We start from the raw sequence: 70,800 nt of genomic DNA, 5'->3' as shown, positions 1-70,800 counted from the left end.
GCTTGTGTTACAGAAGCATTAACATACCAGAGAGATTTGGATATTCCGCTTGCAGGTTTTTCCCTTCCCCTAGCAAACACAATAGACACCTTAACAGGAACCTGTAATCTGCAACATAAAGAAACATTCAGATACAGAGCAGAGATGACAGCAATAACTCTAACATAAGTCTAATTTTGCATTTCCTGGTACAGTATGTCTAGAAGTTCCTGCAACTATGGTTGCTAAGATTAAATGCGTGTTTGTACCTGACATGAAGCTCCATCACAGGAGGATAATCAGACAGTAGAGCAGTCAGAACCACCAAACCCTCCACTGATGAGCAGCTGTCATTAATGCTGAGAAAAGATTGTAAAACATCAGCTAAATGCTGCTGGGTTTTATGTGCAGGTATAGCAAAGTGCACAGCAAGCACAACACAAACAATTGATTTCTTTTAAAACCTAGCCTTACATGAGCTTGTCAGTAATGCTGAACTTTGGCAAAAACTCAGTCAGTGTCCTTAAAATGTCTTCATCCCACTGGCCTCCAGACAGACTAGAGTGCAAAGACATACAGTAAAACAGCCACACACATTGACAGGCCTTTGGCTAGCATTCATTTACCAATGTAATATGCACACAGTGTAGTTTGCAGATTGTTCAACTACTTTAGCAGAGGGAAAACAGTAAGTCAATAACTAGTGCATTGTTGCTATTCTATTCATTACTGATGTTGTCTGTGTCATCTGCTCTGAATAGGTTTTTCTAATTATGAAGGTGTGTACTTATGAAATCTTACTCTAGGACAGACAGCGCAGGGCATCGAGCCAAGGATTCAGCAAGTTTCTGCATCTCCGACTTGTTCCAATTCTGGTTCAGCAAGCTGGAGAAAAATGACACCATCATAATGCAAACGTCCATGATACAAAAAACCTCAAAAATACTAAACTGTGACATTTAGAGTCACATTTAAATCAACATCCATTGTGGACTTGCTACATGTATATCTTTGTACTACATTGTTGATGCTCAATAAACATTTAAAAAAAAAAAATTAAAACTAAAAAAAAAAATCAACATCCACATAAATGTCCTTTCTAGTCACGATCTTTTGAAGCCAAAAAAAAACAAACAAACAAAAGAAAACAGTAAAGGTGAATGCACATTTGGCTGACACCCATTTAAAGGTGCAAAGTTCATCAAGGAAACTGGCAAATCTCTGTGGTAAGGCAGTTACGGTAAACTGACTTGTTTGTTTCATATCTTACCTGATTGTTGATTCAAGTATAGATTTATGGCTGTAGAGCGGAAAATATAAATATATCAGAATTTTACTATGTTCATTTTATTGCTTTATTTAGTTTATAAGCATAAAAGTCACCTGTTCATATCTGACTTTTGGAAGAAAGTTACTGTCAAGTCTTTGATCCCCCTGCAAAGAAAAAGAACCTGGACTGGAGTACACGTTTATGACACACTTATGTTTACCTGGTCTTGTCATTATAACTTCATCAATAGCAATCAGCTACTTTGAATTTCAGGAATCTCAAATCTCTATGACTGAGAAAATATTAATAGTGCAGTGAGCATTACTGACAAAAGCGAGTTAAAATGTGTGTAATTTTTATTTCTTTTAAACAACAATCCGTGTGCCATAACTGTGCCTTAACCGCCACTTCGTGTGCATGTGTGTGTGGTCTTACTCTGCATGAACATGTTGGATGTTCAAACATGAAGACATCGTTTTAATAAGACAGTCGACTGCATTCAGGGTTGTGCTGTTTCGTCCCAGCCTACAAAGAAGCACACACACATATGATCACCACACAAAGTCTTCTGCATTGTTAAGTACAGACGAGTCTTTGCATTAGAAATGTGAGAACTTACGCTACATTCGAAAGGTTTTGTAGTTTGGTAAAAATCTCTGCAATGCGACTGATTCCTTCATCCCTCAAATTGTTGTCACTTACGCTGAAAAAACCCCCCAGAAGAAAAATGAGCAGAAACTTTAAGCTCAGCATTATTAAAAGCATCTGGATAATCGAGCAGTAAGCTAATCGTGCACTACAGAAGATATACTTGATATCAGTGATGTGTGGACACTCCTGAAGACCAGAGGCCAAACTAGCTGCTCCAGTAGCAGTCAGGCTGGCACCAGAAAACCTTGTGAACACAAACACAAACAGGTAATTATTGTCGTTAAGGGACAATTACCTTCCTTTAATATATTTTTCGCAGGAATAAAGCAACGATATAAAACATACTCTAGTTTTCGCAGGGATGTGAATTTAGGCAAAACAGACGACAACTTCTCAGCAAACTTGTCCCCATACTTGCGGCTGTGAAAACTGTAAGGACACATAGTGAATAACAATAAAGTAATTATTATTCATAAGGAAGCATCAGATTAGAAACTGCAAAAAGAAAAACAATCAGTTCAAAGCCTCAATTTAAAACAAACAAACTGCTTTTTACCAGCATCTCTATAGTTGATAGAATATTTCTTGATGCTGCTATGTTTTTAATTACAAATTATTATCTAAGCCGCCAGGTGGGAAATTCCAATGCTTAATCTTTTCTTGAATGTAGTATTTTAATTAAAGAGGATAAAACAGACTCGGATTCCCAGAATCATAATATGAGATGAGATCTATTTGTTTAAATGTCAGTGTGAATGTCTGAACATAACTAAATAAGGAGGCATTCAAATATATAAAAAATGGTAACTCTTTCTTAAAGAGGTGGTGACAGAGACAGATTTCTGTGACGCAGGGAATCAAACTAGATTCACAGACTACAAACTGAAAGCCAAAGTAAGGTTTATAGGAGCTTTGGAGTTGTAACCTGTAATCTCTTTTAACCCTGTATAATATTTGATACATGAGATTTTGAGACCTCTATATCATCAGCATGTTTCTAAAAAAAAATAAAAAATGAAACCTCATACATGGAAACTGTTATTTATTGATTTTTTTAATTGTCAGCATTTGTCCAATTTGTCAAATTAAAAGAAAATCAAATGTCTGGCATTAATCCATGCTTCAGGCTTTACGGTTAATAATTCACTCTATGTAATCCAGAATAAACTGGAACTAAATCCCCGTGACAGAGGTAATTTGATGGGATTGAACACCGGTTATATCACGTTTGCTTTACTTGTATAATTTGTACAGGGTTTGGGGGTTTACAGCAGTTTTCTGAATTATAATTTTCACATTTCTAAATCATATAATGACGGATAGTTTATTACATGTACCAACAGTATTGTTAGTGTTTTACATGTGGATGATAACAACTTTTTTTTCACTCAATAGTCTTTTCATTGGCTGCCTTCCAGGTGGCTTTTCTTGCACATGCTTTCTCTCCCACTGTATACTCTCTGGTGTTTGGAGCCCATCTGGTTCTATGTATGGGTGGTCTCTATTTGTCATGTCCAAAATGAAATAAGAAATATGTGCCGGTATTCTTTTTGTTTTCATATTTGTCAAGATCAAGAACCGGGTACTGGGTTTAGGATTAAGAGTTGGATGACTGCCCAAATAAAAAATCTAGTTTAATAGCTTACTTGTGCCTGGGTGAGATAAAGTATACACATGAAATAATTATGGTGTAACTATGTGAGAACTGTAGAGAACAGCTGATAAGTTCTGCTTGCACCCTTGACTGTTCACTAGTTCTAGTCTGCACAGGAGGATCGAACCACTGTCAGTAAAACAACATTTTCTGCTCACCACAGCTGTAAATATCTATTTCAGGTACCTTCTGCATCTTGTCAACAAGATATTTTCTGTGTATAGAGTTCCTACGCTGCTGTTCTGAACATACTTATAGACTGCTGTGTACAGTCACATTTTTCCTCATTCTAATTTTCCAAGTTATCATTACAGTTTATGACTTGTATACTTATATACTGGTTCTCTTTATAACCACAAGCAGATGTACTGGTGTTCGTAATAAAATTGAGGTTTCGGTTTGTTTTACACACACATTAATGAGCTATCACTGCAGCACTTTTTCAGACACTGTCTCGCTTTACTTTTAATGTCTGAGCTGAAATCTTTATGGTCAATGCAACTTTATTTGATACCAAGATATCTTAGTTTCACAATATGTACGGGTTACGCTATATTTGTCATTAAATTCTTGTTTCGGATAAGGAAAACATCAGGAAGAGCAACTAAGGAGGGATAGCTTTCCCGCTAGACAGACATTAGATGTTAGTGTGCATAATTATATAAAATTAACAATAAAGATGTTTCAACTTTCAGAATTAGGCAGTATAAACAGATGACTAACACAATGTGACATGACAACGTGCAGCTTACAGATTTCGCTAAACAGATAGGCCCCGTCCCACCCACTCTTCAAGACATGCAAGTGCAAACTTGTGTGGAAAAACATTCTTTTTCGAGTTGATAAAGAAATACTTTCAAAGAATCAGTGGTTGTGTTTTTGCAGTTGAGTCCAGACTATTTTCTGTCTTCTTGTAACAAGAATACTGAGCTCATTCACTGTCACTGTATGACAGGTGGCCAGTCAGCTGAGGAATGTCAAAGGCAAAGCTGCAGCTCTATTAACAACAACATTCACTGCTGCTGTGTGACTAGTCCTCTCTCTGCATGTCCGTGGGCTAAACATGGGTTTTATAATTTCTGACAGATCAACACCGTCCATTTCAACACTCTCATGTGTCACAATGATGGCTTTCCAATGGTCCTATAGTGCATTCCCACAAATATCATATTAATAACCCTGTGAAACCTTTTCAAATAAATGCTGACCTGTAAGATTTAACATATCCAGGATGGTACAGTAATATAATAAAAACCCTTGTCTCAAAATCAAAATAAACTTTTGTATTCTAATTAATAGTTTATTTTTGCTAGTTTTATTTAGGTTAGCTAAAAAAAATTACACGTAGGTTTCTGGAGGGTTTTTGTTACACTTTAACTTCTGTAACTCGTAAACATCTGTGTAGCCTCACCTGAGGTTATGAATGCCCTGACACCTGGCCAGAACTATTAAACACTCCGGCTCCATGGAGCACGCTCCGAAGTCCAGACCGATGTCATTATGATCGGCTGAATTAACTACGAAAGCCAGAGCTTCGATATCATTCGGTAACAGCCAGATGTTGCGCAGCTCCAGTTTGGGTCTCACACCAAAAACCTGCTTGGCGAGTTGGTGGTTCTGGCTCTCCTGAACACTGTGGCAAAGCTGGAGTATCTGGCAAAATATAGCAAAGAAAAGATCAGTAACAAAGAGACAGAAAATAAAATCTGTTTCCTGTTTTTCATTCTACCTTTGGTCCGGTCAGAGTGTTACTGTTACACATGGTTTTGAGCAATGTCAGAACAAGGTCTTGCCGTTTCTGGACCCAACTTTGGGCTCTGCCAGAAACCTTGGCTAACTCAACCAGGGCTGGAGTGCATTCTGAGGAAGCCAGACCGCAAACATAGAGGTACAGTGAGTCAGTGAAGACCGTCTTCTGGTCTGATTTGGTTGTCCAGCGAGTTTTCAGACTGAATCTGAGGATATAATGAGAGGAAAGTCAACTTCTGAATTATGATGCAAATTAAAGCATGTTACAACACTGTCCAGATGATAGTTTCAACACTCTTCTGGGAGATGTGAATAATAATAATATGACCTGGCATACTTTGAAATACAATAAATAATATTATTTTAAGATTTAACAGGTAGGACAAAAACAAACAACTTCTACAGTGCAGCCTACAAAGCAAACAGAGTGGGAAGAAAGCACAGTACACCAGTTTGAATGGTTTGCATCTTTTCTTCTGTTCAGGTGCATTAATTTTACTACATTCCCCAAATGCTCACGGAATGAAACACAACAAAACGTCAAAGCCAGAACTGAACTAGTCATTTTGCAGCTGCCTGACTGATTTCAAACCAGACGCCTCCAGAACCTCACTCAGAAACATGTGAAATCAAAGGGTTAAATGAGGAAGTGTGAGCAAACAGACCTGTTATCTAATCATTTAAGGAACTGGGTATGGGTGAGGTCCTTTTTGCAATCCACCTTGTCAACTAAATATGATTAAAGTGTGAACAAATCCATATCACACATCAAAAAAATGTAGTGATTCTTTAGGGGAAACAATGTGAGATTTATTAAAATACAGCTGTATGAATAGATTTCATGTGATATATGTTAAACTACATGTAGCCACATACAAGAGGCCTCTTAGCGAGTGACTGTGGTCGCCTGCTGCTTAGTTATGTCAGCTGTGCCATATTTCAATTTCAGTGCCCCCACCTTTGCACAGTCTCACAGACTCTCGCAGTGTGATTTGAGCCGTCACTTTATGCCTACATCAGTGTTTTCTGATGTAAGGACTAAGGACAAATATGTCTCGTACTGTAGCGTGCTTAACTCGCACAGCTCAGGTTGCTTCCATGGCAGAGTTATTCCTGGTATACCGTGTGACTTTACATAGTCAAATTCCATCTTGCTTTCTTCCACATATTCTAAATGAGATTCATTAATTAACTGTTGAATCTTTAAATATATTCATCATGATTCTGCTGTGTGTGTGAGCTTCTCTTTTAGCTTAGGCGACAAACTTTTGTTTCCACAGCTTTTCAAACACTCCATCACACACTAGTGTCTACCTGATCTGAAAGGAACTTATCTATTTCGGGACCAGGCAGAGACTGCCCAGCACCAAGTTGGGAGGACAGGTGTACACAGAAGCGTCATTCAGCTAGGGCAGCAACAAGAAAGGTGACCGTATTTAGGACATTTTGTTCATTTGGTTAATTAACAAAATTGTTTCCAGGATGTAAATTTGCGGATAATTTAATCAATCAATGTGTAATAATGTCGTGAATGTTATACTGTTATCTGTCATTTGAATTTGTCCCTCACCAGTGAGAGAGTAAAGTGCAGGGGTTACTGTGTATGTGCCGGTAGACTAAAATAGTATCTGGCTATTTTATTAGGTACACCTTGCCAATTTTGAGTTATACCCCCCCCCCCCCCCCCCCACCCCCCCACCCCACCCTTTGCCGTCAGAACTGTCTTTATTATTTGTGGTACAGACTCAGCAAGGTGTTTTCATGTTGCTTATACCAAATTCTGACCTTTCTGTTTAAATGTCAAAGCAGAAATCCAGACCCATTAGGCAATCTTGTTCAATTTTGGTGAGCCCATGTGACTTGTTGCCTCAGTTTCCTGTTCTTAGCTGGCAGGGTGGCACCCGGTGTGGCCTCCTGTTGTTGTAGCACATCTGTTTCAACTTGTAACTTATTCAGTGATGCTCTTGTAGACAGCTTGGTTGTAACAAGTGGTTCTTAGAATTATCAATTCTGTTCTTTCAGCTCAAAGAATTCTGCGCGTTCTCCCATCACCAACACATTTTCACCCAGAGAACTGTCACTCACTGGTTATTTCCTCTTTTTCAGACCATTCACTGTAAAAACTAGAGTTGGTTATGTGGGGAAATTCCAGTAGATCAGCATTTTCGGAAAAAAACCCAGACCAGACCATCTGGCACCAGCAACCACGCCACATCACTTAAATCACCTTTCTTCCCAATTCTGATACTTGGTCAGAACTTCAGCAGGTCATCTTGACCGTGTTTTGATGCCAAAAGTAGAGAGCTTCTGCCGTGTGACTCCGTAGTTTCTCCATCAGGTGGGCTATATAACCTAAACAGGTCTTAACACTGCAATCATCTTAAAAATTACACCCATATTTCTCTCCATTTGGCTTCCTTACCTCTTCTTAAGCTGTGCGTCATTAACATCATTACTAGTCATGATTCTCAGTGCAGCTAAAAACTCCTGCACTGTCAGATGAATGAAGCAGTAGGCATTGGCAAGTATCCCGTCCTGACGTCTGAGCTCCACCTAACAGCAGGTAAGTAATTATGTTATTATTAATAATATCTTACAAACATGACAAGTCATCTAAAGGGACAACCTTTATCTACCCTTACTCTGTTTACTACACACAGCCCTATCTATGCCCACTGTAAGGAAACACAAATAACTTTTGCCCACTAAGCAAATCTATTAATAGTATCAATAGTATAAATAGCATGCAAACACTCGACAACAAGGATTTTGTGGACATTCACAGATATGAGGAGGACATAATGCATGCATTCATGTCTGACCTGTGATAAGAGTCCTATTTTCAATGAAAACTTTAAAACCTCCTGTGGAATCTCTTCTTTCAAAAAGAGTATCTTGCTTTCCTCTAAGCCTCTCCAAGCCAGCTGGCTCAGCTCACACAGCTCCGATTGATACTGACTCAGAATGGTCAGTGTGGTGACAGCACTGCACGGAAAGACAGAAAACAGAGATAATCCATAAACTGAAGCATGACGCGTTTTTTGCTACACTGGTGCTTTCTTTTCTAAATAGTCATTTTTTTAATTACTTTATATTTTTTGAAATATAATGTTCAAGATGGTGATACACTAGAGTGAGTTCACAGCTCCGTCTCTACCTGTGAGGAAATCTTTTAGTTTTTGGCTTGCCATCTCCTCCGTGGTTAGGGGCTCGGCTAAGAAATGAGGCCAGAACAGTGAGGTAGACCTGAGTTAGGGTGGCGGGGACTTGGAGTGAAGTGGGAGTCAGCTGAGGTCTGCCATTTGTTCCATCCATTATTACATCTTTGCTCCCTTTTCTTTTTCCATCCTCTTGTTTCCTTTGTGCAGGGTTTCCTCTTCTATTGCCCTCCTCCCCTCTGGCTTCTCTTGACATCTGTGCTCCTTCTGCTTCCTGAGCATCTGTCCTTGCCTTACTTCCTTTTTCGTCAGGCATCGGTGCTCCTCCTGTGTCTTTATCTCTACACTGCAGCAGTAAATACTCAAGACAGATGCAGCAGATGTTGCATAGGGCAGGAATGGAAGACATGGCGAGGAGGTGTCGACTGGAGAGAAGGAGCTGTGCTGCCTGCTCTCTAAGAGCTACATCTGCTGGGTGTAAATGATGATTAAACTAGTTAAAGACAACATACATTTAAGATAGATGTGCACAAGAATTTTATTTATTATTTTTACACCAATTTTTTCATGTTAGTAATGCAGCTATTACGCATGAGGTCCTGTTTTATGTGGAAATTACTCAATTCTACTAGTTTGAAAGTCTAAATTTTAGCAATTTGCCAGTTATACCTGGATACAGGTGCTGGTTTGCAGGTCTAAATGAGCAAATATAGCACTGCAAAAAATGTAGATAATCCCAGATTAGGGTTATTTACATAAGATACTGCCAACAAGTAAAATAAACATGCAAGTTCAAACTTGGCTGATATTTATGTGAGTCTTGAAACCCACAGCAACCATAACTGAAGAGAAAATAAAAAATGCAGACAAGTGTCAAGTAAGAGTCAAAGAGAAAGCGAGAAAAAATATCAGAGACAACTTTGGCTGTGGGGAAAGAGAGAGTTAGATGTTTTCAAGAAATGAATATGCAGCAAAAATCTGATGTCCAGAAAACCATATTTTATCAGTTAATACAAAAAAGTAGTAATAAGTGAATTATTCCTTTTTTTTCTAACTTGATATAATTGTATTGCCTTGATTATATATACTAAGCACCAACTTCCACAGAGAAAAATTAAGTTAATACAGAAGAGCCAAAAACAACACTTCCTCAAAGCTTTACAGAAATAAATAAAACAAATAAAATAATTAAATAAAGCCCAACAACAATGTAAATACAAGTAAATAAAGTTTTCACCTTTTGCATCAAAGAAGTTGTCTACATACTCCTTGATCTCATCCTGGTCCCAGCCCAGCAGCTGGCCTACTTTATCTGAAATGCCATCCAAATCTATAAGATCCCGTACACGACAGGTGACCAGCACAGTGCTTCCTGGAAGAATCTGGCGATTTAGCAACCCTGAGATGAGGTCTGCGACAGGCAGAGGATCTTCTAAGTGCAGCGGTTTCCTCTGCACTTCTTGTCTGCTGAGTTTGCCGTGAAACTCATCATAGCCATCCAGTACCCAACAGCTTTGCTCTGGATTAGTAAGGAGGTAGTCGATAATGGCTCTCTGTTCAAATGAAGAATACGTTTAGAAGCAGTTGAATTTCACACCTGTAGTTTGTTTACTCTGGCCCAAATCAGCTGATGAGTTCATAAAACTGTAGCCCTTTTCCCATGGATTCATTTTTTTTCTTACACAAACACAACTCTGATCTTCAATTTACATTCATTTTACCACTAATATGATATGATATTCTGTCACATCCCAGAGTGCAAAGCATAACTAACTATGTGAAGGGGTTTAGCTCAAACCAGATTTTGATTTAAATGAAATGCATCCCTATGTTTAGTATCACAAATGTACTGTTTTATAACAAGTATTACTCAAGCATTACGTGCGTACCTTTGCATCTTCTCCCCCAGTTGGAGGGAGGTAGTACTGGAAAAGCAGCTCTGATAGTGAAAGAGGGTGTGACAGTAGGTTGAGCTGACGAAACTCCAGCAGGACAAACACAAAGGATGAAGGGATAGGACCCTGGATGAGATGGAGAGGAGAACAATTGGCAGAGGAAAAAAGTCATATCAAATTCTGTTTGCACAGCTTAGGTAGTTTCACAAATGTGAAAGTTGTAAAAAGCATTCATTGGCTCCAGAAGAAACGTGTTTGCAGTGGAAAAATGGCTGAACAAGTAGCTGCCTGATAGTAGCAGGAGTATCTTTACTTTTATTCTTAATGCACCAAATTGATAATTTATTGATTAGGTTTTTCCAGTAAACAATGAGAATGCAGAGTTTGGATCATCTGCAACTTCTGCAAGGTCAGTGATGGTTCCTAAGCCTACAGCATACTCTAATAATGATAACCACAGTAAATACAGTATGGATACAGTATGGAAATAAAGCTGCTCTATGTTTTTATAACACTAGCATGCAAATTCTGGGACAATGGCTCTTCCTTTATTCCTCTGAATACAAATAAGACCAGCACTAGCCATACAGATGAACATAGAACATGTCTGATAACGCAAATAATTATAAATGTTGACAAAAAGTGAACTTACTAATCCACTAGCCCACTGCTGTCCTAAACAGGATGTTAGCAGAGTTTTTCCTGATCCAGTCTGGCCCACCAGAACTGTCACTTTACCCATACATCCCTGGAGGAACGTCTCCAACGTCACTCTGGACTCCAAATACCCGTAATCCCCATCGGGCTCTGAGTTTGGTGAGAAAGATGTGAGGTGTGCAGCAGACTTCAAATATTCATGATTAGGTAAGTTTACATGAAAAGCTTAGAACATACAAAACTGCTATGATTTTATTTCTTTGTGCACCACAAGATACTTTTAAAAAATCCCTTTATTTAAAAAAAAGCCCAATCATCAACTGGTACAATTAGAGGAAGTCTTGCTGACCTGGTGTTCTGCCCCCTCTGTCTGCTGAGCCAGGGGTTTGATCAGGTCTGTCTCTGCTTCTGTTTGCCGCTCTTGGGCTGACCCATACATTCTCCAGCTGGACCTCCCTCACCAGGCCAGCTGTGAGTCGCTCCCATCTCTTCAGCAGGAATTTCTTCACTTCACTGATGTACTGCTCCCAGTGATCTGTGGGTGGAACCCATTATAAAAGTTAGAAGTGAATAACACAGATAATCTCTTTACAGTGCGATTGTATTGCTTAAAAATGTCAGCCCTGGGTTTCAGGTTGATCTTATTTTGATATCTAAGACATAGGCCCGCTCTGATGACATCAGCTTCCCGCAGTGTACAATAATTGCTCAACTACATGAAGCAGCACAACTAAATGCTAAACTAAAGACTTCCTCATCAATTTCAACTGATTATCTGTGGGATGATGTGTAACACTCATCCACGTAAGCCCAATTTCCCTATCCCCTACATACAACATAAAAACAATTCGCCACCAACACAGTGATGCTAGATACCACAGAGTTCATACAGGGAGTGCAGAATTATTAGGCAAGTTGTATTTTTGAGGAATAATTTTATTATTGAACAACAACCATGTTCTCAATGAACCCAAAAAACTCATTAATATCAAAGCTGAATGTTTTTGGAAGTAGTTTTAGTTTGTTTTTAGTTTTAGCTATTTTAGGGGGATATCTGTGTGTGCAGGTGACTATTACTGTGCATAATTATTAGGCAGCTTAACAAAAAACAAATATATACCCATTTCAATTATTTATTTTTACCAGTGAAACCAATATAACATCTCCACATTCACAAATATACATTTCTGACATTCAAAAACAAAACAAAAACAAATCAGCGACCAATATAGCCACCTTTCTTTGCAAGGACACTCAAAAGCCTGCCATCCATGGATTCTGTCAGTGTTTTGATCTGTTCACCGTCAACATTGCGTGCAGCAGCAACCACAGCCTCCCAGACACTGTTCAGAGAGGTGTACTGTTTTCCCTCCTTGTAAATCTCACATTTGATGATGGACCACAGGTTCTCAATGGGGTTCAGATCAGGTGAACAAGGTGGCCATGTCATTAGTTTTTCTTCTTTTATACCCTTTCTTGCCAGCCACGCTGTGGAGTACTTGGACGTGTGTGATGGAGCATTGTCCTGCATGAAAATCATGTTTTTCTTGAAGGATGCAGACTTCTTCCTGTACCACTGCTTGAAGAAGGTGTCTTCCAGAAACTGGCAGTAGGACTGGGAGTTGAGCTTGACTCCATCCTCAACCCGAAAAGGCCCCACAAGCTCATCTTTGATGATACCAGCCCAAACCAGTACTCCACCTCCACCTTGCTGGCGTCTGAGTCGGACTGGAGCTCTCTGCCCTTTACCAATCCAGCCACGGGCCCATCCATCTGGCCCATCAAGACTCACTCTCATTTCATCAGTCCATAAAACCTTAGAAAAACCAGTCTTGAGATATTTCTTGGCCCAGTCTTGACGTTTCAGCTTGTGTGTCTTGTTCAGTGGTGGTCGTCTTTCAGCCTTTCTTACCTTGGCCATGTCTCTGAGTATTGCACACCTTGTGCTTTTGGGCACTCCAGTGATGTTGCAGCTCTGAAATATGGCCAAACTGGTGGCAAGTGGCATCTTGGCAGCTGCACGCTCGACTTTTCTCAGTTCATGGGCAGTTATTTTGCGCCTTGGTTTTTCCACACGCTTCTTGCGACCCTGTTGACTATTTTGAATGAAACGCTTGATTGTTCGATGATCACGCTTCAGAAGCTTTGCAATTTTGAGACTGCTGCATCCCTCTGCAAGATATCTCACTATTTTTGACTTTTCTGAGCCTGTCAAGTCCTTCTTTTGACCCATTTTGCCAAAGAAAAGGACGTTGCCTAATAATTATGCACACCTGATATAGGGTGTTGATGTCATTAGACCACACCCCTTCTCATTACAGAGATGCATATCACCTAATATGCTTAATTGGTAGTAGGCTTTCGAGCCTATACAGCTTGGAGTAAGACAACATGCATGAAGAGGATGATGTGGACAAAATACTCATTTGCCTAATAATTCTGCACTCCCTGTAGGTCCATGTGTCAAAGGGGCAGAGCTTTTTTGGCAGCACAGGCTTTACTGCCAAGATAAGGCAAAGGGTTTGAGTGCTAAAAAAGTGATAAGTCCTTTAAAACTTTAACCTAAATTAGCAATACCACCATGCTGGATTAATTATTGTGAGAACTAGATAGGTACTGGAAATTTTCCAAGATGGATCCCAGTCTTTCCACTGTCAGCTGCACACTTACTGTATTGTGTTTTAACTCTTCCTAGTTTCTTATCATAAACTCTTGTTTTTGTTTTTATTAATAAATCAATGAATTAAATATTTCTCTTTGTTGGTTTGTGTGATGGTCTGAATGTAGCTGTAACGCATGAATAATTAAAAGTCACATGTGTATCCTACCGATCCGTGGGCGCTTGATGAGCCGCTGCTCTAAAGATGTTACAGCAGGCCTAGAACTTTCACAACCGTCTGCAATACAGAAGCCACAGAAAACATACAGTGCATGAAAACCCTGCAGAAAAGTATAACATGCCAAAAAAATGAATGCAATAAAGTGTGTTGCAAGACGTTCAAATATTCTGTAGCTACACCTCTTAAACCTTCCTATCAGTTTTGAAATGATCTACACACCAATAACGCAAAAAAATAAAATGCTGGGGGAATCCCAAAGTGAAACGAACGAATAAGTCACGTACATTTTTTGATACATGCAAACCTATTTACAACAATCTTAAGCTTTTGGTTTCACTTTTCCCCTGAGTGTGTTTTCTTTGAGCCTTTACTGTAAACTAAACTGAGCTAATACAAGTGATTGCTGAAATAAATGAGAAAAATTAAAAAACTAATTTAAGCTTTTCTAAAAAGAGAAAGAAAGAGGCATAACTATTGAGTGGCTGTAGAATGGTTATAGTGGTATTGTCACCATCAGGGTAGTAGAGGTGGGAATCACCATACATCCCACAACACGATATTATCACAATACTTAACGCACGATATGATATTATTGCAATTTTTAAAAAAGATTTCTGATATTCAGATTCTGTACATAAAGGTAAACCTTATCAATATTCATTTTATCTAATATCAAAGTCTCACACTCAGTCTTTCTCTCATGTCAGTCAGTTTTATTGTTGACAAACTGAACGGTTTGTATTACAGTCTAGTCCAACTTAACTGAATGCAACCATCTGGTACAATTATAGCTATTCTGAACTATGCAATTTATGAAAACTATGCAGCCCATTCAGCAACTGAAGAATTTGAAAGTAAATTAAAACAAAATATAATTTTACATTAAATAAAAAAAGTTTTAAACTTAATTAAAATAAAACATGTCTTAAATTAAAATAAGTAAACTGTCATGTTTATTGCTGCCAAAAAAAAAGTTAAACACATTTGGACAGTGTCAGGATTCTTGCTCAGAAAAAGGATCAACATGCTCTGAAGTCAGAGCATGTTCCAGTCCACAAAAACTTTTTTTGTAACAAAATATCGATTTCTGCTGTCCCTGTATCGATACATTATTAGCAAACAAAATATCACGATACTACACAGTATCGATTTCCCCCCCCCACCCCTACAGGGTAGTGATGGTTGTTTTGCAGCCGTGGGTGATAAATGAAGACTATACTGCTCAAAAATGAAGGGAACACAGGTAAATATCAGTACAAACCATTGTGAACCTATTTCACCTGCTTTGGTGTAAAACACCAGTGAGGGGGAACCGGAGCAGCAACAACTAGGGAATGGTTTTGCAGGTGATGGAGAAACTACTGCTCTCTCCTTATCCCTCCTGACTGATTTTCCTCTAGCTCTGCTTTTTGCTGTTGAACTTGTCACTGCTGATTACCTGAGACAGTACCTGCATCCCATTAAGGTTCACAGGTCATCACAAAAAGGTTTGTCACCCAGCACAGTTATAAAACTGTGAGGAGATACCAGGAGACGGGCCATTAGAAGAGTAGAGCAGGACAGGGCACTAGAAGGCCATCAACCCAACAGCAGTAGCAGGAGGAACACAGCTAGACCCCTAAAAAATAACCTCCATGGACCAAACTGTCAGAAACAGACTCCACAAGATAGGCATCACCTCTACTATCTTGAGACGGGGCTGGAAGGCACAGCAAACTTTTTTGTGATAGCACATTGACATGGCACACTGGAGGAGCAAAAGTAACTCTTACAACCTGCATGGGCTGCAGGTGCTATCTCATGCTTCCAGCAAAGACAACGACACCAGCTAAAAGAGTCAGTCAAGAAGTATAAGGAGACAACAATGGTCTGCAAAACCAATTGCGAAACTATTTCCTCTTCTGAGATCATCTTGCTGTTGCCACTCCAGTGCACCTCATGTCACTTTCAATTACACTAAAGCAGCTAAAATGGATTCACAATAGTTGAACCTTCCAAAATGGGCAGATTGGTATCCCCGAAATTTAACTGACTTTGTGTTATACTACTGTGATTACATTTTACTTTTACTTTATTTTTACTTAGAAAAATAAAGCGTATGAGAATTCAAAAACATTAACATCTGATGAATTTCTTTTAGTGCCTCATTTTGGGTTTCATTATCATTTAATCTTGGCTCCTGATCTTATGGCTGAGCCACATTTTATTTGGAAGATGCTTTGGGTGTGCTCAGTAAACACACAAAACAAGCCAGAGAAATGTGACCCAATGTGGTCAGTCTGATGTAAAACCAAAAAAGAAAACACCAAATTATGGAAAATCACCTGCAGACTGCAAATATGTGCATTTATAGTAAGCTTAGAGGTTAGGTCAAGCACAAATAAAACTACAAATCTTTACATGCACATACACATCCACACAATTATTCTGTACACACAGATATGAGACAGTGGCAAACAGAGGTGGTCTACCTGTGTTTGCTAGAGACACGTCCTCTGCGGCTGGAGATGGTACATCATCAGCTAAACATTCAAGCACAAAGTCACACTGTTAGCCATGCAGATAAGCACAACTATAGTTACATTTGTAATTACTATGGTTAAATATATTTTATGTATTATTCAACTTCATGCTGTGAAAACATGACAACAAATGTCTCTATGGCTTTATGTAAATGTCATCTAAGTGACAACTTAGGGATACTAGAAAGGCTAAATGTAGTCCATCATGCCAACTACAAAAGAACCTCAAATAATGCAGCTCCTAAAAAATTTGTGACCCCAAAATAAGACCATTATATTCATAAAAAATGCTTGAAGCAACACCAAAACTATAGTAATAGTATTTAAAATACTCCAGTTATAATCTGTACAATAAAAAGGGATTCTGATGTCTGTGCCCCACATTTATAGTTGTGGTCAAAAGTTTACATACACTCATCATGGGAATAAGTGTATTAGCATTGGAATAAATAAAGTCAGCTAAGTGGAATTGCTTTCCTAAACCCTGCCCTCAACCCTACTGCAAATTTGTGGACTACACTTAAAAGCTGGTTCCATACCAGGACACCAACCTATTTAATATAAATCTGCCCAGTGGTCAAATATATACGAACCTCTATGTATACATTTGCTACTGTGTGGATTACAGAAGAGCAACCATAAATTAAAACCTCTGCCCCTAATTCTTTTTTTAAAACTTGACTAAATATAACAGATTAAGAGCTGAGCACACCAACCCTTATTCAACAGAAATTAGTGACCATTTATACTAAATTTGGTGATTCAACAAGTTTGTTAATACAGTAAAAGTTAGTTCATGCTGTCATAGTGTGTTACTTTGAAGAAAACTGCTGATGCTGTGGGTACTGTGGGGTTGATTTTTGGGTTCTTTCCGTACACAGTCAAATAAATGTAACCACTTCCATGTCAACCTCAGTGCTTATACCCTATTCTCCTCAGCAGGCAAACCTTTAACTGGTACTGTATGCATGAAACATGTATATTATGCATTTGCTCACCAAACAAAACTCTATTTTTAAGACTGCTTTAAATGATCTTTCACTTTGTTCTACTGTTTTGACAGAACAGAGGACCCAGACAAGTAAAGTAAACCTCAAAGTGAAAGTCACTGAGGATTGCAGTGCTTTGGTCCGGGACAAACACCAGTTTATACTCACTGTTGTCATATCCTGCCACTGACATGAGCCTCGACTCCAGAAGCATGGGAATGTTCTCACACGAGAAGCACACGCTCTGAAGGAAGTTACGGCATTTTCGAGCACTGGCTGACCTGAAGTAATCCAACATGGTTTTGATGAGTTCTGGCCTTCCTGCTGCAGAAGAGCTTGAGGGGTCAAGCTGATATTGGCGCCAAGCTTCACTGGGCATCATTTGACACAGCTCCATTATGACTGAGTGCGACTGACTGCTGAGGATGTGGAACAATTCAATGGAGTCCTGAGCCAAGACTGAGTTCACATTTTCATGGTCAGGGTTGACCTCCTCATCCATGGTCAGACTCCATCGGCTGATACAAATAAAGAGGGGGAGACACAAATAAAGTCACAATCTTACCTGTGAAATGCAGCTTTGACTGAAGGAAGCAAGTAGCAAACATGCAAATCATACATTCATATCGTCGTACATCAATATAGTAGTCGATGCTTCAAACCCAACACTGTGAGCATTAACATTATAATCACACAGAAAGCCACAAAGCAAAACGATCGTCCATTGCATTTGCAGGAGACCACGTGCTCCGCACTTTATTCACTGAAAGTGAGGCATACATGGACAAAAAACCATGAAACTTTTTAACACGCCCTTGATAAACCAGTAAAACATACTTCTATGTGTCCATCGACCTCACAGATTTACACTTTAAACAACTAAAAGTGCTCCAATAAGTAAACAGCGTTAACTGTGCTCTAATTTAGGTGAATTTCGCTCATTATTAACGAAAAAAAGCGATTTTGAGGGACGTTTGAATCATTAGGAATCATTTGTGTGAGTGTGCGCTTTTTATACGTTTATTATTATTATTTTATGTAGACACGTCATACCGACATTCATTTTTTTTTTCTCGTCATTAAACTTTTATGTAAAAAAAATATCGACGTCCACTGCGTTGTCTCGAGCCTGTCCTCAAACGGCTTCGAGGCGAGGTCGTTTAAGGTAACGCGCATCAAAGACTGCGTCATTGTGTACAGCTCAGCAAAGCTAACAAACTCAGGCTGCGCGGACAAGCAAAAGTCTGCGACACAGGGTTACAGTATAATGTTCAGAAATAAAATAAAGACTCACCAATAATACTTGGCGCAGATTGCAACTCAGTGCGGCCAGCCAGTGTCTCTATCATTTTAAACCGAAACTCATGAAATGGCTGGCTACATAGTTTTTGTTTCGTTTTCGTGTAACGCTCCACCAAATTGGCAAAGTCAGTGGCATACGCTGGCCTCCTCCAGATGAACAAAGGAGATATAAAATAGTAGGGTTCTGGAGGAATGATGTATTTGGGTATTTAAACGACTGCGTGACCAGGCAGAAATTTGTGTTAAAGCAAATTTCATGGGTTCCCAAGACATCTGATGGCAAGCGAATGACCATACCACAGGAAATGCCATGGGTTTAATAGTGCGATATCCCGTGTATTAGATGCGGGCAGGCCGGTGGGTGAGTACTGCTTGCTTTGCGCATCAAAATCAGGTTTAGTTTATTGGATTATTCCAGTTCCGAACCCGTTTCTTACTTACAGAAGAGCTAGAGCTTTGGAGCGCGTGTTGCTGGCGGTTCGCCATTCTATTCCGTGTTTTCCCAAAGAGTCTCAGTCTGGACAAGATGCTTTTGACATATTGTAGGAGCTTCTTAAACAAAGGCAAAATGTTGTAGCTGCTGCTATTTCTCTTTATCCCACAAATAATATATAAAAATGAATATGGACTGATAGTGCGTTTATTTTACATCATCCAAAACACACTGGTGCCTGTTATAATACATGAGTATCAGATATTTTGTATTTTGTTATATCTCTGTTGTGAAGCTCTACAACGTCAAAAACGTCACAGTTTAAGTTTAGCGCCTCATAAGCGGACTTAGATGCGATAACATGTCTACTCATTTCCAGGCTTACGAGCTGCAGTCACCCACCTTTTTTCAGACGAAGTATTGCAGTTTTACTTCTATAAGTACTTTGGTGATTCGGTTTTAAAGGAACTTCAACAGCCATCTCGTCCTTCAAAATCCCCACCCTGACCACATTTCCTGATCTTTGACCTCCCAGTCGGCACTCTTTCATTTCATTTTCTTTATTTGTCAAAGACCATACACAAAAAAAAATAATGAACTAAGAAAAATTTCATTGTACCAAACATGATTAAAACTATTAACTGTGCCACAAAGGATCCATACATACACACTGTATACTCGTGTTTTATTTTTTATTACTTTTCACGATCGCTCTGTACAGCTTTTCAGTTGGCTTGTTCTTGGCATAGTGTTCTCCTCCGGTCCCAGCTGGCAGCTGAAATAGCAGGACTGATCACCCAAATTAGTCCCAACTGCTCTACCAGCCTTCAGGCACTGCCCACCAAACCTACTGCCCCACCACTTCTCTGCAGCAGAGCAGACCACACCCCTGCCACATACTGCCATTGCCTGACTGAGGCCAGGGAGCCATCCGGCAGAGCCTATCCCCCACGCCAGTGGGAGAGGAAATCCCCCATGATCATCTGCGCCCCCGACCACCTTTAACTTCAAAGGTGAGAGCCAGATACTACTGCGTGATCTTGCCATTGGCATCCTTGGTAAATGGTAAATGGCCTGTATTTGTATAGCGCTTTTATAGTCCCTAAGGACCCCAAGCGTTTTACACAACCAGTAATCGACCCATTAACACACACATTTACACACTGGTGATGACAAGCTACATTGTAGCCACAGCCACCTTGGGGCGCACTGACAGAGGCGAGGCTGCCGGACACTGGCGCCATCGGGCCCTCTGACCACCTTCATGCAGTGGAGCCATTGCAGCTGGGCATGGTCTGAACAGAGGGTGAATGACTGTCCCAGGATGTAATAGTGAAACGAGTCAACCGCCCACCGGATGGCCAGACATTCCTTCTTTATCTGGCCTCTCTTTCTAACACTTCACAGCTGATGTATACAACCGGGCAGTTGACCCCCCTTACAAGCTGGGACAAAACAGCTCCCACTCTTCTGTTTGAGGCATCAGTCTGCAGAATTAAAGGGTGTGAAAAGGGTCTCCCCACAGAGAGCCTTCATCACATGCACAAATCCTGCTCAGTTCACTGGACCAGATCTGGCACCCCCTTTCGGGTGACATTGGTTAAGGGCTGGTCAGCTCCTCAAAGTTTGGCACAAATAGTTGGTAATAACCAGTCAACCCCAAGAACCATCTCACCTCTTTTTTGGTCTTGGAATGCGGGCAGGATGTGATGGTTGTAGTTCTCTCCAAATGCGGGTGCAACTGCTTGACTCCTAAGTGGTACCCGAGATACTGTACCTCCCTCTGTGGAACTGCATACTTTTTTGGGTTGGCTGTGAGCTTGCCTGCCTTAGAGACGCCAGGACTACAGCCACTCGCTGCACATGCTGTGGATTATGACATCATCCAGGTAGGCGGCAGCATATGCAGCGTGTGGATGCAGCACCTGGTCCATAAGGAGCTGGAACGTGGCAGGGGCTCTGAACAAGCTGAATGGAAGTGTGACAAATTGGTACAAACCGCGCAGAGTGGAATGCCCTTTGTTAAAATCAGTGTAGTTAAAAAAATGTGCCTAACCAGGAGCTCATTGATCTGCGCATTGGATAAGCATCAAACTGCAACACTTCATTCACTTTGCAGTGGCCAACACAGAACCCTATAAACTCATCTTTCTTCACTGTAAAAACTATGGCATCCTTGCCAAACCGCGCACTGTGCTACTCTTCTATTACTCCCATATCAAGCATCGCAGCCAATTCCTTCTTAAGCAACTTGTCTTTTATGTTCAGGTAACCTGTAGGGCCAAAAACGCATTGTCATGCTAGGGCGCCATTTCAAAATGGTGATCTATGAAATTTGTATGGCTGGGCAGGCGGGAGAACACATCTGCAAACCACTTTTGCAGCAAAGTAGCATCTGCTCTCTGCGCCTGTGTGAGATGATCATCATAATCTAGGAGGCAGGAATGGTGGAACGTGGCACCTCCGGCCTGAACTGATCTCTCTCCTGAACCATGCTCACCAGAGAAACAGTTTCAGCCTCTCTCCATGCTTTCAAGAGGTTGAGGTGATATATCTGTGTGGCTCCTCCCCTGTCAGACTGTACAACCTCATAGTCAACATGCCCCCTTTGCCATGTGACCACAAAGGGTCCTTGGCACTTGATGAGTAATTTGGAGCTAAAAAAGGGAGCAACACAAGCACTTTTTCTCGTGGTGAAAATGAGTCTAAGCCCTCTGTCGTCCTGTTTCTGGGCCTGGAGCATGTGGCAACCCCGCCAATGTGTGTAGCTTTGCTCTGAGGTCCAGAACATATTGTATTTCATTTTTTAGCCGGGCTTGGACCTTCCCCACAGTTGTTTCTTTCCACGGCTTCCTGCCAAACAACAACTAAGCATATCAATATATAACACCACCCTTTTGACCTGATATGGCTTTTACTTTCTCATCATCAGACTGAGACTATGATGACTGATTTAATCCATGTACATAGACACATACCATGATTTAGCACCATCCGTCAATCCATTCATCTATCTATAAATTTAATCTGTTTGTGTGTGTACCATTAAATTTCTGTGAGCCAGCATAAACATGTGAGGTCAGTGCAACTGAAAACATGACAGGAAAAAGTTAAATATATATTATATTACATAACCATTAATAATTCAGTGACAGTCACCCCAGACAAAAAAAAATTCCATATCATTTGCATGGCTCTTGTTTTCTTCCCCTTTCCTCATAGGGGAGGTGCATAGGAACCAATTTCCTCATTTACTCCTGGTTTTAAAAGCTATCTTGCTTAAATGAAGACAACTGGATTACCACGGGAAGAAATGAATTTTTAAAACATATCATAAGATTAATAGGTGTATGTTGCTAGGGGCGTTGTGTTTGTCACGAATCAGCAATAACAAGCATTTTTACTACTCAAACCGAAACGGTGTGTTCTGTTTCACAATGAATAGTTAAGTAATGGCTTCCAGCTATCTAACCAGAAGTTTTGAACAAACTCAGAGCTCTGTTGGAGGCTGCAGTGTGTTTTTTAAGTGTTTATGACAAAGCAAACACTTTTATCTATGCAACTGAGCACAGTAACAGTTTCATTTCTTTTGTGCAGGGCAGTTTAATGTGACATATTCATTTTTAAAAAATTGCATGTAAAGCTTTCGGATAATTTGTAGCCAATGTGAACAGTACAGAACACTAAGTACTGTCAAATCAAAGGTATTTCGTGACAGGTGAACAACTGGAGCAGCTCAGAGACAGCTTTTTACCCTCCCATTCTTTAAACACATGCTCACTCTTACAATCACCACTGCAGTAGCCTTTATAACTACTCATATTTCATGGCTATGATAGTGGAGCCCTAAAACATGTTGCACACACAGACCTAGCATGTGTGTTACTGCACTCCAAGTTAGCAAACAACTGGTGCACTCTGAACACTAAACCGCACTCACACAAAAGTGAAGGCCAAAAGTTCTCGCAGAGACTGGGGCACACTGGACATTCCTGTAAAGTTAAGTCAATAATACCTATGTGCCTGCATTTGCATGCAAAAGACCCCAGTAACTATACAATTTCTATATCAGTTTATTATTTAGAACAAATGACCTAAATCTTTCCAAAAAGAAAAGCTGCCCAGAATTTTGTACATTTTAAAAAAAAGTACTAAACCCTCTATTATGTATAACAACAGAATCGGCTCCTTCAGACCATTAAATCGACTGTCACCAACCTCCACTGTGTATATTCAGTCAGACTGTTTTAAACCTCAAGTATAATTGTTTATTTCAGTACAAAAAAGCGTTTTCCTCACATGCAATTTGGTTTTTAAAGCAATCACTGTAAAATAAAACACACTAAAATCCACTGAGTGTTAAAATATCAGCAGTTAAATGAGATGATGTTATAGGGACAAGCACACATATGGAATTAATTAAAAAGGCATTTATAACTTAAAATGTGAGTAAAAATATTCAGTTTTTTCAAGGACAATAGATCTAATGGTCCATTTCCAACATTTACATGTTTTGAACATTTAGATATTTTGCTGTGTTTGTATTCCAGGGAATTCCTGTCCAAGTGCAGGAAGATCCAGTACAGGCACAAGGAGGATGAGGAGGATGCTAATGTTGCAAGTCTCAGATCAACCAGCTGAGCGCTAAGAGCTATGACTCTAGGAAGGTAAATATATATATCAGTTTAGACAATATCTCAAATAGCAGTAAACACACACTTTCTCTTTTATTTATATTAATATATGTAAATTGTACTTCATTTCAATTTATTGTATCATATAATGTGATATGGTTTATGTTGAAACAATAAAGATTAAATGGTTGCCCTTAAATTGATCCTTTGCCTTTATTTTTTTCTTTATCTGTGAAAGGTAGCTAATATAAGGATTTAATACACGTCAAGCATAACTGTTTGATTTGAGAAGCACTAAGGATCTTGAGAAATATAAAACAATACCAGTTGTTTGTAACACGTTTCTGTCACAGATCATCACTTGACCTTTATATTAAATATTCTTTCTGTCAGTAAATAAAAATATTGTTAATGTAGAACTGTACAGTAAATGTTAGCCACAATCGCTTTGCCTAATGTTTTGGGGCTTTTTGCAACAGAAGTGAGAAATATAATGTAATATGGTAAATAGTTACTTAAATATCAATTAATTTTTTATCAGTTAATGTTATAAATCAGGGGTGTGAAAAGAATTTTACATTGCGGGCCACATACAGCCCACTTTGAACCATTTAAACTCGTTTTTCAGTCAGTGTAAAGAAGTCACATATTTAACAGTTTTTCTACATGATAAAGAAAACGCTGCTGTGACGAAGAAAGAAATCTGTCAGTATGACTCTATGGACTTAAATGGGTAAAATTACAGAAAAAGTTCTTGTAGCTCATTCCCCACACTGTCCATTTTTTTGTTGTTTTTTAACTGTAGTGGTAAAAGAACCTGAAATTCTATAGTAGAAAGTGAAAAACAAATTTTTCTGTCATTTAATTGTTTATTGCTTAATTTCTTTCTGTAATATAAAGGGAGGTAGGAAAGGCTGTAAAAGTTATGAAAATAGTTAAAAGTCCAAAACTGATGCTTGTCTGTAGTGAGGATAAGATCAACCATATTAAGAATTATAAATAGTTTCAAGTGCACACCACTGTTAAGCAATACTTAACAAGTCGTCTTTGCGACACAAGTCAATCTTTTCAATGCTAGCTTGATTAACAAAATTAAGCAGGTCAAAACTCATCTTCAACCGCAACCATGAAACATAGCCACCCTAAACTCACGACACAATTTCATCAATTTAAGTTGTCCACAGCATAAAAAGATCCTGGACGAGCCCCCACTTGTGTTACGTCCACCCCACCATGGTGGAGGCAAAGGAAGGAAGGAGACAGCAACACCAGAAAACCACAATCAATGAAGGAGGACAACAGGAAAGTTAAGAATTAGGCAGGATTTATTGGTTGCTTGCCTTGATAGTCAAGGCTAGCAACCAACAAGATCAACCAAATTAAGAATTATAAATAGCTTCAAGTGCACATTAAGGTCTGTGAGACTAATTTAGACTCTCAGACACTGAGCTATTCAAAGACACTTTGTATAAAGCTTATTTTATGTAATATTCAATTTTGAACTGTAAATTGTATGCATAAGGTGTATAATGTTTTCATAGGCCTGAACAAATTTAAAACCTTTTGTCCTCCACAATGGAAATAGTTGAAAAATAAAAATTGGTATCACTTTAGCCAACTCCTCTTTCTGCCCCCCTTCCTTCATTCACATAATGGTACGATCCTAGTCTGTCTTCACGTGGGATTGGTTGCGTGTTGTGCCCATCAAAATAAAACATAAAATCCCACCCCTGCCAGCATGGATTCTCAGCAGGGCTGAAGATTCTCACATACCAACGGGCCATTAATAATTGACATATGAAATTATCTCGTGGGTCAGATGTGGTGCACAAACCTTAAGTTTGACACTCCTAGTATAAATCATCCACACCACACCTAGGGTGAACTTCTTTCTGTGGAAGCATTTTTATTCTTTGTTCCCCTGTCCCACAAATTGAGACAATGCTCCATATTTTGACTGGTTCTGCTGGACGAACACTTTTCTCAAATCTGGGTCTTATACACATAGAAAGGAAAACCTTTTAATTACAGTGAAAGGAACATCCCAAGTCACAGACAATATCCCAAGTTACACATAGCAAGCTTTGCAGATTTTTAAAAATATGATAAAAACTACTACAAAGAAAAAGAATTCTGAGTATATTCTGCAAAACAGTTTTTTCTAGAGGTTCTTTCTGTTGTGTAGAAAAATTAGTTGTAAAGGGACATAGTATATGTGTGTCAAAGTTTCTAAAATTGTCAGACGTGCCAAAATGAAGCGTGTCAGATCCAAACCAAAACCAAAAAAAAAAAAAAAAAAACACTGAAATGAAAGTGAAATAAATGAGAAGCTTGAGATTAGAAAAACAAACTTAAGCTTCGTTTTATCATTATTGCACTTACTTAGCAAGAGAGTTGGAAATGTAATATATTTGTCCTGTATGTGCTCGATGACAAGTTCACATTGTTGCTGTGGCCTCAGTTTGTTGGGATCCTAAACACACCACATGATAGAGCTTGACTTGCTGTCACTGTATCAGGATGAAGGAGCTAATCAAAGATACCTAAATGCCAAATTTCTTAGGTTTGCCATGATCACGAAAGCTTCTTACATGCACACACATATATATATATATATATTATTTACATTAAAAAGTATTATTGACCAGCACAAGTGTCAAAATAAACATTAGAGAATCCAAATTCCAAGACTGTGTTTTTACCGAGTGAAAATTTCATGTCGAAATGTTTAAGAAGTTTGTCATACTAAAGACTGTGACATTTCAGTGATTGTATTGCACAACAAGTGGAATTAGGTTGACATTGAAACTGCAGTGATGTGCATGTGCCAAAAGTGGACTTGAAGCTGTGTCTGCAGAGTCGGTTGAAGTGTTAATAGGTTGACATATGAGTGTGAATGCCTGAGAGATATCTCTTACAGCTAATCACATGAAATTATTTGTATAATTTAGTTATTATGAAACTATTACACAATGGCATTACAAGTTATTGATGACAATTTAAAAATCATTTTCTGTTTGTTAATATTTTTAATTAAAATTAAAAATATATCCATTAATAAAAGTTTGAAATGTGTGTTTTGTCATTAATTGGTCCAACCATTTGACAAGGGACTTGACATGAGCTATTTTAAGTAGGGATTATGAACAATTCAGGATGTGCATTTGGTGATGGAAACATGACACATGAGATCTACGTACTAGCGACAAATGCTAAACTCATGTACCCATCAGCTGTCTTCCTGACCATATTTGGTTTATGTTATATATTTAACTTATGCGTTGTAAGCAAACACACTGAATGCATTCATATCTGTGTATGTAGTAGAAGACGTGAAAGTTGTTTGTGCAATATGTTTATGTGTTAGATCACTCTGGCCCAACAATTATGTGCTTTTAAAATTATGAAGTGTATAAAAACATTAAATAATTAATTACCTATAAATTACCTATAAATATATGTATATAACTTTTTTCCACTTATAAAAAATGCATTAGACAAATTGTTTAATCTTCAGTAAATATGAATTAAATTTTCTTATTATTGCATATGTTTTATAAATCATTGGTAGCTCATTCAAAAAGGTTTGTAATAAAAATATTGTATCCAACTATTGCTCTGCATTGTCTTTTTATTCTTTGCTGTAATTAACAATAACATTTTTTCTATAGACATAAGAAAATCTCAGCTGAGTGCAGCCTGTCACCAGGTGGCAGAAAGCAAGCAATATTCCTTTTCAAAACAGACACTGGGTGCATATGAGGATGCAAATTAGGGAGAAGAAAATCAAACAGAAAAATCTGGATATTCTTGCTAAGGACCTACATCACTCGAATCATCCTAGTATTTATATATTATAAATTTATCAAATAAAATTAACATTTTTAATTAGAAAGATAGAATGCAAAGTGTCTTTTTGTGTTTTTAAAACCCCTATATAATTTATATTCATGCTAATTCAAGTGGGGATTATTAACAGTGTGCATTTGCTGATGGAAGTATGAAACATTTGATGCACGTACTAGCGACAAATGCTGAACTCAAGTAACCATGAGCTGCCTTCCTGGCCGTGTTTAATGTATGCTTTGTAAGCAAACACACTGAGTGCATTCAAGTCTGTGTGAGCTGTAGAAGATTGTATTTGTGGTCAGATTATCAATATTAATATGAATATCAACACCTTAATTATTATATACTTTGGCAGTATAGTTTAATATTAATTAATGCTAACTGTATATGTTTGATACGTTATTGATAGCTCATTCAAAAAGGTTTTTTAAAGAAACAGTCTGGAAATCTAACTATTGTCCTGCATTTGTCTGTTTATTTATTGTTTTTACCATAATTATGAATAACATTGCTATTGCCCCACATATGATTCTCCACTGAGTGCAGCTTGTCAGCAGCGCTCAAAAAGTAAGCAATGGTTTCAAAATGAGCCTTGTAAGAAGGCTCACTTTGTTTCGTAAGGCACACATATTATTAGCTGTGCTAAAACATCTACAAAGCAGCAAACACGACATTCATTTGTCACAGTGTTTAGTTGCCATCCTTAACCTACAGTAAAAACTTGACCTTGTACTTGGCCTGGCACCGCAGACTTGACCTAGTGTTAATAAATTCCAACACACAATTCCCACTTGAAGCATTGAACGTTGCCATTCCAACATATATCTCTAACTAATCTGTGTGGCATGGCAACAGCTGTGGCCAACTTGGATTTATGGCATTCCAGAAATGACCCTAAGACACAGAAAGAAACTGTTGAATTGTATAAAATTGTTTCAGTGTCTCCTTAATTATAAACCGATGTTTATAGTTTTTAATGTTTTCTTTCATGTTTTTATATCCTCATCCTTCTAATGAAGCATCCTGAGTCTCAGATAGCATCATGTATGAGCTTAGCTTGCAATTCAGGTTGTGATTGTATCAAAAGAGAAGTGGGATATCTTTGGCATTATCCTAAACTGCTCATGAAAATCAGACATTTTTGCGGTTACTTTCCCGTCTTAATCTAGTTGGTAAATCAGTAGGAACATATTACAAATACAAATACTTTGTACTAATAAATTAATAAGAAAAACAAACAAAAATATTTCAAAGTTTATACAGGTCAATGGAATTAAATGATAGTAAATCATTGTGTAAGTGTAACAATAAGGTACTGTTCAAGTCTATCTTCAAATATTATTAGAAAATAGACTTGAAGTCTCTAAACACTGGAGTTGTGGTTACACTCATACACCGTCAGTGAAAAATGAGCCGCTTTGCAGCCTGTGCAGACAGCTGTTTTCATTAAAAGTTCAGCTGTAAGTAGATCTTCATCTGTGTGACACTGTCCTGAAAAATACAGCTGAAATACAACCTGTAGTGTAAAATATGGCAAAGGCAACCAGGGGGAATCATTGTTTTGGAGATGCTTCATAAAATAAATCAGCTTCACAACTGCAACTTGAAAAAACACAAAGCATTTTTTGGAATCCCCTTTTCTTTTGCACCTTGTTTCTTTAATGTGGACATGATACTTTGAATTGTTTTTAAGTGAGAAATCCTTTGCTTTCTTTAAAAATAGCTTTAATTAAAGGATGTTTAGAAGTGAAAGCTGATGTACAGTATGTCCTTGCACTATGTTTCAGCGGATGTCTGCTCACTCTGGTATCCACACCACATTTGGCATTTCTCCCATATATAACTTTGTCGGGTAAGCATGCTGCATTGAATATAAGCAGTCCGCGAGAGCACATCACTCTGTGGTAGAAGAAGAAGACTTTTGCTTGTGGTAGGTTTGTCTTCTATCTGCTTTGGAACTGGTAGTATCTTCATTATTATTATAATAGTACTTAAATAAATACATTTATTTACTTTTTTAAAAACAAGTATTTTCCAAGTAATTGACAATATCTCATATGTGTTCAACAGGATTGTGCAATATAACATACTTTTGACAGAAACAGAGTCAGGTATGGACAACTTTTAACTATTTAAAATTGTCAGTATTTTATGTTTTATATTATTTGTCTTTGGGCAGCACGGTGGCACGGTGGTTAGCACTGTTGCCGCACAGCAAGAAGGTCCTGAGTTCAATTCCAACATCAGGCCGGGGTCTTTCTGTGTGGAGTTTGCATGTTCTCCCCGTGTTTGCGTGGGTTCCCACCGTCCAAAGACATGCAGCTTGTGGGGATAGGTTAATTGGAAAAAATCCAAATTGCCACTAGGTGTGAATGTGAGTGTGAATGGTTGTTTGTCCCTGTGTGTTGGCCCTGCGACAGACTGGCGTCTGGACTGGCCTGTCCAGGGTGTACCCGCCTCTCGCCCTATGACAGCTGGGATAGGCTCCAGCACGCCCCGCAACCCTGCAAAGGATAAGCAGAAGCGAATGGATGGATGGACGGATTATTTGTCTTTGATGTTAAGGTGTTAGCTGTCCACTCACAAGAACTCAGCGATAACTCTAACATATTTGTCTAAGATTACACTTATTTGTCATAACATCATAGAAGTAAACCGCCACCATGAGTACGGACGCAGAGATGGCCGTTTATGGCAAAGCTGCCATTTACCTCCGTAAGCCAGAGAAGGAGAGAATTGAGGCTCAGAACAAACCTTTTGATGCCAAGTCTGCCTGCTATGTGACTGATGCCAAAGAGCTGTACTTGAAGGGTACTATCATCAAGAAAGATGGTGCCAATGTCACCGTCAAAGTCTTGGACACTCAGGAGGTCGGTATTATAAAGTTAGAGTTTACTGAGAGTCAGATGTGACAAATTCTCATCGTGATCAATGTGCTGTTGCAGGACAGGACAGTCAAAGAAGACGACGTCTCCCCAATGAACCCTCCCAAGTTCGACAAAATTGAGGACATGGCCATGATGACCCACCTCAATGAAGCCTCTGTGCTGTATAACCTCAAAGAGCGTTATGCAGCATGGATGATCTATGTGAGACTGTCTTCCTAAGAAGCAAAACTTTTAAAATTACTCTTCTAACAGCAACTGTTAATTAACATCCACTTTTTAAAAAATCTCTTTAACCACTTTTAGACCTACTCTGGGTTGTTCTGCGCCACAGTAAATCCCTACAAGTGGCTCCCAGTGTACGACTCTGAAGTCGTCGCTGCCTATAGAGGCAAGAAGCGTATGGAGGCTCCACCCCACATCTTCTCTGTCTCTGACAACGCTTATCAGTTCATGCTTACTGGTATGCCTTTAACTCAAAAATCAAATATTTAATCATATATATGGTGATAACTACAGAAATACATAGTGAACTCCTTTTTCATTTTAACAGATAGGGAGAACCAGTCTGTCTTGATCACGTAAGTGACACATTGTTTGACTTTGTTTAAAATAGTTCAGCATTTCGAACAAACTCTTAAAAGTATTTGTCTACACCCAGTGGAGAATCTGGTGCCGGAAAGACTGTGAACACCAAGCGTGTCATCCAGTACTTTGCCACTATCTCAGTTGGTGGAGATAAGAAGAAGGAACAAACATCCGGCAAAATGCAGGTACACAAACGTGATATGATTAGTAAAATCATTACAAAATATACTTCAGTAAGAAAAATAATTTTCTCATATATTTCTTAAACCTGGGTTTAAGGGGTCCCTGGAGGATCAGATTATTGCAGCCAATCCCTTGCTGGAGGCTTACGGTAACGCCAAAACTGTGAGGAATGACAACTCTTCTCGTTTTGTAAGTATGGAGTGATCTTTAGATAGGAGAAATAGTGTTATGATTGTTGCGTGACTTTGACAGCTCCTTTTGTTCCAAACAGGGTAAATTCATCAGGATTCATTTTGGCACAACTGGCAAACTGGCTAGTGCTGATATTGAGACATGTAAGTGACAAATTCACAATGTGAGTAGCTCATCTGACTTTGGGACAAACTGTGACTTCAAAATTTGATCAAAATCTGCAGATCTGCTGGAGAAGTCTAGAGTGACATTCCAGCTTCCCGATGAGAGAGGTTACCACATCTTCTACCAGATGATGACAAACCACAAGCCAGAGCTGCTTGGTAAGCAGCAAAACCAAAGTTGTTGCACAGTTCTCATTTTAAACAATTTATTAAACACTTGTGTTTTATTCTTTTTTCCAGAAATAGCCCTCATCACAACCAACCCCTACGACTTCCCCATGTGCAGCATGGGTCAGATTACTGTGGCCAGCATTGATGACAAAGTTGAGCTGGAAGCAACAGATGTGAGTGAGATTTGATTTATAATTAAAATATCAATGATGTTTGTCTTTAAGAAAAAAAAGTGTTTATGCAGTGTTTTATGTGGACACTTTTGAACAGAATGCTATTGACATCCTGGGCTTCAGTAATGAGGAGAAGATGAGCATCTACAAAATGACTGGTGCTGTGCTTCATCATGGTAACATGAAGTTCAAGCAGAAGCAGCGTGAGGAGCAAGCTGAGCCTGATGGCACAGAGGGTGAGTACTTAGTTAAAAAAAATACTTGTGAATAAGAGCAGTATGGTTGCCAATTAGACTAAAAAATCCTTGTCACATACTGTATAATGTATGTACTGTATAATAATGTTATAAATTGCTGTTTTCAGATGCTGACAAGGTTGCTTACTTGCTGGGTTTGAACTCTGCTGACATGCTGAAGGCTCTGTGCTATCCCAGAGTGAAGGTCGGAAATGAGTATGTCACCAAGGGACAGACTGTACCTCAGGTAAATGAGACAAACTGGTACAAAAAACATGCGCTGCTTAAATCAGAGCGTATTTGGATCAAATGAAACATAATCATGTACCAGATTTAATAGATAATTATTTGCCAGGTATATGTTTGTTAAATATTTGGTCTTAAATGCATTTTGTGATTCAATCAAATTTTCCCTTTTTATTTTTTTAGGTGCTGAACTCTGTGACAGCCCTGGCCAAGTCCATCTATGAAAAGATGTTCTTGTGGATGGTCATCCGTATCAACCAGATGTTGGACACAAAGCAGCAAAGGAATTACTTCATTGGTGTCCTGGATATTGCTGGCTTTGAGATCTTTGATGTAAGCTTTATTGCTAACAAATGGGGAAACTCTACTTCAATTATAAGATCCCGCTTAGTGATTTTTTCCCTACCCTTTTCTCCCCTCACAGTTCAACACCTTGGAACAACTGTGCATTAACTTCACCAATGAGAAACTGCAACAGTTTTTCAACCACCACATGTTCGTCCTGGAGCAAGAGGAGTACAAGAAGGAGGGTATTATCTGGGAGTTCATTGACTTTGGCATGGACTTGGCTGCCTGCATTGAGCTTATTGAAAAGGTATACTTCAAGTTCATGTTTGAATCTTATATCTTTTTTGTGTCAGTTTTGTTATAATAGAGGAAAAGTGCCACTTGGTGACATATCTCTTTTCTTTACCTTCATCAAGCCCATGGGCATCTTCTCCATCCTTGAAGAGGAGTGCATGTTCCCCAAGGCAACTGACACATCCTTCAAGAACAAACTATATGACCAGCATCTTGGCAAGTGCAAAGCATTTGAGAAGCCAAAACCTGCCAAGGGCAAGGCTGAGGCCCACTTCTCCCTGGTGCACTATGCTGGCACTGTGGACTACAACATCGGTGGCTGGCTGGATAAGAACAAGGACCCACTGAATGAGTCTGTGCTGCAACTTTACCAGAAGTCCTCAGTTAAACTGCTGAGTCTTCTGTATCCACCTGTAGTTGAAGGTATGATGTAACTGAAAACATACATTTTCCATATTCTACATGTTATTAAGTTTTGTTTGGTATTACGAGTCTCACAATGTTTTTAATTACAATTCACAAACAAAAAACAGAGACTGGCAAGAAGGGTGGCAAGAAGAAGGGTGGCTCCATGCAGACTGTGTCTTCACAGTTCAGGGTAAGGTTTGAGAAGTAAATTAAATGTAAAATAATACATTTTTTACTTTTACTTTTCATGACAAAAATGTACTTTTGTGTACCTACAGGAGAACTTGGGCAAGCTAATGACAAACCTGAGAAGCACCCATCCTCACTTTGTGCGTTGCCTGATCCCTAACGAGTCAAAGACTCCAGGTAACCCAACATAATTTGTGTGCCTGCATGCACAGGTTTGGATTAGAAAACAGCAAATTAGTGTTTGTTCACAGTATGAACTCAAACATTTTTGTTCTACAGGTCTGATGGAGAACTTCTTGGTCATCCACCAGCTCAGGTGTAACGGTGTGCTGGAGGGTATCAGAATCTGCAGAAAAGGTTTCCCCAGCAGAATCCTCTATGGTGACTTCAAACAGAGGTGCAATTAATATCCTCGTGGACTTTTGATTCAAAATATGATAAGAAAATGCTGACACTGACAAATCACTCTCTCACAAAAGATACAAGGTACTGAATGCCAGCGTCATCCCTGAGGGCCAGTTCATTGACAACAAGAAGGCTGCAGAGAAACTGCTTGGATCAATTGATGTTGATCACGACCAGTACAGATTTGGACACACTAAGGTAAACAGCCTGATTGCATTACTATAGATCCATGCATGAATATAAAATTACTTTTTTAATTTTTAAAAATCTGTCTGCTTAAAACAATTACTTTTGGACAAAACTGAAGGAAGTAAGGTCAGTGAACTGGATGAAAACTAAAAAGAAGCTCAAGTAAAACATCAACAAGTTTCCATCCCCAAATTTCAATAGCCCTGGATTTATTATCATAGTTACACATGAAGTTCAAATCAAAATTTTACTATTTTTTCTCAAAGTACATTTAATCAACTATTTGACACATTTATCGTTATGTTTTCTTTTTTGTTTTAAAAATTCTTATTATTTTATGTGGCTCATTTGACATAAATTATGCTACTTTGTGCACACATGAGATATTGTATGGTAGACAATAAACCAACTCCCATATGTAATGCAGACGTGTCTACACAGGAGGCACAAGGTTTCTCAAATAGCATGTCATTAGTTTAGCAAGCCTTTCACTGTGTATGTTCATAAAATTCCGCAAACCTGATGTAGATTTACATTTACTTTCTGAATCATTTCTAATTCTCTCTTGTGATCATTTAGGTGTTCTTCAAGGCTGGTCTCCTGGGTACCCTTGAGGAGATGAGAGATGAAAAGTTGGCAGCTCTGGTCACCATGACTCAGGCTGTCTGCCGTGGTTTCCTCATGAGAAAGGAGTATGTCAAAATGACGGAGAGGAGGTATGTTGAACACAGCAATTAAGAGCAATGAGCCAGAATAAAAACAGTGAAAAATAACTTTGTCAATAATGGAAATCTCTTGTGCACAGGGAGTCCATCTACACCATCCAGTACAACATCCGCTCATTCATGAATGTCAAACACTGGCCATGGATGAAGGTGTACTACAAGATCAAGCCTCTGCTCAAGAGTGCTGAAACTGAGAAGGAGCTGCAGCAGATGAAGGAGAATTATGAGAAGATGAAAACAGATCTGGCTGCTGCCCTGGCCAAGAAGAAGGAACTAGAGGAGAAGATGGTGTCCCTTCTGCAGGAGAAGAACGATCTGCAGCTCCAAGTGGCATCTGTAAGTAGATATCAAGAGAAGCTGTGCCCTTTTATTTTGTTACCATAAAATGTTAACGTGTTCATGTGTGCTCTTCCAATGCAAACTAGGAATCAGAGAATCTCTCAGATGCTGAGGAGAGATGTGAGGGACTTATCAAGAGCAAGATTCAGCTGGAGGCAAAACTCAAAGAGGTAACTGAGAGACTGGAGGATGAAGAAGAAATCAATGCCGAGCTCACTGGCAAGAAGAGAAAGCTGGAGGATGAATGCTCTGAGCTCAAGAAAGATATCGATGACCTGGAGCTTACCTTGGCTAAAGTAGAGAAGGAGAAACATGCCACTGAGAACAAGGTTTGACATTTGGATTATACCTAGCAGATTAAACAACATGTATACAACAATACAGTCACATGTTAATAACACTGTAATTGCAAATGTAGGTGAAGAATCTGACTGAAGAGATGGCTTCTCAAGATGAGAGCATCGCTAAGCTGACTAAGGAGAAGAAAGCTCTTCAGGAGGCTCATCAGCAGACTCTTGATGACCTCCAGTCTGAGGAAGACAAAGTCAACACTCTGACCAAGTCCAAGACCAAGCTTGAGCAGCAAGTTGATGATGTAAGTTGAAAATGTCACAGGTGATGGCAAAACAGAGAGAGAAAAGAAACCTCTTCTTGAACAAGAGAATAACAAAGTCATATCATTGTGCAGCTTGAGGGTTCTCTGGAACAAGAGAAGAAGCTTCGTATGGACCTTGAGAGAGCCAAGAGGAAGCTGGAGGGTGATCTGAAGCTCGCCCAGGAATCCATTATGGATCTTGAGAATGACAAGCAGCAGTCTGATGAGAAACTGAAAAAGTACTTTCATTTTTTCCCCCTTTATGACAAGCATCCTTCTAAGGATTGGACATAATATGTACATTTATTAATTATGCAACTTATTATTTTCACAGGAAAGACTTTGAAATCAGTCAGCTCCTTAGCAAGATTGAGGATGAGCAGTCAATGGGTGCCCAGCTTCAGAAGAAGATCAAGGAGCTTCAGGTAGATGATACATGATGTTACATCAAATGATAGTCCATACATATTTTCTGCGTTGTACTTTAAATTTGAAAGTTTACTCAAAGGAGACACACATCTAATCCAACAGGCTCGTATTGAAGAGCTGGAGGAGGAGATTGAGGCTGAACGTGCTGCTCGCGCCAAGGTTGAGAAGCAGAGAGCTGACCTCTCCAGGGAACTTGAAGAGATCAGTGAAAGGCTGGAGGAAGCAGGTGGTGCAACTGCTGCTCAGATTGAGATGAACAAGAAGCGTGAAGCTGAGTTCCAGAAGCTCCGTCGTGACCTGGAGGAGTCTACTCTGCAGCATGAAGCCACCGCTGCTGCTCTGCGCAAGAAGCAGGCTGACAGCGTTGCTGAGCTGGGAGAGCAGATCGACAACCTCCAACGTGTGAAGCAGAAGCTTGAGAAGGAAAAGAGTGAATACAAGATGGAGATTGACGACCTGTCCAGCAACATGGAAGCTGTCGCTAAAGCAAAGGTAAACAACAAAATGCATTTATTTTAATACTTAAATCACCAGCAAATAGTGATGATATAAAAGCTTGTCACTGATGAATCTTTTTCTCCCTCTCTAGGGAAATCTTGAAAAGATGTGCCGTACTCTTGAGGACCAACTTAGTGAACTGAAGGCCAAAAACGATGAAAATGTCCGTCAGATCAATGATTTGGGTGCACAGAGAGCACGTCTGCTTACTGAAAATGGTTTGTATAAGACAACATGCAGTGATCCGAACTTAGTCCTTTATAGTGATCTTCTGTTTTCGATAGAAAAACTGAACACAAACTAAAGTTTGATGACTATTTTTACACAAGGTGAGTTCAGCCGCCAGATTGAAGAGAAAGAAGCTCTCGTCTCTCAGCTGACCAGAGGCAAACAGGCCTTCACACAGCAGATTGAGGAGCTGAAGAGACACATTGAAGAGGAGATTAAGGTAAGAAACACTTCAATGGAGGCTGGTATGGCTTACCAGACAGAGCAGGTGATCCCTATGCTGTAAGGCCCAAGTTTGAATCCATCATAAATGGTAAAAGTGCGTATAGTTTTTTGTTGGTAATTCCGACATTTTGCTCATGCAATGATGTGTCTTACACCAGGCCAAGAATGCCCTTGCCCATGCACTGCAGTCAGCTCGCCACGACTGTGACCTGCTGAGGGAACAGTTTGAAGAGGAGCAGGAGGCCAAGGCTGAGCTGCAGCGTTCAATGTCCAAGGCCAACAGTGAGGTGGCTCAGTGGAGAAGCAAATATGAAACTGATGCTATCCAGCGCACTGAGGAGCTTGAGGAAGCCAAGTGAGTATTTAGTTAGTAAGAATGTGAGCAAAAAACAAGTAAAACAATAAGCTTTTACTGAAACAATGTTTTTTCATAAAGGAAAAAGCTGGCCCAGCGCCTTCAGGAGGCAGAGGAGCAGATCGAGGCTGTTAACTCCAAGTGTGCTTCTCTGGAGAAGACCAAACAGAGGCTCCAGAGTGAAGTGGAGGACCTCATGATTGATGTGGAGAGAGCTAATGGCCTGGCCGCTAACCTGGACAAGAAGCAGAGGAACTTTGACAAGGTACCATCATTTACTTTGCTTGAACAAGACACAAACTCATGGTTTCTCTTAGTATGGGTGAATAACTGCATCGAATGTATATATAGGTGTTGGCAGAGTGGAAACAGAAGTATGAGGAGGGTCAGGCAGAGGTGGAAGGAGCTCAGAAGGAGGCTCGTTCTCTCAGCACTGAACTGTTCAAGATGAAGAACTCCTATGAGGAAGCCTTGGATCAGCTGGAGACCATGAAGCGTGAAAACAAGAACCTGCAACGTGAGTTCCTACTATGCTGTGCAAGTAACGTGTGTTCATTTTTAATGTCTTAAGACTAAACAATATCACACATGCCTCTGCAGAGGAGATCTCCGATCTGACTGAACAGATTGGTGAGACTGGAAAGAGCATTCATGAGCTGGAGAAGGCCAAGAAGCAGGTGGAGACAGAGAAGTCTGAGATCCAGACAGCTCTTGAAGAGGCTGAGGTAAATCTTTGTCTGAGGAGCTCCTCTGAAAATAAATATTCAGTTATACACAAGTAAAATCTACAAATGCAGAGATGAATATCTTTTCATATTCATTCTTTCATATGATTAGGGAACTCTGGAGCACGAAGAGTCTAAGATCCTGCGTGTTCAGCTGGAGCTCAACCAGGTCAAAGGTGAAGTAGACAGGAAGCTGGCAGAGAAAGATGAAGAGATTGAGCAGATCAAGAGGAACAGCCAGAGAGTGACTGACTCCATGCAGAGCACTCTGGATTCTGAGGTCAGGAGCAGGAATGATGCCCTGAGAATCAAGAAGAAGATGGAGGGTGATCTGAATGAGATGGAGATTCAGCTGAGCCATGCTAATCGCCAGGCTGCTGAGTCCCAGAAACAGCTGAGAAATGTCCAGGCACAGCTGAAGGTATGATAGAGCACATAGCTGTTGTACACAAGTGCATTTTTTTATTCATGTGAATATAATTTTGATATTCTTTTTTACTAGGATGCACAATTGCACCTGGATGATGCTGTCAGGTCTCAGGATGACTTCAAGGAACAAGCTGCTATGGTGGAGCGCAGGAACGGTCTCATGGTAGCTGAAATTGAGGAGCTTAGAGCTGCCCTGGAACAGACAGAGAGAAGCCGCAAAATCGCTGAGCAGGAGCTGGTGGACGCCAGTGAGCGTGTTGGTCTGCTGCACTCTCAGGTGAACATTTTTGAAGAGACACTTTAATTGTTTCTTTAGACAAACTTAAAATGAACATCCTAAAATGTAAACTTTCCATGTCTTAGAACACAAGCCTTCTGAATACCAAGAAGAAGCTTGAGGCTGACCTGGTTCAGATCCAGAGTGAAGTGGATGACACTGTTCAGGAAGCAAGAAATGCAGAGGACAAGGCCAAGAAGGCCATCACTGATGTAGGTTTATACACATGTCCACTACGACGATACAACTCAGCTTTGTCTTCATCACTCTGTTAATTGAGGTCATGTTTTCAAGGCTGCTGTGATGGCTGAGGAGCTGAAGAAGGAGCAGGACACTAGCGCTCACCTGGAGAGGATGAAGAAGAACCTTGAGGCTGCTGTTAAGGACCTGCAGCACCGCCTGGATGAGGCTGAGAATCTGGCTATGAAGGGTGGCAAGAAACAGCTCCAGAAACTTGAGTCCAGGGTAAGAAGAATGTGCAACTGAAAAATATGTGTGAAAACACACATATATAAACCATGGATTTTAAAAGTTTGCTCAATTTTCTGAAGGTGCGTGAGCTGGAGGCTGAGGTTGAAGCTGAGCAGAGGCGTGGTGCAGATGCTGTTAAGGGTGTCCGTAAATATGAGAGGAGAGTGAAGGAGCTCACCTATCAGGTAAAGCACATTAACATTTTACATCCATCCATTCTGTTCCACTTATCCTTATCAGGGTCGCGGGGGGCTGGAGCCTTTTCCAGCAACCAGTGGATCACATTTTTAAAATGTGTTTTCTTTTATAGACTGAGGAGGACAAGAAGAACATTAACAGGCTGCAGGATCTGGTTGACAAGCTGCAGCTCAAGGTGAAGGCCTACAAGAGGCAGGCTGAGGAAGCGGTAAGGACCACACACAGAAAAAAAACCCCTCAACTCTATGTCAGATTTTAGTTTTGTGCAAACAAACTGTCATCGTTTTGGACACTAAGAAATTTTGACTTATTACAATGTTACAGGAGGAGCAGGCCAATGTCCATCTGTCCAAGTACAGGAAGATCCAGCATGAGCTTGAGGAGGCCGAGGAACGTGCCGACATTGCCGAGTCCCAGGTCAACAAGCTGAGAGCTAAGAGCCGCGACTCTGGCAAGGTAAATGTACACACACTTTAGACTTTGCACAAAGTTATAAGAAGAAATATCCCAATTCTGCTTTGAATTTCATAAAATTGGCTACAGACAATAATTTGATTTGTTTTCACTGAATGCTCTGTTTTTATACACACAGACCCATATGTACTGTTTTCTTTTGTTCTACAGGGAAAAGATGCAGCTGAGTAAAGCACACGTGTGAACTGTGCATTTCTAATCATATAATATGATGTGAAATACACTCCAATAAAATATTTTTTATCACAATTTCCTGTCTGTGATATTTTCATAGTAATAAACAAGAGAGTAAACATGACACACGGGTAATCTAAGTGCTAATGAATCTTTACTGAGGTATCCTGCATTCAGTTATTAATTTAGGCATGAATACATAGAAGTATATCTCAATTAACATCTTAGGACTTTGAGCACAAACAACTCAGAGCGAAGATACTCCAGAGGGACTCGTGAATGTAGATAAGAAGTTAGAGACAGGGGTTTGGGAGGGAAAAAACAATCACAATAACCTGCACTTAAAGAATCAACATGAACATAAATAAATAGGTAACATTAATAACTTCATTCAAAATGCATTCTTGTGTATTTTAAGCTTTCTTTGTAATCCAGTGCTCTAGCTTGAAAAACATACCCCACATAATCCGTTTCAAATTCAGCTACAGAATGTGTGCAGTGAAAAAAAGTGACACACCGAGTTTGAGAAGAATGTTTAACAAAGAGCTTATTTTACTCATTGGATCACATTTTAAAAAGAGCCTGGCTTTCTGCATAACAATCATAATGAGGATTCAAAACTAATCATTGCTGTTCGTGAAGCACATGCTAGCTGAATGAGACTGGCATAGCTAAAATAAAAGCAATACAACACTGTACCTGTATATTACTCACCTGACCATGGGTTTTTGCTCTTTGCTGTGTGGATATTCTCCCTGGTTTCCTAAACCTTTGTCCAATCATGCTCAGCTCATTTCTGGCTTCTTTTTCTTTTCTCATTAATGGATTGGGTGATAAAGCATCCTGCCTGACAGCCTAAAAAAGGAGACTTAAAAGCAGAAGCAAGTCTTTTAAAACATGTATTCAAAGTTGTTTTTTTTTTTTGTTTTTTTTTTATTTCTTCATTTTTGATAACTTCAATTATTGGGATTAGTCAACTGGAAAATTAAAAGAAATTATGATGGTTCTGATATTCCACGTGTGGCTTTGTCACTTCCACTTAATCACCTTATTTCAAAGGTACATATTCTATACTTTTTAATTCTTTTTAAAATTTGCGGTAATTACTTTAATTTTGTTCTGTCCAGTCACTTTATTTTGCTATTTTGTAAACTTTTCATTAATGTATGTTTTTATTTCATACTTAAATTGTAACTGTAAATGTAATTAGTATTTCTCACACTTTGTCTTCGCACACAGTCGCCCGCTTGTGTTCAATTTATCACACATGCGCACAAAATGGTGCACTCTAGCCACAGAGCAGGGTGAGGACATGTTGATTATCAGGAGAAAAAGTCAACATACTTGTAATTTTAGTGCTTTTAAGCACTTATTATTTAAATTATTCAGTTGTGCTGGACCCTTCATACAAAAAGAGTGATATGCAGAACACTCTTTTATCGCAGCACTGCCATTCTGCTAAAAATGATATCACGTTAATCATGGCTTAATACTCCAATAACATTATTGTGACCGTTACCAAATGATGGAATTTATTAAGGATTCATGGGAAGTTTTAAACAACTGCATTCTATCTTGTGAAGTTAATGTCTCATATATTACATTTCATAGAATAAATTGTGGATTAAAAGATACACATTGTATAAAAAATAAAAAAAAAGCAACTAATCATCATAACTGTGGCATTCATTATTTTTTCGAGTCCTCTCGTACTGATCTAGGTACACGCTAATTACATGTAGATAGCAACAAGTACAGTTTCTGCTTTAGCAACCAAAATAAACATTTGAACCAACAGTTCGTCAATAATGCCTCTCATAAACTGAGTAATGAGAGTAATGTTAGTGTGGCATTGAGAAAGTGGAGCATTGTTACAAACATCACGTTTACCGTTGAGTAGCAGTAAGTACGGAGAGTAATAAAGTTTTGTGTCACTGTGAGATCAGGAGGACAAGCATGTCTGGTCTTTACCTCAGCAAGTGCAGATGCCTGAACAGTCTGATACACATGCTTTCAGGGTAAAAACATACAAATACAACACTCCATGATGATAGCGGTGGTTCTGCTGTGTTTCAGATCAGTAGGCCATGCCACTTTGCTACTGGCTGACGTACTGAGCGCATCATCAAAGTCCAGTGCTCATCTTCTGAACTCTTCTCCTTCCCCACACTCAGCTGTCCGATCAGCTGTTTGGCTGATTTGCTTGTTGGGCGAGTTTCATATATAGAGACCAAAATTTTACACCGCTCCAGATGAACCTCTGGCAGGGAGAACAAGAGGACCTCATTGAAAACAGTCACCAGGCACCGAGCCACTGTAGAGCTTTTCTGGTACTTTAGCTTGAACTGATTGCACTGGACGCTGATCCTGGCATACAGGGCTGTGCAACACACACATACACAGATTACATGAATTTATAACCGTATGTGCATCAAAGCTGGCGTCTTTTTTGTGTGAAGGTGTCTTTTTTTAATTTACCTGCATTTGGGGATATCTCAGAAAGGACAGTTTTGACCTTTAGCAGGCCAACCTCCAGCCTCTGAGACGTGGGAAGAAATTTCAGGGACAAAAGCACCTCTCCAACAAGATCCTTTGGAGAACGCATCAGTATAATGTACATTTATGCACAGTTTAAAAAAAAAAAAGTGATATAGTTGCAGGCACAAACATAAATGACAGTATTCAGCAGGGCTAAAAATCACCACATAAGCACAAAATGTATTAAATGGCCACAGTCATAACTCAAAAGTATAACATCTTTTTCTTTTGTTTGATCTTAAATTAAAGAGGCAAAGGTCATCCTGTGGTTTCAGTTGCAGTAGTGTTACAAATATATTTTTCTTTTCTTTGAGCAATTAAAAAAATATTACATGAATTATTATTGCCCCAATATAATAATTCATTATTATAGTAAGCTAGATGCTTAGACGGATGCCATGTTCAGTTATTGAAATATCATTGACAATAATGATGGCACCATACGATCCACAAATTACACAAACCAGTAAAAGTTAAACTAAATTTTCTGTGGAAAATAAAATTCTAGCTACACAAATGCACTTTTGGGTTCACCTGTGCAATTCTAAATTACTCCTAATATTTTGCCTCACTCGTGGTACATTAATGCTGTGGACAAAATATTAGGCATAGGTACTATAAACACTAACAAAAATGATTGCTTTTCTGAAAATGGAACAATTTTTGTGTGGACTATGAAGAAGGATTATATAGTTATAACAATGTACTCTATTATATTTTTACTATCATCTGTCACGTCTGTAAATGTCTGTTTAATTATTTCCATTCACACAATGAATATGGTAAATGGCCTGTATTTGTATAGCGCTTTTCTAGTCCATAGGACCCCAAAGCGCTTTACACTACATTCAGTCATCCACCCATTCACACACACACATTCACACACTGGCGATAGCAAGCTACATTGTAGCCACAGCTGCCCTGGGGCGCACTGACAGAGGCGAGGCTGCCGGACACAGGCGCCACCGGGCCCTCTGACCACCACCAGTAGGCAAACACGGGGTTAGTATCTTGCCCAAGGATATTTGGCATGCAGGCAGGAGCCTGGGATCGAACCACCGACCTTCTGATTAGTGGCTGACCTGCTCTGCCACCTGAGCTACAGCCACCCCGAATATTAGCTTTCATTTTTATTATTATGGCTAAATATAGTTATTATATAGTTTTATAATCATATTGACATACTCTGTATTTCACCTTTACATAACATCAACTACTTGAGATGCTACTGAAAGCCAGTCCTGTGTGCATGCTGTGTGTTGTGTGTGTGCGCCCCCTGCAGTACCTTCTGGGGTATCTTTAGATCCTCCTGTAGTTCCAGAGGGTAGGAGATGTTGAGCTGTCCTAAAGGAACCCTCACATCTCCTAACACTGTGTTTCTGGAGAATTTATCAAAGTCTCGTACCTGAGATGCATACAGACACCAAATGATTTACACCACAACAGATAAAAACATTTATCATTCATACTTTTTTCTCTCAACAAGTGAAAAGAGACTAAAGTACTGTAACATAGCTGTAGTGCTTATGGCTTTAAATTCTCTGGCCCTTGAAATGTGACAGCTAACATGCAAACTGCATGCATGATTTAATACAAGCAATACCGTTTGAGTCCTGAACAAATATTTTTTAAGAATGAGAGATATGTAGTGCAGAACCTCCATCCTTAGGTTGATATGATGAAGCTTTTCCTCTTGTAAAACACAGCTGAACTGGTCTCCAAATAAAGGGTTACAGCTGCCTTTCACAATGCGAGTACGCCACTCCTGCAGTACTGTCCACAGAACAGGCGACAAGCCTTCCCCCTAAGAGGATCACACCAGTAATTTATGACACCTTTGTCTTTAGTACAGAGATGCTGTGCTGAATGAAAACTCAAAGACAGCGTGGATTGTATTTTTAAAATATGTATCAAGAAAAGGAAGAAAATAAGTTCACGGAAAATAATAATACGACAAACTTACCTCTTCATCTTTAAAGCCCTCGACTTCTACAGCCTCTGATCCAGCCCACATGAGCAGTATTTTAACAAATGGTTGGAGGGTTCGGCTCTCACTCTGTTCCAAAAGCCCCTCCACCTGCAGCACGGTGACCACCAGACGTGACTGCATCTGATCATAGTAGACGGAGAATCGTAATGATCCATCCACCTGATAGGGGAGGATATGTTAGGAAAGACCCAAAGACTGTAGTTGATTTTGCCTGAAACTGTGTCATCAGTCATTTACTGTTAATCTTATTTTGTGAGGATTGATGGGACATTTTTTTTAATGATGTTTAAATTTCTGTTACATACTCAAATAGGAAAAGAATTAGGAAAAGAATGTAAAATTAAATTCAGCCTGCTTATCTTTTAGTCAACCTGATTCATCCTGAATATCTAAACAGATGCCAGAAGGATTTACAGGACATTTAGCTCAGAGATCTTTGGTTGACAGAAGATGAATCCTAATGACTGTGGTGAGGTGCTTCTACAGCCAGAGAAATGAGTCTACACATGTATCTGTGAGCATAAGTTTAATTCATGCAAAAGTGCAAGGGTATCTGTATGCATACTTACACTGCATTTTTTAACTTGTCTCTCTATAAACTCACTCTTGGCGCCACCATGTGGTTATGTTTATGGTTTACTAGTAAGAGAGCAGCTTGTAGCGTTTACCTAAACGTTGGCATCTCTATTTAATGATAGGAAAATCTCAATTTTACACCACTTAATTAATCTGACAGCTTTATTTAGCAGACTTTAAATAAAAAAAAGTGATACATTCATAACATATTTTAAAAAGCTGTGCATAATTGGTGCTCATTGCCGGATGTTGCTGGTGTTGTTTTATGAATCTTTAAGTTTTGGATCTTTAAATAACTGTAGAAACACCAACAGAGCAACACTGCACTAAATGAATATACTTCCTGTTTTGTCTCTCATTAATAATTTCACTGGACCTTGGGTTTCTGTCTGTCCAAAATAAAATATATAAACTGGATAAAATACCAGTTTTACCTTTTGAATAGTTGCCTGCTCTTCTTTGTCTCCAGCTGCCTCGGTGGATGCTAAGGAGGGAAACGAGGGCTGAGACAGGTAGCGACTCAGTCTGTGGGCCTCTGTGCTGACATCCTCCAGCTGCAGGCACACACAAATGGGCACTATTTACCCAGGAATTAAGAAAGAAAGCAGGCTAGTTTTATAAGCCTTTATAACACAGAGCACAATTAATTTTTAAGCCTCTACTCTTTAAAGACTCACATCTATCGAGGAAATACTTAGATATTTCACATGTACACGCTGTCATGATGGATCTGGTTTCATGTACATAGCAGTCAAGGGTATTAATTTATAACTGTCCTTAGACTAGAGTCCTTCACTTGCATCATAGTTGTTATTGCCTGCTCTATCACAAAGGTGCTCAAGGTGATTTAGATGTAGTAGCTTCAGCTTGTAATACTACATTAAAATGCTGCCTACATTCAGGTTTACATCTGTGGTCCTCAATTTTCATCACTCTTAATTTAGCTATCATTTGCCGTTGTTCTAACACTCTACATGGAAGTTTTTACACTCAGCAGAACTTTTCCTGACACGGGTCAGTCATGTGGTATGAAGCAAACAGCAGACTATCCAAATAAACTGCCCGACTTCTCAAACACATCCACACAAACACCCCACCCAGCCTGTGGTTTACTTATCTGCCTTCTGTCTGACAGTCCTCTAAAACAGTCCTTAGTAAAGTTACATGCTAAATGCTGACTTCTGTGGTACAAAATATATTAAAACTCTTAATTGTGTGGTATTTATATCATCCTGTTTTACTAATTTCCTACTGAAAATTCTCATGTTTAAGTAAATTGGCATTACCTGATTACACCGTGAATCTACAATTTTCAGAAAAATTCACTTCATTTTTTTTAAGCAGTCCTAAATATTTCCTGCATTTCTCACCAATTCTGTTCCAGAATCTTAACATGTAACTCAATAACTGTGTCCAAAAGAAATTAGCAGCAATATATTACATTTCAGAGATTCACCTTGTTCAGATGCACAAATCCCAAGTATCAACTGAAAGACAGCAGATTCCTCGAAGCAGGATTTTCTCTTAACCTGGTTTATACAGTCTGGTCAAGACCATGTGCACATTAGTGCTCAATTGTGAAAACGTTTCCTCTTACTTTGGTACTTGGAGCTCCTGAGTAGTTTCCTGTTGTCGTTGGCCCTTCGTCTGAATACAGCAAATCATTATGCCCTATCGCAGAAAACAGACACAACCATACATTTAATAATTTGTGTCACAGTCCCTCTGGCTTGTCAATATGCACTACACTGAGTATTACTGTAATTCCTACTCACCTGCATCTTGCTGGGTGTATGTAGTGTATTTCTCTGTGCAGAATCTGTAGATCTGCCAGGCTAAGATGCCCAGAGCCAGCAGTAGGAGAATGATGGAGATACCCAGAATGCAGTATTTGACCACATCAGAAAATGGCATTCTCAGCTCTCCAGCTTTTGAAAACAGCTCCATAGGAGCTGGGTAGTCTATAAGAGTCACCATGGCTTTCTGCGGCCATGTGGTCTGCACATACCTCTGCAATACAGGAACACAGAGCATGTGAGGACCATAGCTGGGTGGATTAAAGGACCTGCTAATAGCAGGTATGTAATGTAATGTATTTAAAAAAAATATACAGTGCTTAAAAAAATTATTAGACTACTATCCATGTAATGCCACAGTGAATTAAACTAACATTAATGTTTAATCCATCAGCACTATAATCAAAATTATTATTATTGTTGTTATCCACAAGTTTTCAAATTTGCTGTTACAAAAAAGCCGGAAAAAATAGTAAAGCATGTTGCTTTTTAAAAAAAAATTAAGATTCCAACAATACATTGTTTCTGATGTTAACCAACAGTGGAATTTACAAAAATATTCAGCACTGATTTTGAAATGATCATCTAGTTAGGAAGAATCAATTAATGTCGATTAATCTATTACAGTTTCAGATCGCATGTGTATGACAATATAAAGTTTGAAGATGTTACTTGGACACTTGGGAACTGGATTTAAAAAAAAATCTATTCTCATATTTTTAGACTAATAGCTAATAATACGTATCAACACATTATTAAAATATAGCAAAGGACACTCAGTGACAGATCATTGACCAATAATTAAAATCTCGGCTGGTCTTTTGGTCATTGGTCTTTTTCGCTGAAAACTTTTTGGTAAAAGTAAAAAAAAACCAAACCCATTAACTGCACTCTCCTCAAAGAGAAAATCAAACAAGCATTGCAGGGAAAAACAATGTTCTAGTTGTTGGTGACTGTTGTTATAACTTGGCCTAACTAATTGAATCCACAGTCCAGTTTTGAGGCACGGAACTTGGATTGAATGCACATAATATATAATAATAAAGCACAAATGAGTCTAGACATATATCAGCTTAACTACTGTTTTCCTTCATGTTGAATGTAGTAAAGCAGAGCCTGATGAACATTTTTCTACAACTTTCTTAGTATGAAAGTATGAAAAAAATATCATTTTTCTTCTAAAGCTGTTATATACAGTTAGTGGCATTAACAAAGTTTTACACCTGTACCTTTACCAAAAATTCCAGACATGTGCACACTAAATACCTACCAAATGTCCAAACGCCCTGGTATTATCTGAGCGTTCCCTCAGGTAAATAAAAACAGTACAGCTGTATCTCTTTTCTAAAAAATGCTTAACTCCTATCAGAAATAGTTTCGTCAAAGAGCACTGGACCTGCTCTGTGCAACATGACAGAAAACGTAGTACCTAATGTTTCTATTAAGACAAAGTAAAAATCTAAGGCAATTTTACAATGTGTTGCTAGGTCACAGAATTTAAAAGGACAGGTAAAAGGTAAAAACAGACATACACTTCACTACTGCACAGACCTTCTGTTGCTGCTTGAATCGTGGCTAAAATTGCTTTAAGGACAGTTAAATATTTACCTGTGATAAGTTAAAAACTGAGGTCTCCTTTTTCTTCTTTCCTTTTCCTGTGCTATAAATCCATTGTGTGCGCACTTACATCTCCACAGAAACAAAAGAACTTCTCTGCAAAGAGAAATTCAAACTAGTACCTTATCATGTAACTGTTGCTCCTACTTTGGTCACTCTACACTCACACACTCACACACAGACACACACACACACACGCGCACACACATAGACACACACCCTCCCTCTCTCTCTCTCTTTCACCTAACACATGACTATCAACACACCATTCTGGGCAGACTGGTTTGATTAGATACGAATTACATTTCAGAGAGCTTAGCTCAGTGTGACCTGATCCCAACCTCTCTTCTTCATAAAGATTCCTTTGCAGGCCTGTTAACTGAATGTTCAGGTTAGATACTTCAGAAGTGAATTATTGAAACTTGGAAAATAAGCATTTTCTAAGTTGCATGTTCAGTTACAGCTCTGCTTTATCATCTCTGTGGCCAAGCTGGCTGCAGATACAGGTGTTATAAAATGACAGTGGTAACGTACTTTCAACAGCTTAAAGGTCAGCCAGGATCATGCCCTGTTTGTCTTAAAACACTTCCCTTGAAATTGTCTTGCTGAATGGTCACCTAATATGTTGCAGGACTGCTTGCTGACAGCAAGGCCTGCAAATGGGAAAAGGAAATGTATGTAAAAATTGGCCTATCAAGTAACACTTAAGACAGGTAAAGTGTTTTTAGAAAAATGAGAAAGAAAACCTTGATGACTAAGCTTTCTCATTTCCTTGTCACTCTCAGAATTAACATTGCTTTTATTTTGCAACTTTTAAAAACCCAGTCAAAGAACTGCTTCATGAAACTTACACTGAAACTTAAAACGTCACACAGGGAACTTCATATTACATGACCATTGCATTGTGGGCATGAGTCATGAGTTTTCTTCTTCAACACTGTGATATGGATGAAAGGTGTCTTCTGATCAAAGTGCAAAACAATGGAGGCACAGTTTGGTTTTGGGTTAAGACTCTCACAGAAGTGATGCAAAGAGGGCTGGGGTCAGGGTTAAGGCTGTCTTCTTGTCATCCACAGAAGACAGCATGTCAAAAGCAAAGTAAATACAAAAAGCTAAGCTGCAGACATCGTTATGTGAAAGTGAGACTGATGTCATAAAAAACAGAAAGACTTTTGATAGAGTTGTTCTTTATTAGCAAAAATAAGAGCTTTGCTTTTGGCAGTAAGGACACCAGGGGGCTATAGAGACATTTTGGCTTCATTTTTGGAGAACTGTTGTGCCGTCCAGCTGCGTAGTGGTTAGACTACACGCCTTTGGAACAGAGGATCGCAAGTTCGATTCCTGCCCGGGGCGTCTGTATCCAGTAAGGGTCTAGACCCCCTATGCTAAGCAAGCCTACCGCAGACATGAGCGAGACAGATAAATATGAAGGCATGCCAGCTCGGACGTCGCCCGGATCAACAAGGTCCGCATCAGGTGTTGAGGAACCAGGGCACCCTGACGAAAAGTGGGCTACTGGAACAAGAAGGCATCGGTGGGCAAGAGACGAAAACAGGGCGTTGTTGGAATGCTACTACGCAAGTAACCCCGGCGGAAGGGGCTACATGAATAGGGTGAGGGACCTATGGATTCTTCGATACCCAAAATCCACAATGACAGCGAAACAACTAGTAGCTCAGTGTTCCAACATTCAAAAGAAGGGACTGCTCTCACAGCTAGAGATTGACGAGGTACAACACAAATGCTAAGGCAAGGAGGAGTCAGGACGCCAGGTCAGGGGGGAGATATCATCACCCCCACCCGAGATTGGGTACATAGCCCCAAGTGCGATAGGAGAAGGATCGTTGAGTGCGAGAGGAACTGACCTGAAAAAAAGGATCATGGCCAAGCTTGAAACCTGGATCCCCCGTAGCCGGTTACCAAGATTACGTGAAGTACCCTCAGAAGGTCTGCTAGATGATGTTAATGCAGCACTATGGACAATACCTACAACCACGATTACCGACACTAACAAGCTGATCTACAATACGGCAACAGTGATCAGTGAGATGCTTGGCTACAAGTTGAACAGCCACAAGGGGCAGTACCCTCCATGGAGAAGGAGGCTAGAGGGCAAGATCAAAGTAGCACGGAGGGAGGTTAGCCAACTAACAGAGTTGCAGAAAGGTGCGACAAAGAAGGTGCATAAGAAATACAGCAAGCTGTCCATACCTGAGGCCTTGGAAACTGCCAAGCAAAGACTCACAGCCTTGGCCAGCCGCTTGAGGAGGTACACCAGAGAGATAGAAGGTAGGAGAATAAACCAGCTGTTCTCCACAGAACCAGCAAAGGTGTACTCTCAGTGGCAAGGGAACAATAATAATAAGAGAACAGCACCACCAAGGCTGGAGACGGAGCAATACTGGAAGAGCATATGGGAGAAGGACGCAACCCATAACGGCAATGCTCAGTGGCTAGTGGATCTGAGGGCAGACCACAGCGACCTCCCTGAACAGGGTCCAGTGGCACAGTGGCAGATATCCAAGAAAGGGTCTCCAGTATGAAGAGTTGGACAGCACCAGGGCCCGACATGGTTCACGCCTACTGGCTAAAGAAGCTGACTGCACTCCATGAGTGTCTGGCAGCACAAATGAACCAGCTGCTAGCTAACGAGAGACACCCGGAATGGCTAACCGAAGGTCGGACGGTCCTGATCCCCAAGGGACCGGTCCCCTCCAACTACCGACCAATAACCTGCCTCAGTACTACATGGAAGCTCCTGTCAGGCATCATATCGGCTAAGATGAACAGGCACATGGGTCAATACATGAGCGGGACACAGAAAGGAATTGGCAAGAATACCAGAGGCGCAAAACACCAGCTACTGGTAGACAGAACAGTCAGCCGAGACTGCAAGACCAGACTGACCAACCTGTGCACGGTTTGGATTAATTACAAGAAGGCCTATGACTTAATGCCCCACAGCTGGATACTGGAATGCCTAGAATTGTACAAGATCAATGGGACCCTAAGAGCCTTCATCGGGAACTCAATGGGGATGTGGCGTACAACACTAGAGGCCAACTCCAAGCCCATAGCACAAGTCACCATCAAGTGCGGGATCTACCAAGGAGATGCTCTGTCCCCACTGCTGTTCTGCATAGGCCTGAACCTCCTCAGTGAGATCATTAACAAGACTGGCTACGGATACCGACTACGGAACGGAGCAGTTGTCAGCCACCTCCTGTACATGGATGACATCAAGCTGTATGCCAAGAGTGAACGAGACATTGATTCACTGATCCACACTACCAGGCTATACAGCAATGACATTGGAATGTCGTTCGGACTGGAGAAGTGTAGTCGGATGGTAACAAAGAGAGGGAAGGTAGTCAGAACTGAGGGGATTGAACTACCAGAAGGCAAAATTGCAGACATAGAGGACAGTTACAAGTACTTGGGGATCCCGCAGGCGAATGGGAACCATGAAGAGGCCGCTAGAAAAGCTGCAACCACCAAGTACCTGCAGAGGGTCAGGCAAGTCCTGAGGAGTCAGCTGAATGGTAAGAACAAGATCCGGGCCATCAACACGTACGCCCTGCCCGTGATCAGGTACCCTGCTGGGGTAATAGGCTGGCCAAAGGAGGAGATAGAAGCCACTGACATAAAGACAAGAAAGCTCCTTACCATGCATGGAGGGTTTCACCCCAAGTCCAGCACCCCGAGGCTGTACGCTAAGCGGAAGGAAGGGGGCCGGGGACTGGTGAGTGTCAGCACCACAGTCCAGGATGAGACAACGAACATCCAAGAATACATTGGGAAGATGGCCCCAACTGACCGAGTGCTCAGTGAATACCTCAGGCAGCAGAAACCCAAGAAAGAGGAGGGAGACGAGGAACCATCATGGAAGGACAGGCCCCTGCACGGTATGTACCACCGGCAGATAGAGGAGGTGGCTGATATCCAGAAATCCTACCAGTGGCTGGATAAAGCTGGACTGAAAGACAGCACAGAGGCACTAATCATGGCAGCACAAGAACAAGCTCTGAGTACAAGATCCATAGAGGCTGGGGTCTATCACATCAGGCAAGACCCCAGGTGCAGGCTGTGTAAAGATGCCCCAGAGACAATCCAGCACATAACAGCAGGGTGCAAGATACTAGCAGGCAAGGCATACATGGAACGCCATAACCAAGTGGCCGGCATAGTGTACAGGAACATCTGTGCCGAGTATAACCTGGAAGTCCCGAGGTCAAAATGGGAGATGCCCCCAAGGGTGGTGGAGAATGACCGAGCTAAGATCCTGTGGGACTTCCAGATACAGATGGACAAAATGGTGGTGGCTAACCAACCACTTGGTTAGCCAAGCCACTTGGTGGTGGTATGGACATAGCCATACCACCACTATGTCCGTTGGTCCGGCTAACCAACGGACATAGTGGTGGTAGACAAACAGAAGAAGATGGCCATAGTGATCGATGTAGCGGTTCCGAATGACAGCAATATCAGGAAGAAGGAACACGAGAAGCTGGAGAAATACCAAGGGCTCAGAGAAGAGCTCGAGAGGATGTGGAGGGTGAAGGTAACGGTGGTCCCCGCGGTAATCGGAGCACTAGGTGCGGTGACTCCCAAGCTAGGCGAGTGGCTCCAGCAGATCCCGGGAATACCATCGGAGATCTCTGTCCAGAAGAGCGCAGTCCTGGGAACAGCTAAGATACTGCGCAGGACCCTCAAGCTCCCAGGCCTCTGGTAGAGGACCCGAGCTTGAAGGATAGGTTGAAGGTGCTGGGTGTTTTGTTTTTTATATATATATATATATATATATACACACACACACACACACACACACATATACATATATCACTGACTTGCAGCTTGTTGTGTTTGAGGATATATGACTGACTTTAATTATTAAACATTCGCACATAAATAAGTGACGTCATATTCAGTACTTTTAACAGTTCACTCTTCGGCCGCTCCATCTTATTAGGGAAATTCCATATACATAAATGTAAATTTCAAAACTCAACCCCATCATTTAATTTGTTTTTGATTGAAATTGAATATTACTTAAACTCTCTTACATTAAATTCCAATAAAAAAGGTTTATCATTGATTGAAATTCATTCAGAAATGTTTAAGGAATGAGCTGTCACAAGTTTCAAGTACAAAGTTGTTATGAAGTCTGTCACATTCCCCCCCTTTTTTTCTTTTCTATCCTTTATTTATTTATCCTTATTTCATTGTACTGTATATTGTTACTCTTATTTGCCTTGTATGTCTACTGTACAAACTGAACTGGAATGACTGACTGTTCGCTTTATAAGTTCAATAAAGTTTGAAAAAAAAACAAAACCTCTTCGGCTGCTCCCTTCTGCCGTATTTTGCGGCAAAATTATCCACACCCACCGTCGCGCTAAGAATTGTGGGATATATGGGACCACGAAGCGTGCACCGGACCACGCTTGATATTTGGGGAAATCGACGGCGCATTTGGAGTATGCATTTGAAGTACACTTCGAATTGGGACAGCCGTCGTTGCGTGGCGGTGACATAACCGCACTTGAAATTCAAATTCAAATTCAAATTTTATTTGTCACGTACACAGTCATACACAGTACGATATGTAGTGAAATGCTTGGACAACTGCTCGTGACCTAAAGAAAAGAAAAGGAAAAGGCTATGAATAAGATAGGAAATAAATATGAAAAATTAAAAAGGGTAAATTTAACTAGGGAGGAATAAAATATAAATTAAGGTTAAAAATGAAGTAACTGTACAACACAAATTAGAATGAAGGGTAAATTTAACTGGGAAAGATTAAGAAAATATATAAATTAAAGTTGAAAATAAAATAACTGTACAACAAAATACACAATATAGAACTATATAAGAATGTATGAAGAAATATAAATAAATATATACACAATAACAGCAGCTGTACAAGTATTAACTGGAAATGAAGAATATAATGTCCAGTGTTGTGCAATCCACATTATGAAATGCGTACTTCAAGCGTGCAGACCCTGAATTGGGACAGAGCCCAGGCCTCGAGGGCCGGTGTCCTGCAGATTTTAGATGTGTCCTTGATCCAACACAGCTTATTTAAAAGGCTAAATGACCTCCTCAACATGTCTTGAAGTTCTCCAGAGGCCTGGTAATGAACTAATCATTTTATTCAGGTCTGTTTACCCAGGGTGATGGAGATGTATGAAGATCGGTGGGGTCAGAAGTAGGGTGCCAAGAGAGCATGTACTTTTACAACCTTTTCCCACATTCTTTGTAGCTGTTAATGTTTTTTAATTCCCTATTGGGGTTGCAATGGTATGAGAATTTCTAGGTGCAATAACTAACGGCATTGTGGACTTCAATTGTTACACCTTTATTTTTGCAAAGCTAAATCCACTAAAATGTCTACAAGCACACTCAACATGCAAAGGACTGAAACTGGGTCACAGCTTCTTTGAAGGTCTTTTTGCCAGTGTCCTAATTTTTGTATGTATTGGAGTTGAATCTTAAAAACACTGTCACACATTTTTAAAATAACTATTCAACTAAATAAACAATCACTTGTGGCCATATTTGCTATTGTGGAACAACAGGTATCTCCTAGGAATAAAAAATAGCCAAAAATTACATTTGCCACTTTGAACTGGATTCTCTCAATGACTGAGGGAAGTAATGCATCATCTTAAACTCAAGAAACTAAGTAGATAAATCGAGACAACCTAAAACTCAATGGACTATATTAAAACTAACATTTACATCCATTTCCACTACTTAAACAGTGGCACCCATATATAAACTTAGCATTCTTAATGGTATTGATGAATGTTATCGCTTCTGTCCTAGTCTTAGGAACTCATTGCAGTCTACAGAATAACTGTTTTGTGCATTTGCCTGTCTGTTTTTGTGGTGTCATTTGCTTTATGTGTTTAGAAAATTATACAAAAAAAAAACCCTGAAGAAATGAACATCATCCTTTCACCTCATTTCAGTTTCTAAATAAATATTATTTACAATAACTCTTTAAGGAATAAACCAAAAGACAGTTTTGTTTTAGTAAATTATTTATTAGAACTGAAAATTGAAACAAATTTTTAAAGCAAATATGTGTAAAAAGACTTCCGTCTTTTTACAGTCTCCCACTGGAGCAAACAAAATACGGGGAAAATAAATTAACAAACCCTACTTCTTTTGAAGCAATACAAACCGGAAAGGTGCACTAGCTTGACCTATTCTCCAAGAAACCAAGATGACTATGAGCAAATTAAATTCTCTATCCTAATACGAAATATTATCATACGGCTGTTAAACATCATAACCTAGTCCCTATGTAGTCAAAGGAGCTTGCAAAGAAAGCTTGCAAAGATGACCTGGATGACTGAGAACCTTCACAGACATAGTCCCTATGTAGGATATTTTATTGGTTATCTGTTGTACATGTAATCATTGTGAAGACACTGGTGGACTGAGAACCGATTTGCACCACGGCTGGTGTTATTTCACAGCAAGACAATCCAAAAGCCTATATAAGCCCCCCAAAATACACAGCAGGCCCACCCTGAGCGATGAAAAGTTTATGGAGTTTGTGCTAACATTTGTAAAATCTAGTCTGTGATTTTCTCTTACTAACACAACATGCGCTTCCCTGACCGCAGGGCTCAGTGCACTTTTTGAAGGGGACAGAGCAAAATGGTTTGGAAAAAGCTCTAGTAGATACGCTCCTATAAAGTGGCATGCAGCACAATCAAAGCCGTAGATACATTCATTCTTGCATAGTTAGAGTAAAAGTAATAACCATTAGGATGAGTTAAGAATTCTCAGTCCTTCTCATAACTGATGGACATCAAGTTCACCAAGGTATCTGCTCTCCTGTAAAGTTCAGAAATGAGCCATGGTCCTTTTCAGTTAGCCCTCCAATCACAGACAACATGAAAGAAATACTATCCTCGGGACTCAGTGGAGCCTGGAAAGAGATGGAGAGAACAGAAAAGCAAATGAAACACACGCTTCTGTCATGATCCCAGGTCTGTTCTCAGGGTATTTGTGTGTTTTTGAGTGTTATTCAAATTCATTCTTGTTTATTATAAGGCTAGGTCTCTCTTTGGGTCTCTTTTATAACATCTACATTTTCAGGTTTCACGTCTTTTACTTAGCATTTTCAGTCTTTAGTTCACAGTTTGAGTTTCTATTTGTATTAGAGTTTATTTGATTCCTCAGTGTCTCCCTCCATCTTATTGTCCTGAGTTAAGTTCACTCAGATTTACTTTATAAGTTTCTATTTTACTTCACTAATCACACTCTTTGTGTATTGTTTGTAGTTTAACCTCCTCATTTACCTTGACTGTGCTCAGCTGTGTTTAGCTTCTCTTACGTTTCTGCTCTCCTCATTACTTCATGTTTATTTTTAGCCCCAGTTTGCCTGTGTTCTTTGTTGCATCATAATGTGTTTTAACCATCCATCCATCCATCTTCTTCCGCTTATCCGGGGCTGGGTCGCGGGGGCAGCAGCCCAAGCAGAAAAGCCCACCTCCTCCAGCTTGTCTGGGGGAACACCATGGCATTCCCAGGCCAGCCGAGAGATATAATCTCTCCAGCGTGTCCTGGATCTGCCCCGGGATATGCTGGCAACTGTTGCTTTTATTTTTGTGCGTTTTGTATTTTGTATTTTACACTCTTTTGGGGTTTTTTTTGTTAAACCAATAGGCTTTTGTTATTTTGGATCTGGACTTGGTATAGTTACAAGCAGCAGCTTATATTTGAGTCCTTTTAACTACTATAGTCCAATCCATGACATGTTTTTACACACACACACACACACACACACACACACACACACACACACACACACACACACACACACACACACACACACACACCATTTACGGTATATATCACAGTGGTATAGCCCGTTCATAAGTCCAATGCATTCTCTCTTCCTTCCTCATCAATTATGCGTATCTTAAAGTCATTCAGAGCAGGCCCTTACCTCTGACCCCCCCATGTCAGTGCGTACCCAGCCAGGGTGTATAGCCATACAGAGAATCCCATCTGGCTCTAGGTCTACAGCCATGCAGCGACTAACCATGTTTAGTGCACTCTAAAATGACAAGCACAAACAGATTACCATGAAACACAAAGAAAATGAATTTCACCTTGACCCCTCTTTTCATACTCACATCACAGTACAGTTAACCCAAGTTAAGTGATGTCCCTTAGCAGTCCGTTACTTTTTATTATGCAGTATTCTCTAATACCTCTTCTTTCCTTTAACCTGGAAGTTGCTGGGAGCTCCTGCTAGCTGCTAATAGCCAATAATTACTGTTCTGAATGTTTTGTGCAACTCCACATGGTCCACACACCTATAACAGCAATATTAATGCGAAATACTCACAGCTTAAATAAACTGTAATTATTCTTTAAATCACAGTAACAATACCTTGGATGTCCTGTAGGGGTACCATTTGAAGTTGTTGGCCCTCTCACCCCAAGTGAGCTCCACAGAGCCCAGCAGTGAGGTCATGTTAATAACCGCTGCCCTCTGGATTCCCATTGTAGCTGAGCCTCCTGCCCCTCCTCTGGATGCAGCTTTTTTTAGAAGAGGCAGATAAGCCTGGCAGAAAAAAGAAGACACACACATTATAGCTGGAAGCAGCAATAAAGTCACAGTTTATGAATGGTTTAAAATTATTTAAAAAAACATGCTGATTATTATACTTTTAACATTTTAAATATGAACTTGTCAGACTGACACATTTCACACTGTATGTCTTTAGAGATGACGCTAGTGCTGCCCTCTGGTGGCAGCATTTCCATGGAGTGGGCAAAAAGTCACAATTCTCCACACACACTTTTTCAATTCTCTCAAACTTTACTGATGCTACTGAAATATTCTGCTTTTATTTAATTATTATTTTTTACTTAAAAAAAAATCAAAACAAAAAAAGAAAAAAGCAAAAATCAACAAGTTGAAGCAGAGATCAACGATGGGTCTCCAAAAAAAAACTAATAATACAGTCAGACAGCTTCAAACTGCTTGATTCTCCACAAAGCAACTGTTTAAAAACAAGCATTTTTAGGACAAATGAGAGATACACCCTTTTAGGGTTTTTATAGGTTAAAACAAGTTTTTCCTCAAATTACTGATTAATCATTCAGTCATTAAAACTCTCTGGAAGAAACAAAAAACAAACAAAGACCTAAGATGACATTTTCAGTTTTGTTACAATCTGAAGTGTAATTATCTCCCAAAACCTGCAGAGAGGGCCGAGAAGCAGTTGTCTGCTCTAAAGTGTGTGATGTAGTGTTGATTTAAAACCACATTTACAACTTTGCAGACGGTGATTATAGAAGACGTCCGGGCAGCAATTTGGCCTTGCACAGTTGCAGAAAGGGCTCTTTAACAGAAGCAAACTGTGTGTCAGGAACAATCTGCCATGCTTCTGATCAGTGCCTGAGTTTTACCAGCACAGGAGGCTTACTCTGTAGTCCACCCTAAAATCAGCGGCCGACAAAATAATTGACTTTTAATTAATATTTATGGCATTCAGTCTGCCCCAGACAACAGGGTTTTGTTACTTCTGTCCATCAAGGTCGTGTCTTTATGTTGGCTTCCAGCACTGAGGAAATGAAACACTCATGGGTCCTGCTTGCGGCGACTGAGGAAAACAGAACGCTGCACTCTTTTCTTTTGGTTATTTCACTGTCTGATGATGCAAGATGTTCCAAATAAAACTTTTTTAGAGCTACTAAGTAGCTGATTCAAAGCACAGAAGGTGGCAAGAGGCACACAATATATAAATAAAATTTACCTTAGTGATCATTAGAGGAGCCACAGTGTTGGTGTGGAAGTTTTCTATCATCATCTCGGCGGTAACAGAATGAAAGTCGGCCACCACTTTGATGCCCACATTGTTGATCAGGCAGTTCAGACCTTCTTCTTGCACCAGCTTGCTCACCTCTTCTACAGACTTCTCTATGCTCTCCTGGTTCACTACGTCTAGTAAAGAGACATAAACTAATCAAAGCTGAAAAAAAAAATCATGCAACACTCGCAGCAACAAGAAATTGGGGGCTAAAGAACCATAAAAGGACAAGGTGATCATGAAATGTGGCTCAGATCTTAAATACAATGAATTGCATTAAGCCATGTGTTTGGCTGATAAGATATTTACAATAACAAGCAGTTCAATGGGTGTATCTAAAAAAGTGGCCGATGGCCTGTCATAAAGACTGTGACTTTGTGTTTTAATTTTTCCTAAATTTTTTCTGTCTAAACACAGAAAACAATGTTCTTCTCAGTCTTACCCAAAGTGATTATGTGGATGTTGGGATGCTTCTCCGCCAGTTCTTGAAGTTCCTGTAGGTCAAAAGCACAGTTGGATAGTGGTGAGGGAGGATGTCTTGATCCTGTTTCTTTCTTTTTTTTTTTTTTTGTCTGTCCCGTTTGGCTCTTTTGCCATCAGAATTGTTGTCTAAAGGCGAAGAAAGATGCCCAACGGATTTACTTTACCAAATTGACCATCCCAGCCTTGCCGTAATGGTCCATTTGATTCACCTTTTATTGTTTATTTTATTTTCATTTGCTGAATACGGGACAGACTTGACTGGGGGAAAGAAGGGGAGAAAGAAAGAGGGAAAGAAAAACAGCTGAGAAGAGGGACGGGGGAGAAGGGCAAAAACCAAAAACCAACAGAATAAGCAGAAAAAAAAATGCATATATCGATCACCTGGATCACCTGCTGAGAAAGAAAAAAGAAAACAAGCAGAAGAGAACAAGAGTAATAGAATAAACAACATCACAATGATATATGGGAATATGACAGTGAATACTAAATATTAAACATTATTGTGCAGCACGTAAGATCAACAGAACACAGTGTGCTTTGAGGTAGGAGCCAAAAAGGGTGTAGTTTGTGGGTGTGATCACCCGTGTGTACACCTGTGAGCATCGACGCACTTGTTTTTTTTTTTTAAAGGTTCCTTCATGTAATGATCTGCTAGAGGGTGTGGGGGGGCCACTGCCCCGTCCACCAGGGCATGAAGCAGGTATGGAGGAGATCAAAACTCCATTCATCCAGAGGCCCCCAGAACACAAGAGACCAAAGAAGACCAACAGAGGGGCAGCCGCGCCACTGTCCCAGAAAGAGCTGAGGAGAGTCCCAGATGAGGGGTCACTCAGCAGCCGCGGAGCAGAAGCCAGGGGGGTTGCAGTGACGCGCCCGTGAGCTCCGCCGGCAGCCAGCTGTGCCTGAGTGACCGAGCCCCAGGCCGAGGGGCCGGGGGCACCCCACCCCTGAAGTGGCCCGAGCGAGCCCCAGGCTCCAGGCCCCGATAAGCGGCCGCCAAGGAGTGAGCCGGAGTATACCTGGACGCCCATCCCCGGACACAAAGAACCACCAACGCACCGATGTCTGAGGGAGTCCGCCACCGGCAGGGGAAGTGGTGGGGGGAGATAGGCCTCCAAACCTTGGAGGGCCTGAGATGTCCCCAGAGAGGTGGCGTCTGACACCCAACCTGACATATAGACACAGACATACAGGCACACACAGATACAAACATCCATTCCCACCCTTATGCTCTCATATGCACTTACTCCACACTCAACCAACGTGGAGACAGACATGAAGAGACACTGTACACACGATCACACTCCCCAAGCGTACTCTACGAACCGGGTCTAGGTACCCTTGCCCCTGGAGGGGGGAACTGCACCCAGACCCAGGTGGTGTTACCCTTTTCCCTGCGGTGGGGAGAAGCAGACCGCCCCGACTCCGCAGCAGCAGGGAGGCCCCACACTCCAGACGGCCAACTCCTCCTCCTAGCCCCCCACTCCAGCAGGCCGCAGAGAACGGGGGTGAGAGAAGACTCCAAACCTCCCTCCACCCGCTCATTGTAGTGTTGATGCATGTGTGGATCCTGTTTATTTCTAAATAAATAAAATGGTAAATGGCCTGTATTTGTATAGCGCTTTACTAGTCCCTAAGGACCCCAAAGCGCTTCACACAACCAGTCATCCACCCATTCACACACACATTCACACACTGGTTAACATTTCTATGTTAACTGAGGGGCGTACTACAAACCAAGCTCACGATAGCCAGGGTCTGTTTGTGTTAGCTGCCTCAAGAAAACCTTACCGGCTGTGCATATTTTCTGATGCAAAAGACCAATTTCCAATTATTAGCGGCACTTACAGCAATGTGACAAATACACAGGTTGTTTATGCAAATTGCATTTCTTCCTCAGAAAATCCATAATCACACTCAGAGCATATTGTCAAGAAAAGTGAAAATGTATAAATTTCAAACCACCACCTTTGTGACATTTAAAATTCAGACTCAACATGACTTGCTAAATTATAAATCCTGCTTCATAGTACAGCCCTCTGGTGACCATCAGTGTTTGCTCAAAGGAGGAGAATAACTGGCCAGTGTACTTTTTTCCTTACTTGAATGTCAACATGTTTGCCTTGTCAGTGGAGTGTTGTTTGAACATGTCACCTAAAAGAAATTTTGCTGTATTTTTAATGCTGCATAAAGACACAAAGGCTGCTGATAGGATAAGGATACAAAAGCATAATGACAAGTAACACAATGCAAGATCCCAACCAGACTAGCTCTCTCTCACGCACAGATTCCACTATAACATACAGGCCACTGTAATTTCCGATTATGTTACCCATGTATACTGAGATTGTTTTATATTAACAAACTCCAAAAATTTAGCTAAAAATAAAATAGAATTTAATTCACGTGGTAAGGACCCTACAATAAAATAAACAAAACCCCAACAACCAGAAGATGCCTTTTGGGCGTGCACTTAGCAACAGTGGGAAGGAAAAGCAGACTTTTAACAGGAAGACAGGGAGCCATCAGCCATGACCATTTTGGGGTCAAAATTACCATGACATTCACGCCCATGATAGGTGTATGGAAACTTCTAGGATGATCTTTTACTCAAACACTTTAAACATGGATCAGCGCTGGCGGAAACAAATCTTTATTTAGCCTTTATCCTACACATGACAATGTTTGAAATAATCTTAAATTTAACACATCTTTATTAAGAACATATTTTAATTTAAATTGTGGGTTTTTAAAGAAAAGATCAATATAGTGTACATCACTTTTTTCTTATAGTTTTACTAAAATATGACATCTTGTTCAATAAATACCTAACCTCTTCTTTTACTTTACGAATAAGTTGTAAAACTTATACGAAATGTTCATTTTTAGCGGGTTTTTTTAACCAATTCATACTTTTTGGAAGATATTTTTCTATTTCTATATTTTTTTTTAACGAAGGGGGGGAATTATTCCGTTTCAACGTGTTATATTCACGCGTCTGCACAGATGAGTCAAATACGCATGCGCCGACGGATTACTTAAATGCGACCAAAGCGACATTCACTGAAATACGAAGAATCGCTGTTTGACTATTCTCGGGAGTTAACATACACACTTGTATTATCCAAATAGCTGTCTTTGGAGTGGTCCATCAGCTTTATTCCATTATTGCTACGCCATCAATGCGCACACCGAGTTTCGTGTTGGTGTTTACCTGTGCGTTACCAGGGTTTCTGCACGTGGCTATTATCTTTCCAGGTGAAAACTGTCCACTTGCCAGACTGTCCACTAACTGCAGCCCGAGGCCCCGGCTGGCTCCAGTAATCAGCACAGAGCCGCATTTTTTAAAATTCATAGCAGCACTCATGGCGGACTGTATATGTCCCTGTGCGCGAGCTCTTAGATAATCTGCAGGCGTCACGCGACTCCTCCAGCAGGGGGAAGGCTTGCTCTACTGGGGCTTGCGCTTCTTCTTCTTCGTCTAGTTTCATTAAATTGCCATCCTTGTAAGTTTCATTACTGCCTCCTTCTGGTTTTAGTTCTTCATTGCAGCCCACTGTTGTCACATAATTGCTGCTGTTACTTCAGTTGCTCTAAAAACTTAAATATGCAAAAAGTCACGCATGGCTCCACTCTCTTCTCTGCCCACAGTTTTTGGACACTGGATATTTCTCTAAACCTGTAAGTTACTGTAATTATTTGTAAACTTTTAATGACTGACTATTTTCTACTCTACCCCAGTTCTTCAACATCACCTCAAATCAGCAGTTAGACAGCTGAAAGTTGGACACAGTTTGGTGTTCTGCCAGGACAATGATCTCAAACACAAATCAAAACCGGTTCATTCTCCGGTTCAGATCATTAACAAGCTCTCCCGTGTAGTTTTGGGGTGATTCGCCAACTTTCTCATGATCATTTTCATCCATGAGCCAAGATCCTTTTGTAGGAGCTCCAGATCAAGGGCGACAGACAGCTTTGTGCAGGTCTACGATTTTGTTCCTGGTGTCCTCTGATGACAGCTCTTTGGTCTTGCCCATGGTGTAGGAGAGGGTGGAAAAGAAGAAATTGATTCTGTAGACAGGTGTGCTTTATACACATAACAAATTGAGATCAGGAATATCTGTAATTGATTAACTGACTGCAATCACTAATCTGTGGGAGCTAGAATTCTGTTTGGGTTGTAGGGGATCAAATACTTATTTCACGTATTGACATGCAAATCAATTTATAGCTTTGAGATTTGGGGTTGATGTTTTGTCTCTCTCCATTAAAATGAGATGATTTATTTCTTTGTAAGTGAGAAAACTTCCAAATTCAGCAGGGGCAACAAATAATTATTTCCCTCACTGTATGTAAATCTCTGGCAACTAAAAATGTGATGTCTTCCCTGAATTAATTCCTGGCTGTTGTAATGGTTGACAGTGCTAACAGTGACTCATTCCACAGAGTATTTCATTTTCTTCTGCTTTTCTACCCTATAATGGTAGCAGGAATGTATATAGCTTAACAGCACAAACACTCAAATAAGCTGATATTCTCCTACAAATGCCTGCCTGCTTCAAGTCCTCTACCATGATCCCTGTCCCCAAGAAACCAAGGATCACTGAACTAAATGACTACAGACCCGTGGCTCTGACATCTGTGGTCATGAAGTCATTTGAGTGCCTGGTTCTCTCCTACCTCAAGACCCTCACGGCCCCCCTCTTGGACCCCCTGCAGTTTGCATACACAGCCAACAGGTCTGTAGACAACACTATCAACATGGCTCTACACTTCATCCTGCAGCATCTGGACTCCCCAGGAACCTACGCCAGGATCCTGTTTGTGGACTTCAGCTCTGCCTTCAACACCATCCTTCCAGACCATCTCCAAGGCAAGCTTTCCCAGGTGAATGTGCCTGATCCCATCTGCCGGTGGAACACTGACTTCCTGACGGACAGGAAGCAGCATGTGAGGCTGGGAAAGAATGTCTCGGACTCCTGGACCATCCTCACCGGCTCCCCTCAGGGCTGTGTTCTTTCTCCTCTGCTCTTCTCCCTGTACACCAACTGCTGCACCTCCACCCACCAGTCTGTCAAGCTAATCAAGTTTGCATAAAACACCACCGTTATAGGACTCATCTCGGACGGGGATGAGTCTGCCTACAGGAGGGAGGTTGAACGTCTGGTGTCCTGGTGCAGCCACAACAACCTGGTGCTGAATGCCCAGAAGACAGTGGAGATTATTGTGGACTTCAGGAAGCACACAGCTCTACTCCCCCCCATCATCCTGACTGACACCCCCATCACCTCTGTGGACTCATTCCACTTCCTGGGTACCACCATCTCCCAGGACCTGAAGTGGGAGCCCACCATCACCTCCGTCATTAAGAAAGCCCAGCAGAGGATGTACTTCCTGAGGCAGCTGAAGAAATTCAACCTGCCAACACGGACAATGATGCAATTTTACACTGCAATCATCGAGTCCATCCTCACCTCCTCCATCACCGTGTGGTGCGCTGGAGCCACTATCAGGGACAAACAGAGACTGCAGCGTGTTGTGCGCTCTGCTGAGAAGGTGATTGGCTGCAGACTCCCATCTCTGCAGGACCTGTACACCTCCAGGACACTGGGGTGTGCAGCTCGGATCACAGCTGACCCTTCTCACCCTGGACACAGTCTGTTTGACCTGCTCCCCTCAGGCAGGAGGCTCCGGTCCATTCGCACCAGAACCTCTCGCCATAAGAACAGTTTCTTCCCCTCTGCTGTGTTCACTGCATCATTCCATGTTTGGCACTGATCACCACCTGCAGTCATGTATATAACTATCTACTTAGCACTTTTAATTCTTATTTTTATGTCTATTTAAGCGTTATATGACAGTATGTTTGCACTAAGTACCGCAGCAATTTCCTAATGTTGTAAACCTGCTCAACATTTGGCAATAAAACCCTTTCTGATTCTGATTCTGAAATGCCAGTGTGGCCACTGTGTACAATACCTGAGACTTTGACCAAGAATAACCTCACAAACAGAGTCTGGTAGTAGTTGGAAAAATAAAATAGAGGCGTCAACACTGCAGACAATGAAATTAATAAATAGGGGGGCCCCTTTAACTTTCATTGCTATGAAGCTCTGGATTGAACAGTTCCACAATTCACTGTGCAGAAAGCCCCAAACAGCTGTGTTTGCAGCAGAGTCATCTTTACTTAAGCAGCAAAGTGCATTTCTCAATGAAAGCTAATAATCCATAAGTTCAGGGATCATAGAGGAAAAACAAACAGAGTTCTGGGTTTTATTTAATAATTTTTAAGTTAAAAAAAGAGCAAGAATATTAAACTATGGAAATCGAGGTGCAGGAGTGGGGAGAAAATAAGAGTTTGTCCCAAGTCTCTGCTTTATTTTGATTGTTATAATAGACAGAAGTGCAGGTAAAAGCATAAAATAATTAATGCTGGTTAAATGTTTTAGGAAAATGTATTGCAATCAGTCACTACCTTTTTGATCCACACATATCTAAAATCTTTGTATCTTCCCTGCGATCCTTTGCCTTCAGTTTTGCTCTGTGTAAGGGGAGTAGACTCACCCATTTATGGCACACAGGTTCTGTGTAATCAGTTCAAAGAACTTTGTCGCAGAAATCTGCTGGTTTCTTTTTCTGGCTTGTCATATTTTGGTGAAACTGGTCATATTCTTTCCTGGTAAACTCACCTATAATATATTAGTTTCATGACAGGAGTTTTACTATTACCAGTTTTGTTTTTTGTTTTTTTTCAATCTTATAAGAATCATATTCTCATTTACATTTGGTTTGTTCACCTCTTTTCTTCTCATATTGATAAGACTGCTACACCTAAATGAAAACTTTTGGACATCATTTTTGTACTTGAACCACACACACCGGCAAAAAAACACCCAATAACCAAACATAACAAGTGCCAAATTACTTCTGCTAGGCAGAAGGGCTGTATTTCACTTATGTGCAGTGATAGAAACCCAAGAAAAGGCAAAGAAAGTCCAGAGACTCTGGTTATGAGATAAAGTTAGCAATACTCATATGTAAAGTAGCAATGACATGCTTACATTTGTTAATTGCCCCTTGGGGATAAATAAAGTCTTTCTGATTCTGATTACATTGTAGACCGGGGCCCATGAGAGAATAGCAGAAATATCCAAACTTGCGTACACCATACAAACACATTGTCCCTGCTATGTAACTTGCCTGCTAGGTGGCCTAATGACACATATTCCAGTGAGTAATTCCGTCTGCTGCCATTGAGTTTTAGATGGGGCCATATCCGTGATCCTAAAGGACACACTTCCTTACACAGAACATTAAAAGCCTGTAGAGCTGCTTTCCAAACTTCCCTCTGATTTTGTCATTCGCCATTCCAAGTAGAATACACACTGGATTACATTCAGTGTCAGTAGAAAAGATCTTATCTGGTTCATACTTTATAACCCATTACTATATTTCGAACTGAAAGTGCTGAAGCACATTCAAAAATAAGAAAAATGTGCAACATTTTGCAAACACTTACATGTCTGCCTAGTTTATACTAAATTATTTACAACAACACTGAAGCTAAAATGAAGGTAAATTAGTTTTCTCTCAGAACTACCAATAGTTTTTCATTAGTTTGATGTGAAGCTGGGAGGGGAGGGAGGGAGAGCCTTCAGTTTTCAGGCCCCTCTTCTACAGGGAGTGCAGAATTATTAGGCAAATGAGTATTTTGTCCACATCATCCTCTTCATGCATGTTGTCTTACTCCAAGCTGTATAGGCTCGAAAGCCTACTACCAATTAAGCATATTAGGTGATGTGCATCTCTGTAATGAGAAGGGGTGTGGTCTAATGACATCAACACCCTATATCAGGTGTGCATAATTATTAGGCAACTTCCTTTCCTTTGGCAAAATGGGTCAAAAGAAGGACTTGACAGGCTCAGAAAAGTCAAAAATAGTGAGATATCTTGCAGAGGGATGCAGCAGTCTCAACATTGCAAAGCTTCTGAAGCGTGATCATCGAACAATCAAGCGTTTCATTCAAAATAGTCAACAGGGTCGCAAGAAGCGTGTGGAAAAACCAAGGCGCAAAATAACTGCCCATGAACTGAGAAAAGTCGAGCGTGCAGCTGCCAAGATGCCACTTGCCACCAGTTTGGCCATATTTCAGAGCTGCAACATCACTGGAGTGCCCAAAAGCACAAGGTGTGCAATACTCAGAGACATGGCCAAGGTAAGAAAGGCTGAAAGACGACCACCACTGAACAAGACACACAAGCTGAAACGTCAAGACTGGGCCAAGAAATATCTCAAGACTGGTGTTTCTAAGGTTTTATGGACTGATGAAATGAGAGTGAGTCTTGATGGGCCAGATGGATGGGCCCGTGGCTGGATTGGTAAAGGGCAGAGAGCTCCAGTCCGACTCAGACGCCAGCAAGGTGGAGGTGGAGTACTGGTTTGGGCTGGTATCATCAAAGATGAGCTTGTGGGGCCTTTTCGGGTTGAGGATGGAGTCAAGCTCAACTCCCAGTCCTACTGCCAGTTTCTGGAAGACACATTCTTCAAGCAGTGGTACAGGAAGAAGTCTGCATCCTTCAAGAAAAACATGATTTTCATGCAGGACAATGCTCCATCACACGCGTCCAAGTACTCCACAGCGTGGCTGGCAAGAAAGGGTATAAAAGAAGAAAAACTAATGACATGGCCACCTTGTTTACCTGATCTGAACCCCATTGAGAACCTGTGGTCCATCATCAAATGTGAGATTTACAAGGAGGGAAAACAGTACACCTCTCTGAACAGTGTCTGGGAGGCTGTGGTTGCTGCTGCACACAATGTTGATGGTGAACAGATCAAAACACTGACAGAACCCATGGATGGCAGGCTTTTGAGTGTCCTTGCAAAGAAAGGTGGCTATATTGGTCGCTGATTTGTTTTTGTTTTGTTTTTGAATGTCAGAAATGTATATTTGTGAAAATGTGGAGATGTTATATTGGTTTCACTGGTAAAAATAAATAATTGAAATGGGTATATATTTGTTTTTTGTTAAGCTGCCTAATAATTATGCACAGTAATAGTCACCTGCACACACAGATATCCCCCTAAAATAGCTAAAACTAAAAACAAACTAAAAACTACTTCCACAAACATTCAGCTTTGATATTAATGAGTTTTTTGGGTTCATTGAGAACATGGTTGTTATTCAATAATAAAATTATTCCTCAAAAATACAACTTGCCTAATAATTCTGGACTCCCTGTATGGAACCAGCTTCCAGTTTGGATTTGGGAGACAGACACTATCTCTACTTTTAAGATTAGGCGAAAACTTTCTTTTTTGCTAAAGTATATTGTTAGAGATGGATCAGGTGACCCTGAATCCTCCCTTAGTTATGCTGCAATAGGTGTAGGCTGCTGGGGGACTCCCATCATGCATTGAGTTTTTCCTTTTCACTCACCGTTCTCACTCACTATGTGTTAATAGACTTCTCTGCATTCAATCATACTTGTCATTGATCTCTCTCTCTTCCATCGCATGCCTCCTGTTTTCCTTCTCTCACTCCAACCGGTCGGAGCAGATGGCTCCGCCCCTCCCTGTGCCTGGTTCTTTCTTCCTGTTAAAAGGGAGTTTTTCCTTCCCACTGTCGCCAAAGTGCTTGCTCATAGGGGGTCATATGATTGTTGGTTTTTTTCTCTGTATGTATTATTGTAGGGTCTACCTTACAATATAAAGCACCTTGAGGCGACCGTTGTTGTGATTTGGCGCTATATGAATAAAATTGAATTGAATTACCTACAGTACAATAACTAGTGCCTTTATAAAAGAAATAGTGACAAAGCAAAAAAAGACACTGCCTAGCATATGCATTAATTTGCTCTGATGAACATGCATTCACACTTGAATGCTTATTAAAGCCAGTAGCTGTTAATGTGTTTCCTTCTACTTTCTCAAATTTACTGGAATCTACACAAGGTGAAAGGAGTACCATCTAAGAAGCTAATATTAATCACATTTAAGGGAATTTGATTCTACTGATGCAGTCAAAATATATGATTAGATAGTCTGGCCTTCATGAATACTAAATTTATAAAGGGGACTTACTCTTTGCATTCATTTCGTTTTCAAATATTGAAGCTAAGATGGAGGCGCAGCGATAAGGGTGACAGCACAGCTGATGGAGCTTATGCAGTCACAGCACACAGATGGTTTCTCTGGCAGCTTCCTAAGTCCAGATTTTCTTAAAGCTTCTGGTGCTTGGGAGCGGCAGATACTCTGGGTCTGCTCCAGGGTCAGTTAATTTGGAATTTGGCTGCTATGCCTCCATTTACAGACACATTACTTTGGCACCAAGCGCACAGTGCAAGTGATGAGGTAGTGGTACAATGTGTGGTGCAGAGATTTGCTCGTGGAACTGGAGAGTGTTAAGTGGCTTGCCTAAGCACACACAATAGTGCTAAAGACAAGACAACAGCAAGTTAATGGCTTATATTGCAGTTGGTCTGCCTGGTAATCAGGGACAAAGCAGAGGGACATGCAGAACATGGTGTTTCCATTTTTCTGGTTCTACTGCAACTTTACACATTTACAGACTCTAAGAAAAAACCTCTGGTAATGAATGACACAGTCCATGTCCAC

At 40.3% G+C, this 70,800-nt stretch overlaps 4 protein-coding genes across 8 annotated transcripts in view; 1 reads left to right on the top strand and 3 right to left on the bottom strand.

The window, feature by feature from the left end:
• Positions 1–18,739, bottom strand: part of nlrc5 (NLR family, CARD domain containing 5) — a 39,209-nt gene extending 20,470 nt beyond the window's left edge. The window contains exons 1-23 of one of the 4 annotated variants that reach the window (XM_012922857.3): positions 18,659–18,739; positions 17,533–17,882; positions 16,325–16,375; positions 13,842–13,910; positions 11,363–11,548; positions 11,009–11,163; positions 10,351–10,482; positions 9,699–10,014; positions 8,461–8,932; positions 8,126–8,288; positions 7,726–7,856; positions 5,284–5,509; positions 4,966–5,207; positions 2,246–2,329; positions 2,061–2,144; positions 1,869–1,952; positions 1,685–1,774; positions 1,363–1,413; positions 1,250–1,279; positions 781–864; positions 454–537; positions 249–338; positions 28–108 (exon numbers count right to left, since the gene is read on the bottom strand). In XM_012922857.3, coding sequence (XP_012778311.3) covers positions 28–108; positions 249–338; positions 454–537; positions 781–864; positions 1,250–1,279; positions 1,363–1,413; positions 1,685–1,774; positions 1,869–1,952; positions 2,061–2,144; positions 2,246–2,329; positions 4,966–5,207; positions 5,284–5,509; positions 7,726–7,856; positions 8,126–8,288; positions 8,461–8,932; positions 9,699–10,014; positions 10,351–10,482; positions 11,009–11,163; positions 11,363–11,548; positions 13,842–13,910; positions 16,325–16,375; positions 17,533–17,866 — 3,239 coding nt within the window. In that variant the 5' untranslated portion in view covers positions 17,867–17,882; positions 18,659–18,739. The remainder of the gene's footprint in view (positions 1–27; positions 109–248; positions 339–453; positions 538–780; positions 865–1,249; positions 1,280–1,362; positions 1,414–1,684; positions 1,775–1,868; positions 1,953–2,060; positions 2,145–2,245; positions 2,330–4,965; positions 5,208–5,283; positions 5,510–7,725; positions 7,857–8,125; positions 8,289–8,460; positions 8,933–9,698; positions 10,015–10,350; positions 10,483–11,008; positions 11,164–11,362; positions 11,549–13,841; positions 13,911–16,324; positions 16,376–17,532; positions 17,883–18,658) is intronic. The other 3 variants (XM_012922858.3, XM_012922859.3, XM_023154003.3) reach the window with 3 other exon arrangements.
• A 10,703-nt stretch (positions 18,740–29,442) lies between these two features.
• Positions 29,443–40,410, top strand: LOC101481490 (myosin heavy chain, fast skeletal muscle). The gene is made up of 41 exons (XM_004564595.3): positions 29,443–29,512; positions 29,653–29,693; positions 30,231–30,452; positions 30,528–30,671; positions 30,774–30,930; positions 31,021–31,048; positions 31,129–31,240; positions 31,335–31,427; positions 31,510–31,573; positions 31,655–31,753; positions 31,835–31,938; positions 32,036–32,174; positions 32,303–32,421; positions 32,604–32,753; positions 32,845–33,015; positions 33,125–33,425; positions 33,536–33,600; positions 33,689–33,776; positions 33,879–33,996; positions 34,079–34,202; positions 34,773–34,909; positions 34,999–35,254; positions 35,344–35,586; positions 35,676–35,852; positions 35,946–36,091; positions 36,187–36,277; positions 36,384–36,773; positions 36,871–36,997; positions 37,109–37,227; positions 37,391–37,587; positions 37,669–37,852; positions 37,939–38,104; positions 38,188–38,312; positions 38,425–38,733; positions 38,815–39,018; positions 39,105–39,230; positions 39,313–39,483; positions 39,570–39,674; positions 39,800–39,895; positions 40,012–40,143; positions 40,312–40,410. Exons 3-41 carry the CDS (start codon positions 30,246–30,248, stop codon positions 40,330–40,332), a joined length of 5,805 nt encoding a protein of 1,934 aa, XP_004564652.1. The 5' UTR covers positions 29,443–29,512; positions 29,653–29,693; positions 30,231–30,245; the 3' UTR covers positions 40,333–40,410.
• A 999-nt stretch (positions 40,411–41,409) lies between these two features.
• Positions 41,410–48,980, bottom strand: syt19 (synaptotagmin XIX). 2 transcript variants are annotated; one of them, XM_004564596.4, is made up of 9 exons: positions 48,844–48,980; positions 47,215–47,449; positions 47,037–47,110; positions 45,874–45,993; positions 44,837–45,022; positions 44,531–44,677; positions 44,159–44,278; positions 42,814–42,925; positions 41,410–42,715 (listed from the first exon to the last, which is right to left on the bottom strand). In XM_004564596.4, the coding sequence occupies exons 2-9, from the start codon at positions 47,414–47,416 to the stop codon at positions 42,408–42,410; spliced, it is 1,269 nt and encodes a 422-aa protein (XP_004564653.1). In that variant the 5' UTR covers positions 47,417–47,449; positions 48,844–48,980; the 3' UTR covers positions 41,410–42,407. The 2 variants fall into 2 exon arrangements, with proteins under 2 accessions (XP_004564653.1, XP_004564654.1); XM_004564597.5 differs by having other exon boundaries at positions 44,837–44,983.
• A 6,899-nt stretch (positions 48,981–55,879) lies between these two features.
• si:dkey-12e7.4 (C-signal) lies at positions 55,880–63,624 on the bottom strand. Its single transcript, XM_004564598.4, has 6 exons — positions 63,397–63,624; positions 60,142–60,193; positions 59,646–59,833; positions 58,274–58,447; positions 57,824–57,934; positions 55,880–56,800 (listed from the first exon to the last, which is right to left on the bottom strand). Exons 1-6 carry the CDS (start codon positions 63,547–63,549, stop codon positions 56,687–56,689), a joined length of 792 nt encoding a protein of 263 aa, XP_004564655.2. The 5' UTR covers positions 63,550–63,624; the 3' UTR covers positions 55,880–56,686.
• Between the last annotated feature and the right edge of the window lie 7,176 nt (positions 63,625–70,800).

This window comes from Maylandia zebra, linkage group LG7 (genome assembly GCF_041146795.1).
Source record: "Maylandia zebra isolate NMK-2024a linkage group LG7, Mzebra_GT3a, whole genome shotgun sequence".
Taxonomy (NCBI): domain Eukaryota; kingdom Metazoa; phylum Chordata; class Actinopteri; order Cichliformes; family Cichlidae; genus Maylandia; species Maylandia zebra.
Note: the sequence above shows the minus strand (reverse complement) of the source record. Positions and strands in the feature narration are given on the sequence as shown.

Bases quoted from the DNA above. Each gene is read 5' to 3' on its own strand.
- syt19 (XM_004564596.4), bottom strand. From the start codon at position 47,416: ATGGTGACTCTTATAGACTACCCAGCTCCTATGGAGCTGTTTTCAAAA. The intron at 45,994-47,036 runs GTAAGAGGAAAC...GTGTGCCTGCAG, and splicing joins CAGGAGCTCCAAGTACCAAA to CTGGAGGATGTCAGCACAGA. The intron at 44,678-44,836 runs GTAAGTTTGTCG...TGATCCTCTTAG, and splicing joins AGGGCTTTAAAGATGAAGAG to GGGGAAGGCTTGTCGCCTGT.
- si:dkey-12e7.4 (XM_004564598.4), bottom strand. From the start codon at position 63,549: ATGAGTGCTGCTATGAATTTTAAAAAATGCGGCTCTGTGCTGATTACT. The intron at 60,194-63,396 runs GTAAACACCAAC...TTTGACCTACAG, and splicing joins GAAACCCTGGTAACGCACAG to GAACTTCAAGAACTGGCGGA. The intron at 59,834-60,141 runs GTAAGACTGAGA...TCTCTTTACTAG, and splicing joins CATCCACATAATCACTTTGG to ACGTAGTGAACCAGGAGAGC.
- LOC101481490 (XM_004564595.3), top strand. From the start codon at position 30,246: ATGAGTACGGACGCAGAGATGGCCGTTTATGGCAAAGCTGCCATTTAC. The intron at 31,574-31,654 runs GTAAGTGACAAA...CAAAATCTGCAG, and splicing joins TAGTGCTGATATTGAGACAT to ATCTGCTGGAGAAGTCTAGA. The intron at 38,105-38,187 runs GTGAGTTCCTAC...ATGCCTCTGCAG, and splicing joins TGAAAACAAGAACCTGCAAC to AGGAGATCTCCGATCTGACT.